The 72,089-nt window shown below is 40.6% G+C and overlaps 2 long non-coding RNA genes across 2 annotated transcripts; one reads left to right on the top strand and one right to left on the bottom strand.

Moving 5' to 3' along the window:
• Positions 1 to 9,281: 9,281 nt before the first annotated feature.
• LOC124240382 (uncharacterized) lies at positions 9,282 to 37,312 on the bottom strand. Its single transcript, XR_006888857.1, has 4 exons — positions 37,228 to 37,312; positions 36,966 to 37,117; positions 20,605 to 20,691; positions 9,282 to 9,401 (listed from the first exon to the last, which is right to left on the bottom strand). It is a non-coding gene; the product is annotated as an uncharacterized LOC124240382 (long non-coding RNA).
• Positions 37,313 to 49,174: 11,862 nt separating this feature from the next.
• On the top strand, positions 49,175 to 53,267 carry LOC124239014 (uncharacterized). Its single transcript, XR_006888482.1, has 3 exons — positions 49,175 to 49,223; positions 51,697 to 51,740; positions 53,156 to 53,267. It is a non-coding gene; the product is annotated as an uncharacterized LOC124239014 (long non-coding RNA).
• Positions 53,268 to 72,089: the final 18,822 nt, after the last annotated feature.

Here is a 72,089-nt window from a genome sequence, read left to right on the forward strand (position 1 = left end):
AAATCGAGTTTCCACTTTAAAAATTATAGTAAGATAGATTGTCACTTGTTTTGCAAAGATCCTTTTAGAGCGGAAAGTCATTCTAAAGCCAGGAACTTGTACACTGGGTTATACCAAGTGTCTCATTTCATCTCCACCCTGCAAAGTCTACTTTATATAAACAGACCTTAAGGAATGAACAATGACAAATTTGCTAAAATTACTTGAATTATGAAAGGAAAATGAGTCATTACGCTTTAAAATACACACACATCAATTACATTTTTTGAGAATTTTCACATAAGAGATCCTCAATAAAATTTGAAATTCACAAATTATCCTCCTGGAAATTTTATGCTGAGAATGATAGAAGGGTAAAATTCTTGACAGTTATATAAGCATTATTATACAAATATTTTTCCCTCCTCTCTTTGGCCATTCGAATCCCCTCCTGACCTCAAGACTTGATTCACGTCCCGCTTCTTCGAGGGGTCCTCCATCACTGTTCTAACCTACAACCTTCACCTCCTCCTGTGACAGCCTTTAGTGTTCCTTTCCCTAACACTCATTTGAAAAGTCTTTATCTCTTTTATTAAGCTATCTATTTTCTCAAGCAATTCTTTAAAATAGTTACACTCATTGCTATCCAAGATTCTAATCCTCTTGTAAAATAACCTTAATTTTGGATTGCTTTCCCTCTCACTTTTGTCCTTCCGAAGTCTATCTTATTCCTGACCTCCCCACGTATTCATATTGCAGCTGAATTTCCCTCTTTAATTTATCAACTCTTGTTTCTGTTGCTTAGCACCATTTTCCTGGCTGCTGCCTGGGCTAGACTCCACAGTAACACCGGTTGACTTCTCTGGTTACTAGGCTGAGAATTCGTGGACTCCCAACCCTTGTTTTGCTCCATTCCCACTGAGTCCACTTTGGTGCTTGGGTGGGACTGAAGCAATAGGCCTTGGCTAAGCAAAAATACTGCAACCCTTGAGATAGGAGACTATGTTTTACGTAAAAAAAAAAAAAAAAAACCAAAAAACCACCCACAGGATATCAAAAAGATAACTGCATTCCCATGTTTATTGCAGCATTATTTGCAATAGCCAGGATATGGAAACAACCTAAGTGTCCATTGATAGACGAATGGATAAAGGAAATGTGATACACACACACATGTGCGCACACACGGGAATGTTATTCAGCCATACAAGAAGGAAATCTTGCCATTTGTGACAACGTGGATGGATTTTGAGGGCATTATTTTAAGTGAAATAAGTCAGACAGAGAAAGACAAATACTGCATGATCTCACCGATATGCAGAATCTAAAAAGACTGAACTCCTAGAAACAGAGAACAGATTGGTGGTTTCTAGAGGCAGGGGGTTGGGGAAGTGGGTAAGGTGGTCAAAAGGTGAGAACTTCGGTTAGAAAATAAGTAAGTCCTGGGGATGCATGCACAGCATGGTGACTGTGCTTCACAAGATGGCGTTGTATATTTGGAAGTTGCTACGAGCGTAGACCTCAGAAGTTCTCATCACAAGAAAGAGAATAGTAAATATGTGAGGTGATGAATGTTAACTAAACTTATCGTGATAATTATTTTGCAATATATACATATATCAAATTATTATGTTGTACACCTTACAATGTTATTTGTCAATTATATCTCAGTAAAATTGGAAAGAAAAACCTCCTTGTGCCTGAGTCTCCTCATCTGTGCATGAAAAGAAAATCTTCCATGTTTCAGTGTTGTAAGAATTAAATAAAATGATGTGCACCTGTACAGTACCTACCATATAGTAGGTATCTAATAAAAGCTAGTTCTTTTTCTCCTTTCTTTTCAGATTACGTATAGTTCTGGTTTCCATAATTTGCAACACTGATTCTACAATTTATTAATGGGCATGTTTGAAATAAGAATTCTGTGTTAAATAATTTAGGGAAACACTGGGGTTAAGTTAAATTTAAAAAGTTTCTCCACAGAATCTTCAATATGTTACGCTTCTCTAGTGGAATATACCAGCCAAAATTTCCCAAATATATTTGACAGCAGATGTCAGCTTTTCATGGAATGTTTATAAAATCTTGGATTAGAGGATCATATTGCCAGTTTAACTTCTCTTTATGCAGACCTCAAGATAAAGCTTCTATTTTATTGATTGATATCCTAAGATAAATTGTTTTTATAAAAAAGTTCTATCTTATGCAACTATATACCCGTATAAATCAGGATTTCTTAATACTGTTCAATCCAAACAGAATAGGAAATTAAATTGGATGCTGAGGATGAAATAAAATGGCAACCTGGGAATCATAAACTGTAATTTCAGACTTCGTGTGTTTAGGAAAACATCCTTATTGTTCTCAGTTAATGTCTTCATAAAAGTTTAAAGTTATAAACTTGGACGTCATATATATGAAAATTGTTCAATTTAAAAATGGAATTAAAATTTTGCCTCTAGTGTGGAATAGTGAATTACTGCAGATAACAGAGCTCTAGAAGGTGTACCAAACATGCACAGAGGGCTCTGGAGACTGAACCGAAGCAGCAGATTTCGGAGGGGTGTTGAAACGTGAGATGAGGGAACCAAATGGGGTGAGTTCCTTGTTTTCTGTGGCTTTGGTTTGAGGATACCCTCAATCATGGTGTAGGTGGCACCAGCTGACTAAAATTTTGATAGAAAACTCTGCCATTGTTTGGGCCAAATGAACAAGGGAAAGGAGTACAGGGGCAAACGGAGCCATCAGAGAGCCAGGGGAAGACTCTGAAAAGGAGCATCAGAGAAGGGGGACCCTCCTTCAGTGTTTAAACTCAGTCCATTTCTAGATGAACCCCGAGCCATGTATATGTGAAGCAATTGAAAACAGCTTACAGCAAAGTCTTAAATACCTGACCAGAGAGGTGAGGCTCCACCCAACCCGTGTAGGACAGCGTGTGATTTCAGTACAACCAAGTTAAATGCCTGCTAAAACAAAACAAAACAAAACAAAAACCTACTTTTTGGAGCAATACAACAAAATTCAGAATCTCTAAAACAGAACATTTACAATTCCCAGAATATAATCCAAAATTACTCAACATATTGAGTCAAAAAAACATGAACCTCTCTTCAAAGGAATCAACAAATATCAAATTAACTGAGATACTCAAATTATGAGATAAGGACTTTAAAGAATATATACTAGCTGAGTAAGATAAAGTTAATGTGCTTTATCTAGAGATATATATAAAAATATTTATATAATATATACTATATAATATAATAATATTTAATATAAATATATAGATATATATAAAGATATATAAAGATATTTATATAAAGTTAATATGCTTTAATAAACATAAAGATAGGAATTCTCAGCAGAGAAATACAAAATGTAAACAAATAACCAAATGGAAATTTTTAAAGTGAAAAAGAGAGAAAAAATTTAAAACATTAATAGAGCCTCCAGGACCAGTACAAAATTTCAAAAGCTCTAATATACAGGTCGTTGGAATCCAAAAAGGAAAGGAGAGAGAGAATGGGATAGAAGAAGTATTTAAAGAAAGAATGGCTGAAAAATTCTCAGTGTGAGAAGGAAACAGATTCAAAAAGCTCAGTGAACTCCAAATCGTATAAATTTGATAATGATACTTAGGCACATTATAATCAAATTGCTGAAAGCCAAGATAAAGAGAAAATCTTGAAAACAGTCAAAAGAAAAACAACACAATACATAAAGGAGAACAAAGGTTTGAATAACTTTTCCTTATAACAAAAGAGGCTAGAAGACCATGAAAAAATATGTTAAAGTGGTAGAAGGAAAAAAGAATCAAGTCAGAATTCCACAGCCAATTAAAGTATTTTTCAAGCCTGAAGGTGGAATAAAGACGTTTTTCAGATAAAGAAAAACTAAGAGAATGTGTTTCCTCCTGAAGTGCACTGCCAGACTTGATAATGGACGCTCTTCAGTGTGAAAGGACATGGAACCAGATGGAGCTCAGTTCCTTATGAAGGAAGGAATAACCTTGGTAAATATATAGTGGATACAAAAGTCTATTTTTTCTTTTAATATCCTTAAAATACACATAAATATGTGAAACAAAGATTATAATGTTGTCTTGAAAGGTTTATAATATATATCAATATATGTGGCAGCTACAGCATAAAAGATGACAGGGAGTTCAATGGGCTTAAATGGTTGTTAGATTTCATATTATACATTAAGTAGTACAATATCAACTCTAGGTACAGAGAGAAGTTAATGATGTATACATATATTGTAATCCCTAGAAAACCCACTAAAAAAATAAAGCAAAGAACTATAGCTAAATAGCCAATAAATTAATTAAAATGGAATTTAAAAAATATGCAGATAATTTAAAGAAAGACAAGAAGGGAATAGAGAGGAACAAAACACAGAGGAGACAAACAGAAAACGAATAATAAATCCATATATATAAAAATCACATTAAATTTTAATAAATTAAACATTTCAACTAAAAGGTAGAACTTTAAAAAATAGGTAAAAAAACAAGACCCAACTATATGCTGTCTACCAATACTTCAATTAACGGATAAAAACAATATGCCATGCAAACAGTAATTATAAGAAGACTAGATTTGCTATATTATTGTTAGATAAAGTCTACTTCAACACAAGCAATATACCAAAGGTAGAGATATTTTATAGTGATAAAAGCACCAATTCATTAGGAACACATAATAATCATAAATATGTATTTACTGAACAGTAGAACTTCAAAATACATGAAGCAATAATGGACAGAATTAAAGGGAGAAATAGATAACTCTAAAATTATATTAGGTAATTTAAAAACCATTCGGGGCTGGCCCCATGACCTAGTAGTTAAGTTCAGCATGCTCCCCTTCGGCAGCCTGGGTTTGGTTCCTGGGACCTAAACCACTCATCAGTGGCCATGCTGTGGTGGTGACCCACATACAAAACAGAGGAAGATTAGCGACAGATGTTAGCTCAGGGTGAATCTTCCTCAGCAAAAAACAAACAAACAAACAAAAGCTGTTCATTCACCAATAGGTAAAACAACTAGACCAAGAAACTGAATAAAGACATGGAGGATCTGAACTACATGACCAACTACCTTGATCTAATTTGTATATACAAATTATACAAACATTAAATATAAAAATGTATAAATTTGTGTGTATAAATATATATATACATATATATATATAACATGTTACATGCCACAACTGCAGAATACACATTCTCTTTAAGGGCACGTGGTATGTTACAAAAGATAGACTACAGGATGAGTCATAAAGAAAATCTCAATAAGTTTAGAAGGATTGAAATCATACAGGATATGTTCTCTGACCTCAACTCAATTAAATTAGAAATCAATAACAATAAAATATCTGTGAAAACCCAGTATATTTATAATTAAGCAAAAGACTCCTAAATAAAACATAGGGCAAAGAAGAAATCACAAGGACAAATAGAAATTATTTTTCACTGACTGAGAGTGAAAATACAATGTATCAAATCATGAGATACAGCTAAAGCAGTGCTAAGAGGAAAATTTGTAGATTTAAATGATTATATTAGAGAAAAAGAGAAGTCTTTTTTATTAGTAACCTCAAAATTCACCTCAAGAAGCAAGAAAAAGAAATGCAAAGTAGAAGGAGGAAAATAAAAAAGAAAAGAAGAGAAACAAGTGAAATTGAGAAAGATCAAACAGAGAAAATCAAAGAAACTAAAAGACGTTCTTTGGAAAGATGGATACAATTGATAAACCTCTAGCTGAGCTGAAAAATGAACAAAAACAAATAAGCAATACAGGAATTAAAGAAAGAGCAACACTGCAAGTATCAGAGAACATGACTGGACACTGAGACAATATCATAAACAGCTTGATGCCAGCAAATTTGACAACTGAGATCAAATGAATTAATTTCTCAAAATGCACAAAATATCAACTCTCACTCATGAAGAAATAGATAACCCGAATATCTTTATATCTATTAAAGAAATTGAATTGTTTGTTAAAAACCTTCCCACAAACAAAACTCCAGTTTCTGATGGAATCACTGGTAAATCCTACCAAACATTTATGGCAAGAGTAATACTAATTTGACATAAATTCTTTCACAAAATAGAAGAGGAAACATTTCTTAAATCATGTTATGAGTCCACCATTATCATTGAAAAAACAAGGGAAAGACACTGAAGAGAAAGGAAGCTGCATTATTTCTTATGCTCTTAGAGATAAAACTCCTTAAGAAAATTTAGAAAATTTAATCCAGGCATATAATTAAGAGGACAGTGCCTCTTTACCAAATGGGGTTTATTTCAGTAATGCAAGTTTGGTTGAACATTTGAAAAGTAATCAATACAACTCACCATATTAACAGAATAAAGTATTTTAAAAAACCGTACAATAATTCCAGTAGATGCAAAAAAAATGGATTTAACAAAATCCAATGCCCATTTATAGTAAAAACTCACAGAAAACTAGGAATGGAAAGAATCTTCATTGACTTGATAAAGGACATCTACAAAAACCTACATGTAACATCATACTTAACGGTGAAAGACTAAATGCTTTGCCCCTAAGATCAAGAACAAGACAAGGATGTTCACCCTTGCTACTTCTATTCATCATTGTGCTGGAGGTTCTGGCCAGGACAATTAGGCAAGAAAATGGAGAATGTGTTACTGACATAAGGATAGACACATAGATCAATGGAATAGAACCGAGTGTGCATAAATAAACTTTCATTTATGAACAATTGATTTTTAACAAGAGTGCCAAGACTAAGGCCATTCAATGGCAAAAGGAGTCTCTTCAACAAATAATGCTGGGAGAGCTGGGTATCTATATGCAAAGAAGGAAGTTGGACAACTTCTTCACGCTATACACAAAAAGTAACTCAAAATGGGTCATAGACCTAAATGTAAGAGCTAAAACTACAAAACTGTTAGACAAAATTTTAGGAATAAATCTTCATGACCTTGAGTTAGGCAAATCTTATGTAGAATTTCAGTGTTTTCCTTATTAACTTTATTCAGGAATAATTTACATGTATTAAACTGCATCCATCTAAATTATATAATCTAATTAATACTGAAAATTGTATATACCTATGAAACCACCACAGCTATCAATATACAGAAGATTTACTTTATCTCCAAAAGATTCCTCATTCTTCTTTGCAGCTCATCCCTCCCTCTACCCCTCAAGCTGAGGCGGCCCTTGATATAATTTTTTCACTATGGATTGATTTGAATTTTATACAAATGTGATCATACAGTATGCATTCTGTTGTATCTAACTTCATTCACTCAGCATACTGATTTTGAGATTCATCCATGTTGTGGTGTGTATCAGTAACCCATTCTGTTTTGTTTACTTGAGTAAATACTTGAGAGTGGAATGGCTGGGGATTATTGAAGGTATTAAACATTTAAGAAACCGCTAAACACTTTTCCAAAGTGGACGTACAATTTTACATTTTTCTCAGCAATGTTAGAGAGTTCTACTTGCTCCATCTCCTCACCAACACTTGGCATTGTCAGTCTTTATAATTTTATCCATTCAATGAGTAAATAGTGGTATCTCACTGAATTTTTAATTGACATTTCCCTTGTGATTAATAACGATATTGAGTACCTTTTAAAGCACACATTGACCATTCTTTTCTCTTTCTCTGTGAAATGTCTCTTCAGCTCTTCTACTAACATTTTATTGGGTGTATTAGTTTGCTGGGGCTGCCATATCAAAGTACCACAGGCTTGGTGGCTTTAAAAACAGATATGCTTTTCACAGTTCTGGAGACTAGCAGTCCAAGATCAAGATGTTGGCAAGGGCTCTCCTTGGCTTGCAGATGGCCATCTTCTTCCAATGTCTTCACTTAGTCTCCTCTCTGTATCTTAATCTCCTTTTATAAGGCATTTAGGAAGTCAACCTATAAATTTTGGGGAGACGTTCATTTCATACTCTCCTCTCTTTGGAGTCCTTCTCAAATTCATGTCCTCCTTGTAATGCAAAGCACATTCTCCCAACGTGTGATGACTGTGGATTTCTGCACTTATTGTTGACTGCCATCAAATAAATAGGAGACTGACAAAGCTTTTTGGGTAGTTGTACTGAAACATGCACACATACAAAACCAAAACCCAGATTTGCCCATATTAGAAAAGATTCTATTTGAAATTTAAAATAATCCCTGAGACCACTAAATTCTATGGGCAGATAGTAGATTGATAAAACTGCTCAGTCCCCACAACTTCAGAACATATTGCCCAATACCTACTTCAGATGTGGCCAAAAGGAATAATGGAAAAGGAATAATCTCCAGAGGACAGAACCACGGACAATGGAGAGCAAAGAACAGTGGAGCTACTCCTCAGGTGTGGAGTCAGGGCATGATTCAGGCACATTCCCACTCTTAAGTTGCGACTTTCAGATTTCTACCCAGCAGGATTTCAGATTTGCTATGGGACAGCGTCTGCTATGTGTCTCCTATAGTTTCCCTTTCTAAACGGGATTATTTACTGTGGTTTTTCTATTCTGTTGCATATTGGGTGTGTGGACAACAGATAATTTGTCTTTTTAGTACAAAGATCTCCAGATCAAGAGAATCCACATCTGGACCTAATAAAGAGACTACCTTACATAGTGCTCTGATGGAGAGATTGCTGCAGATCACCCAGTATTACGGGCTGAACTGTGTCCCTTTAAAATTCGTATGTTGAAATCTTAACCCCCAATACCTTAGAATGTGACTGTATTTGGAGACAGTGCCTTTAAAGAGATAATGAAGGTAAAATTAGGTCATATAGGTGGGCCCGAATCCAGTATGACTGATGTCCTTATAAGAAAAGATTTAGGCACAGATAAGCACAGAGAGAAGACCTGGTGAAGACACAGGGGGAAAGACAGCCATCTACAAGGCAAGAAAAGAGGCCTTGGAAGAAACCAATCCTGTACACACCTTGATCTCAGACTTTTAGCCTCCAGAACTGTGCAAAAATGGATTTCTACTGTTTAAACCACCCAGTCTCTGGCAGCCCTAGCAAACCAATACATCCAGATATACTGAACTTGGTGCTTGCTGCAGTGGTTAGACAGACTTCTGGGGTGACTCCCTGAAGAGGGGTATGTGTGTATGATGTGTGTACTAAGGAAAGTAAAGTAAAAACTTGTCAGCAGAAGGGCTGTCTGTGTTAGTCATTAGTCATTGTTGTGTCTGGTTCTTCTTCATGTTAGTCATCCTTTCTTGATTATGCTGCTGTAACAAATGACTCTAAACCATTAGCAGTTTATAACAACAAAAGTTTATTTCTCATGCATGTTTCAAGTTGGCTGTAGGTAGGACGTGGCTCCGATCTGTGAGTCTTTCTCATTGTAGGACTCAGGCTGCAGAAAGAATTCCTATTTGGGACATATCATTCTTCTGACAAATGGAAAACAACAACAAAAACCAATTTTAAATGGCTCTAAATTTTCTACTAAGATGTGACACATATCACTTCTGCTTACATTTAATTGGCCAAAGCAAGTCATATGGCCAAGCTTGATATCAGTGAAGTGGGCAAGTACACGTGTCCCACAGTCAGAAGACAATGGATGGAGATATATAATCCTCTTACAGGAGGGCAACATGTAATTGGTACCACCAATACAATTCAAGCACATAGCTTGATTGCACATCTTTACCCCATTTGAAGTTTACCGCTTAGGCAAATTAAATGTGAGCGAATGCTGTGTGCAAGTCACTTCCAGGATGAAAAACTTTAAAGACCGCATGATTCACCACTTTCCTTTCTCTTTGCTATGGGAGAAAGTTGGGGATGCTCAGTACACCTGTGTCCCTGATGGAAAAGGTAAAGCAGAGCCCTTGGACCACTCTTGAAAAACACAGAGTGTGAGCAAGAAATTAATCTTTATTTCCTTAAACCACTGAGATTTTAGAGTTGTTTGCTATCACAGCATAATGTAACTCATTCATTCTGACAAAGGTACTAAAAGAGGTTTGAAAACTACTACCTTACAAACTACCTGTATCATGTGTAGAATAGGTGCTTAGCAACGTGTGACAATTTCTCTCTCATAGTCATTGTATAACTACAGCTACTCCTTTCTGAAAATGTTCCTGACTATTGCGATAACCACTTCCTTCTTTGTGCTACTCTTCTGGTGGAAGATACGTGAGAAGGTTGTTTGCCTATCATGACATTTGGGGGGCCTCCTCCTTTTGTCTCCATTCGAGTGGTTGTGGTGCAAGTTGCCATTTCAAACAATGTTACTGAAATAGCAGGGGATACAAGGTTGGGCCAGTGAATTCCTTCTGCAGAATTCCTTATGGAACCCAGAGAGATGAATAGGGCTCTCTAAGAGTGCCTACATGCGTCGTGCTTGGGCCTTACTGCGGGCCAGTGTTCATCATAATATTATTGTTATGTGCAGTAGTCTGCAGAGCAGGAGAAGCCAGTCCGCAGTGGGAAGGAGAACAAAGGAGATGCACAGCCAAGATGGAAGAAGGAACTGGATCCAGTTTTACCTTGGTTATGTCTGAAGTAGCCAAACGTATACATCAAGCATCTACAAACTATGGACCATGGGCCACATTTGGCCTGCTGCCTGTTTCTGTAAATAAAGTTTTACTGGAACACAGCCAAACCCACTTGTCTCCATACGGCTGTTATTGTGCTACGATGGCAGAGCTGAGAAGCTGTGACAGAGGCCTCATGGCGTGCAGATCCTAAAATATTTACTATCTGATTCTTTTCAGAAAAGGTTTGCTGATCCCTGGCATATATTATCTCGTCCTTCCAAAAATATAGATTTTCAAAACTTATATATGAAATATATAAATTCATAAATAAACATCTCATACATAAATGTAAAAATATATATCATAAATAAGTGCAATTTTCATGTGTAGTAATGCAGAATCGAAAAAGATGGAAGAGTACTGCTATAGGTAATAACGAGTCCCCAGAAGTATTCCATCAAAGCAATGGCATAATCAAATTAGCAGGATAACTCTAATGTCAGTTCGAATGGTTGTTTATGAGGAAGCAGGAGAGAAATTTAATAAACCTGATATGAGCATTTTACAATTCAGACCAAAAAACAAAAAGCCTCTGAAAACTTGGTAGAGAAAGTGGCAGTTGGGATGGAGAGGGGTGGATTCATACAAGTGACTCAGATGTGGCCTTTCAGCAGTCACTCACCTACAGATGACAAACTCCAGGTTTGGGGAAACAGATTGTTTGGCTACAAGAAACCATCAATAATAATTTCCGTGATCAGCTCATCTTGGCCCAGACCCCATTCCAACCAAGTTATTAATACATACATTATTCTTCTTAAGGCAACAGAGAAATGCATTCCAGATTGCCAAAGAAAGGAATTCCCCATGATTTATACTGAAATGTTCCTAGAACTCTTTTTTTCCCAATCATCCATCTTCAAGAAATACTAAAGACAAATATTTCATGAATCCAGAGGTGCTTCTGGCCAGCATCTGGAGATGATCTTGAGAATACAAATCTGTTATCATTTTTCACCATGGGCCTCAACTGTCAGAACGTGTAATAAACATAACCAGCCAGAGGGCTGGAAGGAGGCAGAGAGCATACAGTTAACCACGGTAACAGGAGGTAGCAGAAATGAGGGTGTATTTGGCCCTATGTACCCCATACCTACTTTTCACAGCCCCACTGCACCCCTTTTCCTAAGAAATGTTTGAATGCTGGTTAAAGACGCTCCTATCGCTGATACACTTCAAGGGTGTAACGTCTTATTAAACTGCCACGTGAAGAGACAACTTGGTGGTTAAGAAGTCAATCAGACCTGAGTTTGATTCTTGGTTTTGCCATTTAATATCTGTGTGACCTTACAATTTCTTAGCCTTGCTGAGCACAATTTCCACGTCAGTAAAATAGGCTTGTCTATAAAGTGATAGTGTAGGTGAAATTACTAGCACAGCGTTCGGCATAGCCTAAAAAAAAGGTTCTGGAATTATTACAAAACCATTCTCCTCTTACCACTACACATTCACCAGATGGTTAAATAGCATAGACAGAAAATGCAAATTATTGATGAGAATATGGAGCAACTAGAGTTCTCACACACCACCGGGCAGATGTGAAATTAGCACAGCTCAATTTGGCAGTACCTACCAAGCTGAACACATCCCAGTCCTCAGCAATTCCTCTCCTAAGTATGTGCCCAAAATGAATGCTTACATATGTTCACCAAAAACATGAACTAGAATGTTCAGATCAGCCCTATTCATTATGGCATCCAACTGGAAGCTACTCAAACGCCCACCAATACTGCAGTACAGAGCTCAGCAAAAGTTTTCCGTAAAAGGCCAGATAGTAAATATTTAGACTCTACAGGCCAAGAGGCAAAGTCAATTTATGATTGTGGCTCTTCTCTTTATAGTGCCCAGCAACAGTGTAGAGCAATAGAGTGCTACGTAAGGTCTCTGGTGCAAGTACTTAACTGTCATCATAACGTGAAAGGAGCCATAGATGATATGAACAAGAATCAGTGTGCTGTGTTCCAATAAAATGTTATTTGTGGACACAAATTTAAATTTCACGTAATTTAAATTGTGCCATGAAATAGTACTCTTTTGATTATTTTAGGCGTTCAAAAATGTACAAATCATTCTTCGCTTTCAGGCTGTACAGAAATAGGAGGTGGGCCAGATTTGGATGTAGTTTGCCAACCCCTGGTATAGTGGATCAATAAATTACACATTCACACAGTGGAATAGTATACAGCAACAAAAGGAAAAAAACCATGAGAATACACAACAGTATGGGTGAACCTTGTGAACATAACAGCAAGTGAAAGAAGCCAGGTGCAAAATGTATAAGGTTACATTTATATAAATTACAAAAGTGGGAAAAATCAATCTATGATTCTATGTCAGCATAGTCATTCCTGCATGGAGGTTAGTGACAGAAAGTCAAAGAAATGGGGATTCTGGGGTGCATGGCAGTCTGTTTCTTCATTTAGTTTATAAAATTCAACAAGCTATACACTTATGTGAACTTCTCTCTATTTACTTTATACTTTAAGAAACGCTGAAGGGGGCCAGCCCAGTGGCATAGTGGTTAAGTTTGCGTGCTCTGCTTGGGCAGCCCAGGGTTCACACGCTCAGATCCCAGGTGTGGACTTGTGCACTGCTCATCAAGACATACTGTGGCAGCATCCCACATACAAAAAAAAAAAAAAAATAGGGGAAGATTGCCACAAATATTAGCTCAGTGACAATCTTCTTCAAGCAAAAAGGAGAAGGACTGTCAACAGATGTTAGCTCAGGGCCAATCTTCCTCACACACAAAAAAAACGAAACACTGAAACGCCCCCAGCAAATTCTCTTCCTTTAGTGCAGGCCTTCTCTACCTCACACCTCGCCAATGAACAGGTTTCCAGATGCTCCTCTCCATGTTAGTTACCTAATTCAGTATTCCAGAGAATCTGAAACATCAATTTGTCCTTTGGCTTAGCGGAAAGAGCAGCTGAGGTATAGACTAGAGCCCTGTGCTTAGAAAGGAAGATCTGAGTTTAACACCACTGTGTATTAATTGTGCAACTATCGGCAAAACACTTAATCTTTCTGAATTTTCTTTTGTCATCTGTAAAATGGAAAAATTATTCCTTATTTATTCATTTGGTGGAAAGATTACCCTTGATAATGAGGAATTGCTCTGTTAAGCTCTATTCTTGTATAGAAATTATCACCACCTATGCCATTCTTTTCTTTACCACCCACAATGATCAAGTTTAAACACATCCATTTTCTTTCTTCTCTGCCATCTATTCTCCAATTGGGGAGATACTATAGCATAATAGCTACGAACATAGACTCCTAGTTCAATTCTTGACTCAGCCACTTGACCCTTGACCTGTAGCTTCCCTGTTCCTCAGTTTCCTCATTGGTAAAATATCTACTGCATACTGTTCCTCTAGAGGTTGTGGTGGCCAGCCTGCAAATGGTCCCAGTGCCCCCTGTCTCCCAGTGTTCACACCCGTGTTGTGGTACTCTTCTATACTGTACGAGCATTGGTCTGTGTGCCAACAGGATAAGGCATAAATGAAGGCATTTCACTTCTGAGATTAGGTTATGGAAGACTGTGGCTTCCACCTTGGGTGATCTCTCTGCCTTAGGCCCCTCATTGCAGAGGAAGCCAGCTGCTGCGTCAAGAGGCTCTATGGAAACGCCCGCATGGTGAGGAACTGAGGCCTGCCAAACCCGCAGGAATGATCTTGGGTGTGGTTCCCCCAGCCCCAGGTAAGTTGTGAAATGACTGCTACCCTGACTGTCAGCTTGTCTGCAACCTCACGAAAGACCCTGAACCAAAACGATCCAGCAAGCTGCTCCCAGATTCCTGACCCTCAGAAACTGATAATCAATGACTTTCCAACAGTGAGCACTGCCTGATGCATACTGAGCATGCAGTAGAATATTAGCTGTCTTTATCATCTGCCCTCTAACAGCTGGCACTCCCACATCTGTAAAGCTCATTGCCAATGTCACTACATTGCTCTACGGCATAGTCAGTGTCAAGGGATTGAGCATGGACAATTTCTCTTCTTTTCTCTGACCCCCATAAAGACAAAACACTGTTAGAGGCTCTGCCTCTCCAGCCTCACTGCCGCCCTGGGTCTTCGTTGTACATCCTATTCTTCAGGTCTCTTTTTTGCTATCTCAGTCTTCTTGGATGTGTTGGGGATTCAGATTCTCTTTCTTTGGGACATGGACTTTTGTTTCCTTTTACCTTGGGCTTTGTAGTTGCAGGGCCAACCATTGAGTCAACTGGTTTTTCTAGAAGCAGAGATTGAGATGGAGTTAGGAGTATGAGAGCTTTATTGAGGGTAATGTGTGTGAAAGGTAATAGGAAGAGAAGCAACATTGTGAAGGGAAAGCTTCAGACTGTGATGCAGCTCTGACGCCTGGGGAAGGAAAGGAAGGAAGAAGCAAGACTGGGTCAGGGTAGCCTCAGATCACAATGCATGCTGGAAAGGTCACTGATCCAACAGTGAGCTTCAGAGCAAAGATCTGAAAGAGGAGCCTTAATTCAAGCTGCCATGGCCAGGCTGTAGTACTTGCCATGTTCAGGCATTAGTGAGGGCTCCCTGGGAATCTTGGGGCTTCAGCTTAAAAGCTGAAATGGATCCAAAGACGCTGATGGCTGGGGGCTATCAGCTCACTTCTCCTTGCAGCTGAATGGCGGTTTCTTCTTGAAGAGAGGCCTGAGCAGCGTACTTCCATGGCTGCCACAGCCATCTTCATTCCCACAGCCAGGCCTGGCCTCCCAATCCCCAACCTGTGTCAAAGACCTGCGCTTTCATCTTGCATGGCAACAGGGATCTGATCGACCCCGAATGGAGTGTCAATATGAAAGAAGAAGAGACTCATAGAAGTGAGACAAAATTAATGATCTCTAGGGTAACCTTAGGGGACCCAGGGGTGGTTGATAACAATCAATCATCATGTTTTCACTGAGCGTATACTATATGCTCTGTACTGTGCAAGGTATTTGCTGTAGGAAATCCCCAACCATAGAATCATAAAATTGGAAGGGACTTGAATGCCCAGTTAAGTCTCCCTCTCATGAGCAGGAATCCCTTGTAGATTACCTCAAATAGTATTCTACAGTATCCTCTTACATACCTCCAGTGATGGGGGGCTTCTCACTTCTGTCATCTCCTCGGTTGTTAGCTCTAACTGATAGAATATGCCCTCTTAAGTGGAGTTCAAAATGCTCCCACCACCTTTAATTTGTGAAGTCACTTTAATAAGACTTCCTACTCTCTCATTTATTAATCCTTTAAATATTTGAAGACAGTTGTCATTGTTCCTGAAATATCGTTGGAGAAGGAGGGTGTCAGAGTCTCTGATTCCCCAACGTGAAACAATGGGACCTGACTAATCTGGATCACTAGGGTCTCTTTATGACCTAAAAGTCTATGAAGCCATGAAAACTTCATGGAGCAAATCTCAAATAAAAGAGAAATCCATATAAGTTGAAAGACAATGTGCTCTCTCTGAAGTGTTTGTTGTACATTTCCTCCGGAACACATTGGAATATGGACTCAGGAATAGTGGGGCCATCTGCTGAGCGATTGCCCATTTATGTTGAAATAAAACAGACTTCGATAATTAGAAGCATGCTCCTCAAGATGAAACAATACAAGCTCTCCACACTTCCCCACCATTAGCAATTCCCGATGTTGACTGGACATGTTAAAACAACCCCCACTTGCCATCAGGGAAAAAATAAAATAGTCGTTATGGTTCACAGCACAAGAAAGAATTCTTTATACTTATGTTTAACCAGCACACACTAACGCACCAAGTACTCACTGTGTGCTGTCTCCACGGTGGGTTCTTTCATGTATTTTATTTTGTTATGTTTAATATTCACAAGAACAGTATGAGGTAGATTTTATTAACTCCACATTCCAAATGAGGGAAGTGAGCCTCAAAGTAATCACGTGACTTGTTCAAATTTACCTAGCTGGTTGAGTGGATGAACTAGGACCTTCTGACTTGCAGTCCAGTGTTCTGCCATTCCATCAGCACAAGGAAAGTTCTTGATAAAAGACCTATGACTGTGTATGTAGAGTGTGCAACTATTTTAGTTTGGGTCACCCCAGAAGCACCCTCCAAAACAAGGATTTAGGTGAAAGTAGTTTATTTTAAGAGGATAAGGAAACACCAAAAGAGGATGGTAAAGCAAGTCAGAGAAGGGAAGGCAACCAACAAATCATGCGTTAGCAAGTCAGCTACAGCTGTGGGCAACTGGAGCTAAATCCTGGGGAAATTCTGAGAGCTAGTGTAGGACACAGGGCACAGAGTTAGCCCAGCCAAGGCGGAAGGGGCTGGGGCATTTATAAACCAACTCTGTCAGTCATTGGTTGAAGTCTTCTGGCAGCTGTTAATTTCCTGGCACTGACTACCTGCCATGCAGCTGGACAAAACATGCTTCAGAAGCCTCAGGAAGACGTCAGGCAGCGAAATTCAGGAGCAAGTAATTGGAGGCTGGGCTCGAGTGCACTGAACTACAGGGCAAGAGGATGTGGGCAGAGCCCTGACAGCACCTGCTATAGCAACTAAGTGCCACATACTGTGTAATCTGTCAACAAACATATCTTGACCGCCTACTGTGTGGGGTAGCACAGGGAGAACCAGACAGATATGGACCAGCTTTCATGTGGCTTATTATCTAGGGAGTAGGGCAGACATAAGACTTTGAAAACAGAACTGACATTGGAACCGCCACCCACCGAAGGTGAGAGAGACTTTGTTCTGAGCCTAACTGAACTGATTACCTGCTAAAACAGCAAGCGCAACAACCAATCAACATGCATCAGAGGATTTTAATGAGACCTAGAGTCTCATAACAAAAGACTCAAAATGTTCAGGATATACTAAAGTTACTTTACAGACAAGGACCAGGAAACTCTGGCCCACTCTTAAGGGAAAAGACGATCGATACATATCAACTCCGAGCTAACCCGAATGTTGGAGTTACCAGATACAGATTTTAAAGGAGCCATTAGAACGATTCTCCTTGAGGTAAAAAAGTGAATACTTTTTAAGTAAATGGTAAGATAGAAGCTTTTAGCAGACAAATATAAAGGATAAAGAATCAAATTGAAACGTTAGAACTGAAATATTCAATAACTAAAATAGATAATTCACTGTGTAGTCTCAACACCAGAATGGAAGGAACAAAGGGAAGAGAAAAAGATTGGAAAAAAATTAAAAGAACCTCAGGAAACTGTGGGACACAAAGAATATGTATAATGTAGTTATGGAGCAAAATAACAAAAGAAATACCTAGGAACCCATAACCGAATGTAAAAAGTAGGGCAATGTCAGTCCACTAGCTACCCCTCTCCCATTGTCACACCTCCTTCTCAGAGCTAACCTCTCCTGATTTTTGTATCTATCATTCCGTTTTTCCATAGTTTTATCGCATATGTATTTTTTCTCCAAATAATTTATTTCAAAATTATTTTTATTATAATACTGGATTTAATCATTTGAAACTTGCTTTGTAACGTAATATCTAAGTTTCATCCATGATGTCATAATCTATAGCTACAGTTTAACTAATTTTCATTGTTCTATAATATTTGTGTGTAACTATGCCACAATTTAAATGTCACTTTCCTGTAGATTAATATTGTATTATTTCCAGTTTTAATTTATTTGTTTATTTATTTTGCTATTACAAGCAATGTTGCTATGATATTTCTTTCACTTGTCTCCTGGTACACATTTGTATGATTTCTCTAGGGAGAGATCTCCAGGAATGGAACTTCTTCTGGATCATAGGGTATGCAAATATTTAATCCTTGCCAACAAATGTCAGACTTGATGATTTTTTTTGGTTAGTATGGTGAGTAAAAATCCTACCACAATTTGCATTTCCCAAACTTCTAAAAAGTTGAATACCTTTTAAAATGTTTATTTGCCATGTGTGTGTGACTTTTTTTGTGAAATGCCAATTCATATCTTTTGCCCACTTTTCTTTTGGGTTCTTTGACTTTTCTCATTATTTATAGCAGTTCTTTTGACATTCTGTACACTAATCCTTTGTCACATAAAGTGTTACAAACATGTTCTCCCAGTTTGTGGCCTGTTTTCTCACCTCCTGAATGGTATCTCTAATTTTAGTGCAGGTGAATGTATCACTTTTTCCTTCTGTGTTAGCATTTTTTGGTGACTTATTTAAGAAAGCATTTTTTACCGCATTGTCAGATAGTCTCCTACATGATTTTGTGTAAATTTTAAAGTTTTGCCTGTCATATGTATCTTTAATACATTTGGGACTGGTTTTTGCATATGGTATGTAGGAGGGATCCATTTCATTTCGGTTCATTTGGCTGTCGTATTCTCCTAGCACTGCTTATGAATAAATCCTCTTTTCTCAAATAGTATGTGATGCCCTTTTGTCAGATAACAATTTTTCATATATGTGGAGGTCTATTTCAAGAATCTCTATTCTAATTCTAGGGTTGATTTGTCTGCACCTGCACCAGTATCATACTGTCTAAGTTAACCAGCTTTGTGATAAGCCTTGATGACTGACAGAGGATATCCTCCCGCTTTGGAAGTACATTGGCTAAGAATTGGTCTTTGCTCTTCCATACACATTTTAGAATCAGGGACTCAGTTTCCTTAGAACATCCTTAATGGGATTTTAATTGGAATTGTATTAAATCTACAAGTCAATTGGAGATAATGAACATATTCATGTAGTCACTCTTTTAACATTGTCTTTTTTCGTAAGTGATATATCTCTCCATTAACTTGTCTTCATTTAAATTATATTTTCTAGATGTTTAGTCTTTTTTATTGTTTTACAGGAGTTCTTTATATATTCTGGAGGTTTATAGGAATAGAAATTCATTTTTATATATTGATCTTATAAGCAGTCACATTTAAAAATTATTTTCTTATTTCTAACAATCGGTACCTAGGTTCTTTTAAACTTCTTATATAATATAGTTATATAGTTTTCAAATGTGATCATTATTTTTCTTTTTTCCCCCTAGACGTAATTATTTTTGTTTCTTCCCTTTGTCTGATATATCTAAGGAACCGTGTTCTGTTCCTTAGAGCACCGTGGGGCTATCTAGTACCTAAGACTAAGACAACCAATAGGAGAAAAATTGTGGGATCTGCACACGTTCTTTTTATCCAGGAGAACAATAAGATCACTTCCACTTAGAATTTTCTAAAAGGATGGTGGAAAACAAAGTTCTGTTTTAATTAGTCTGCAAGTCATACTCATTCAACATATTAATTGCTCTTATTGTCTCTAATCAAAGATTATTAGATATCATTATTTCCGTTTTACGGACAAAGAAATTGAAATGAAGGAATGGAATGTACGCTGGCCAAAGTCAGAGCTCTCTGAAGTATTGGAGCTGCAGTTTGAACCCAGTGTGTCTGGATTGTTCCAGTATGGCAGCCTCACTCAGAACTTGAGGTGAGTAGAGCAAGAAGCAAAGAAAGCCCCTGAATTACTAGTCTAAACAGTGGCGTGCACTGGGACGTTGTTCACAGGATGGAGAAGGTCATGAAAGGTGTGTGGAGGGGCTGGGGTAAATGAGTTTGATTCTTGAAGTTGAGAACTGTTTCTCCCTCATGGTCTAGTTCACGGACAATTAAATTCTCTTTGTTAATACAGTGGTGTGCCACATAATGATATTTCAGGAGATGATGAACTACATATATGATGGTGGTCCCATAAAATTATGATGGAGCTAAAAAATTTGTATCACCTAGTGACATTATAGCTGTCAGAGTGTCATAGTGCAACGAGTTGCTCACCTGTTTGTGGTGATGATGGGGTAAACAAACTTACTGCACTGCCAGCTGTATAAAAGTATAGCACATACAATTACGTACAGTACGTAATACTTGATGGTGACAATAAACAGCTATATTGCTGGTTTATGTATTTACTATAGTATACTTTTTATCATTATTTTAAGGTATACACTTTTTACTTAAAAAAAGAAAGTTTACTGTAAAACAGTATGCCGTGTTACACCAGCAGCAACCTTACTGTGTCTCTTGATCACATCATTTTCTCTTGTGCTTGACTTACTTTCATGTTGTTTTGTTCATCATGGCCCCTAGGCATACAAAATCCACTGCTAACATTGCTAGTAAGAGGCCACGTAGAGTGATTGACCTGGAAATAAAATTAAAAGTGATTAAGGACTACAAAGGTAGAAAATCAGTGATGGTTATTGTTTGCCAGTCGGCATGTCCCATCCCACCATAGCTGTGATCTTCAAGAACAAGAACAAAGAGACAGAGCTGTTAAAGGATCTGCTTCATTGAAAGCAACGAGACTAACAAAAAATCAAGAAGGGGCCTATGTGAGACATGGAGAAACTTCTAATGACTTGGATTGAAGACGAGGTACAGAAGCTGATCCCTCGCAGCACCGTGACAATCACGGCCAGAGCAAAAATTTGTTTGTGATGTTGAAAGAAAAGGCTGGACTTGACTACAATGTTGAATTTACTGCTAGCTCTGGGTGGCTTAAACAATTCCAGAATTATTATTCCTTGCATAATGTGAAAGTGAGTGGTAAGTGTGTGCGTGCTGAAGTGAAGGCAGCTGAAGAATTTTTGGAAACTCTAGATAAGCTGATTGTGGAGGAAAATTACTTGCCAGAGCAAATATTCAATATGGATGAAGTCTCTCTATTCTGGAAACAGATGCCTAAAAGGACTTTCATCCATAAGGAGGCCAGGTCAATGCTAGGTTTCAAGGCTTTTGAGGACAGGATAACATCTTGTTTGGGAGCAATGTTACAGGCTACAAATTGAAATCCTCTGTGATCTGGCACAGTGAGAACTCCAGGGCCTTCAAGGATGTCAATAAGCACACACTGCCAGTGCACTACAGGAGCAAGAAGTCATGGATTTCCCAGCTCCTCTGCCAAGATGCCCTCCTGAATTGCTATGCCAGTGAAATGGAAAAGTACTGTTTGGAGAATAACATGCCTTTCAAGATTTTGATTATTGTTCATAATGCTCCTGGACATCCTTTTTTTTTTGGTGAGGAAGACTAGCCCTGAGCTAACATCTGTTGCCAATCATCCTCTTTTTTTTTCTTGAGGAAGGTTGTCCCTAAGCTAATATTTGTACCCATCTTTCCTCTATTTTGTATGTGAGATGCTGTCACAGCATGACTCGATGAATAGTGTGTAGGTCCATACCCAGGATCCAAACAGGCAAACCCCAGGCAGCTGAAGTGGAGCGTGCAAACTTAATCACTACACCACCAGCCCAGCCCCAATCCTCCCTTTATTGGTGGTCTTCATCCCAACATCACAGCAGCGTTTCTTCCTCCAAACACCACCTGCTTGATCCAACCAATAGATCAAGGAGTTATAGCAGCCTTTAAGGCCTACTACCTAGGGAGGACCTTTGCCCAGGTTATTGCTGCAACTGAGGAAGACACCGAGAAGACACTGTTGCAGTTCTGGAAGGATTACAACAATTGACTGCATCAAGAACCTTGATTGGGCTTGGGATGGTGTCACCAAGGAGTGTACGAAGGATGGCTGAAAGAAAACACTCAGGAGGTTTGTCCATGACTTCAAAGGATTTGCCAAGGATGAGGAGGTTGCAAAAATCAACAAGGCTGTGGCTGAGACGGCGGACAACTCTAACCTGGGTGTAAATAAAGATGACACTGAGGGGCTCCCAGAGGTGGTTCCTGAGGAACCGACTGATGAGGAGTTGTTGGGACTGGAAGAGGGACGCATAGCTGAAGAAGAGGCAAGAAGAAAGGAAACTGCAGGGGAACAAAGAGAGGAACCCCCATGAAAATTCACAATGAAGGATTTAGAAGAAGCTTTTGCAGACCTCAACAGGCTCCTTAAAAAGTTTGAAAACATGGACCCCGACACTGAAAGGTTTTCATTAATAGAGAGGGATGTTCATGATGCATTATCTGCTTACAAGCAAATCTATGATGAAAAAAAGAGACAAACCATCAAACTACCATGGACATCTTTCTGAAGAGAGTGACCTCTCCTCAGGAAGAGCCTCAGGCAGGTCCCTCAGGAGGCATTCCAGAAGAAGGCATTGTTATCACAGGAGACGACAGCTCCATGTGTTATTGCCCCTGAAGACCTTCCAGAGGGACAAGATGTGGGGGTGGAAGATGGTGATAATGATGATCTTGACCCTGTGTAGGCCTAGGCTAATGTGTGTGTGTCTTAGTTTTTAACAAAAGAGTTTAAAAAGTAAAAAAAAAAAATGTTTAAATTTAAAATAGCAGCTTATAGAATAAGGATATGAAGAAATAAAATATTTTATACAGCTGTACAATGTGTTTGTGTTTTAAGCTAAGTGTTATTACAAAAGAGTCAGAAAGTTAAAAAAATTAGAATGTTTCTAAAGTAAAAAGTCATGGTAAGCTAAGGTTAATTTATTACTAAAGAAAAACTATCTTTTCCTAAGATTCGTGTACCTAAGTGTGCAGTGTTTACAGAGTCTGCAGCAGCGACAGCAACGCCCTAGCCCTCACATTCACTCACTACTCACTCACTCACACACCCAGAGCAGCTTCCAGTCCTGCAAGCTCCATTCGTGGTAAGTGCCCTATACAGGTGTGCCGTTTTTCATCTTTTATACTGTATGTTTACTGTACCTTTTCTATGCTTAGATATACAACTGCTTATCATTGTGTTACAACAGCCTACAATATTCAGTACAGTAGCATGCTGTACAGGTGTGTGGCCTAGGAGCAGTGGGCTATACCATAGAGCCTAGGTGTGCATTAGTCTATACCATCGAGGTTTGTGTAGGTCCGCTATGACGTTTGCACAACGGAATTACCTAACAACACATTTCTCAGAACATGTCCCCGTCATAAAGTAATGCATGACTGTATTTGGAGAAAAATAATTTTATTGGAAATGTACTTAGAAGTTTTAGAGAAGAGCACAACCTCTTCTTTTTGCTGTGTTTTAGCCTGACGCTGTGGCCAGCGGTTCACGTATGCCCTTTTGAGCCAGCCAAGAACAGCCGCTAAGTGTCAGTACTCAGCTACGTGACAACCATGCTAGTTCAAGGCCCATAGCTATAGAATTCACTGTCACAGCAAATATAAATGAATCCAAACCTCCATTTAGTAAGTCCTAGCGTATCTTTCTTTTGAGAGGAGTTGGAGGGGTGGAAACCCCATTAACAGCTCCATCAAAAAGAAAAAAAGACTTTTTTTCTGAAGTCTCCCCAAGGGTCGTTTCATCCAGAAATCTGGGACCTCCACAGGAGTATAAATCTGTAACAGCAGTCATTTTTTTTTTTTTTTTTTAAGATTTTATTTTTTCCTTTTTCTCCCCAAAGCCCCCCGGTACACAGTTGTATATTCTTTGTTGTGGGTCCTTCTAGTTGTGGCATATGGGACGCTGCCTCAGCGTGGTTTGATGAGCAGTGCCATGTCCGCGCCCAGGATTCTAACCAACGAAACACTGGGCCGCCTGCAGTGGAGCGCGCGAACTTAACCGCTCGGCCACGGGGCCAGCCCCTGTAACAGCAGTCATTTTAAGACTATCAGTCAATCAAAACCATCCTTCCACGATGCAAGGGGCACCAGCTGCGTCAGTCAACATCCCAGCTAGAAACAGACGGCAGTCAAACTGGATGACCTGAGGTTTGCTTTGAAAAGGACCATTCACATTGGTATAATGGATTAGGGAAGCAAGGATGCTGAGGTAGTCTGGGGCTAGCACCATAAGAAGCGATTATAGGCTCATGCTAGGAAGCTTAACAAGAAAGGTAGTTACCAGAACCCAGAGAGGCTCATTTTAGGACAGGGCGCCTGATAAGACCTGTGGCCTTCAAATGACGGACACAGCCAACATGAGGTGATTTGCCATGGAAACAGCAGAGACAGTACATACCAAATCTCACTTCCTTTCTATCCTCTGATCTCCTCCTCCCTTTGACTGAACCCAAGGAAAGCAATGATCATGGGAGCATATTGATGTGGTTTATGAAGGCCAGTGTCCAGGAGAACAGAGCAGCTGGGAGAATGGTGGAGAGCGGACATGAAGGTCCGGTTGGAAGATATTTGGCACTGTCCACACTTTTGCCTGTCAGTATCCTCTCTTGTCTTTGTTCAGGTAAAAGATTGATGTCCTTGGGCCAGCCTTGGTGGCTTGGTGGTTAAGTCCAGCATGCTCGTTTTGGTGGCCGAGGTTCAGTTCCTGGGCGTGGGCCTATACCACTCATCTATCAGTAGCCATACTGTGGTGGCAGGTCACATACAAAAAGAGAAAGATTGGCAGTGGATGTTAGCTCAGGGTGAATCTTCCTCAGCAAAAAAAAAAAAAAAGAAAAGAAAGAAAAATGATTGATGTCCTCAACACAGATGATGCAAAAATCCCATCAGAAACTACAACATCACAAGTGGATCTCAATTTGATTATATTCCCATCTGAAACTTAAAAGAACCCTAGCCATCATCAGGTTCTTAACGAAAGGTTATGGGTAGAAACGAGGGTGTATAAGAAAAAATTAATTAAATAAAATATGCAGATATACCCTCAGCTTCCATATAACATATCATGAGGCCTATGTAGATAACTACAGCTGCCTTCTACTACTCATTTGTATTTCCATTGCCTCTGCCAGCCCCTCAACCTGATGGCATTCTTTATCCGTTGAAGTAACCCATATCTGTATTCTTATGAGATCTAAGTCCTTGAAGATCCTGTTTGGGTCCCCCTCATTTTCCAGTGAACAGGACCGTTGGAGAACAAGATGTGTCCCAGTGAATCCTCCAGGTTATAGACACAGTTCTATTTATCACTGTTGTGTAGTAGCATCTCAATTTCCCTCTGGTAATTGGAATCAAATAACCTTGCTGAGACAATGACATCTTTCTCTACCTGTTGGTTCAGCAGCATGGGAAGCCTGGGAAATATGAAACAGCAGCAGTCTCAGCAACTCATTCAACAGTAATAGAACTTATTCTCTGGTGAAAGTATTTCTCCCTTGGGGCAATAATAACCCCAAACCTGTTGAGCCAAGATGATGGTGTGGCAAGTAAAAATTTCTCCATAGGATGTTGTCTCCCACCTGGTGCCCAAAGTGAGCCCTTATTAGGCCGTTCCACCATTCTATCAAGCCAACTGTACATGAGTAATGGGGCACCTGGTAAGACTAGTGAATTCTGTGGGTGGGAATCCACTGTTACACTTCCTTTATTATAAAATGTTTTCACTAATTGGAAGCAAATCTATGTAGGACGTTATAGCAATGGGTAAGGCCTTCTGTAAGGCCACAAAAGGTACAGCTATCTTAAGTGTGTAGGCGTGGAAGGAAAATCTTTACCTAGAATTTGTGTTTATCCTTGGTTGAAGAAATACTTCTCCCTTCATGATGAGCTGGGTTTAAGGTAAGCTACCTGCTACTGGGTGACTGCTAATCTCCCAGAATTAGTGCCATATCAGGAGTGCAGCAATGGCCTCTGCTGTTGTCAGGTTGAGCATGCACCAGTGACAGATTAGATTTTAGGCAAAGCATTTTATATCACAGAGAGGATGTCCAATCTAAAAATATTACTGTGTAGGTGGAAAAATAACAATGACACTGTGGAATTAAAATCATAGCAAATTTAAATGAGCCGAGGTAAAAAACGGTTTGGTTTGTAGGGCTTATTATTTTAACACATTTTCGTAACATCAACTATATGCCAGGGGCTGTTTGCAGGGCAAAGGATACAAAAAGGAAAACTTTACAATTTCTACCTTCTAGAAACTAAAATATCAAAGCAAACAGTTTCTAAAACTGTGATAATTGTAGCAAATGAGATACGCGCAAAGTGCTACAGGAACAAAATTGATTTTTCCTGGTGGAGTAAGGGAAGATTTTAGCCAAGGATTTGATATTCAAAATGACAAGGCAGTCTAGAAGAAGAGAAGGGAAAGTGTGGTATTTTAGGAAGAAATGTCACCGAGGCATAACCATGAGCTACTTCTCACTCTAACGACCTAGAAAATGTCAGTTAAGGTACGCCATTGCATTATACGACTATACAGGAAGGAGCTGGGGACGTGTGCCTCACTTAGGAACACCTTGACAAAGAAGGTCTAGATCGTAGAAGACCTTGCAAGCTGGTAAGTGGCTTTGCCTTTACTCAGCAGCAGGAAATCACAGAAGGGTTTTAGCAGGGCGGTGACATTATCGATATTGTGTGTTAGAAAGCACATTCTGTAGAGGAATTGATTGATACAGGGCAAATAGGAGCTTAACCCAAATGGAAGGAAAAATTGATGGCGACCTATTTAGGATATTTTCAAGGTTCTTGAAAAAGGGAGATACAGAAGCAAGAGATGTTTAGGAGATGATATCCTTATGACTTGGAAACTGATTGGATAAAAGGTGAATGAAAAGGGGCAGACTTGAGTATCTCCTAAGGTTAGGACTCAAATGGCTGGTTGGGTGATGATGCCATTTATAGACAGGGAATAAAAGAGAAGAAATAGGTTTTGTGGGGGAAATACTTTTAACTTAATTCAAATAAACACAATTGATTCAATTCTTATGTATGATGAAAATAATGTCTTATACAGTTTGGGTTAGTATTTTTAAAAGGAGTTTGAGGTAGAGGTATGAGTCTGGAACATAGGCTAAAGTTCAGGATTGAAGCCATAGATTATAAAGTTAGGAGCATGTTGGGGGCAGAGAAAGGATGGATGAGAATGAAATCTTTTCACAGCAGTGAGCAGAGTGTGAATTTCTCGTGTCCCTCTCCGTACTCTAAATGCCACAGGACAGAAAACTTATCTGCTAATCCCTAGTTACCTGAAACAATGCTTGGTACATAGAAAGTGCTCAAAAACGTTCTTTAAATGACAGGTGGGAAAGGAATAAATTGACCAAGAAGAAAATGAATGAAATATAGGAAACACCAATATTCAAGAGGAGAGCAAAGGAAGCAGTGAGAAGCTCTGAGAAAGAGAGACAGAAAAAGATAAACGGAGGCTAATGCTGTAAAAGTCACAGTAGGACAGTGGAAAGAAAGAAAGAGCCAAGAGGGTAACTGCTGCCGAGATGTCAAATAAGTTAAAGGCAGGAATATGCACAGTGGAACTGGCCATGAGGAGAGAGGAAGAGTCAGACTGCAGTGGATTTCAAAGTGATTGGGTAGGAGGAAATGGAACTAGAGAGTGTAGACAACCCTCTTAAAAAAATTGGATGAGAAAGAAAGAAAAGGAATTAGATAAAAGAAAAAAGATCCAGAAGCAGATTTTAATTTTTCATTGTCTTATTGTTGGTCCTAGTACTTAAAAAAAATATCTACTTCGGATGAAAGAGATTTGATCAGGGTTATATGCTGCAGGAGAAAGGGCACGTTGCATCTCAAAGAGGACATGATTTCATGATTGATGGAGCAAGACTGCAGAGAAGACTCAACTGGACACTGGGGGGAACGGTCGTAGCTTGATCCTTTGAGTGGCAGCTGAGGGGCTCTCACAGCACTTGCCTTGTGGACTTTGGAAAGACCCGGCTCAGGATTCACTGCCTTTTCAGGCTTCCCATGGATTTCTGTGCCAGGTTTCCATCAGCTCCCTGGCTCAGGAAGTGTCCTGGCTGGAGTGGGGAAGAAAGGACACTGAGGCAGAGTGTGGTGAGAGCGATGCGGCATCTGCTTGCGTCTGGGAGCTGACTCACACACTCAACATCTTCCCCATACCCGACTTCTTGTGTTTGGGTTTTGCACTTTCCTATGGAATCGTCTTTACTTTCCTCTGAATCAGAGTGGGTTGGGAAATATAAACACAAGAATCATGACAAACTTGTCTGTGTGGGAAAGAAAAGATGTCGCTGCAGAAAAGATGTCCAGATGCAGCATCTGGGTAGCAGTCACAGCAGAGACAGAGCAAGGGAGCTTCATTAGAGCTAAAATCTTTGTTTCTTTTCTTCCTTTTTTCGTTCCTCATTAAATAAACTTTCTTTGCTCTAAGGTGGAAACTCAGAGATGAAACAATCGAGTTCCCTGTCCTCAAGGAGCTCTTGGGATAGTGAGCTAGAGATGTGAAAAATATGGACCAAGACCCGGGAGTGGAAGCAGATTGGCAGGCGGGTTATGTGACCCCCAGGCCTGAGAACTGAGGGGCCCAAGGCAAGTAAAAAGCCAACTCTGTTTCAGGGAAGGAAGTCTAAGGATGAATAGATTGAGGTAGCTGATTCTTCTACAGCAGCTGAAATAAAAAGAACAGAAAAAAGAAAGAAGAAAAAGTGAGGAGCAATGTCCCCTCCTTCATTCACCGTTTATAAGGTACCTGTTAGGGGCTGAGCACTGGGTGAAAAGACTTGCAGCCACGTAAGTGGGGAAATGGCCATCGTGCAGACCCAGAAAATCACACAGTGTCTGGCCCACTGATTCCCAGCCTGGGATCCCTAGACCTTTAGAGGTCCCAGAATGTAGTAACGATGAATCCATGGGATTTTTAAAATATTTAAAGCTGAAGTGAAGGTATTTCAGGGTGACCTAGTAGGAAGTGAAGGGTGAGGACGGCTATTGCCAAACTTCCAGGGGGCCACGCCCCCTCTGGCCATACTGAAATACTTTCATTTCTCTGAGCAGTCACACTCTGGGTGTGTGACATGTTATATTTCTTCTGCCTTCCCTCCTTCCTCTATTAGCTAACTCTAAGAAGTCCTTTAAGACTTGGCGCAGGTGCCATGTTGTCAGGCCCAGTCTAGGTTGTTTCTCTTCTGGATTCCCACACTAGTTTGTGCTTTACCTGTCCAAACCTTGATCACTCACACTGCGTTGAAACTCTGTTTCCATTGGTGTCCACTACAAGACTGTGGGACCCTCCAGCACTGGGACGATCTGGGATTCATCCCTGAAGCTCCAGCATCCAGCATGATGTCCCACCTAACAAAATGTCCAGCTCACAAGAGTTGCTTTATAAACATTTGTTTAATGAAGTTATGGCCAGAGAAAAAGCAAGAGTGCTTCATTGTGACTAAAAAATTTATTTCTGCCTTTTTTATGTCTTCTTTTTCTTTCAGCTACTGCGGAAGAATCAGCCACTTCCCTCAATGGATGCTCAAACTTCCTTTCCCAGAACAGATTTCCTCTTGAATTTTGTCTTGGGACCCTCGTTCTCAGAGGTGGGGTTCCACATAACTCACTCTGCAAAATATCTTCCACTCCAGGCACACTTGGCCTGATACTGCATGGGGCAAAGGAAGGACAGCCAGCCAGGAGTCCCAGGAGAGAGTTCAGATACGTCCAATGAGGATTTTTATACAGTAAAGAGTCTGCCACTGACTCATTTTGTGGCCTCCATAAGTTATTGACCCTCTCTGAGTCTCACCTCCTCTGTAAAAAAGAAGGTGAGAAGGGGTTGGGGACTAGATGAGAGGTAGCATAGAGTGGGGAAACAGACAGGAACAATGTGGAATCAGACATACCTGGAATGACATTCCAGCCTTGTCACATGTCCTCTTTGTCATGTGGCTTCCTGATTCTCACTGCCTCCTGTGTAAAAAGGGAATGATGATACCTGGCTCTTCAAGCCATTGTGAGAATATGTGGGCAACTAAAAAAAAATGCCTGTCATTTGGTAGATACCAAACAAATCCCACTCTGCCTCTCTACCGAAAGGGATCTTCCAGTTCTCTATTTCGTATTCTAGATTTATAGCTCCACACAGTCAGTCTCAGTCAACACTCTCTTTAACTCTCCTCGTACAGTTATTCAAATACTTCATCCCTTTTCCCTTTCCTCATTCATTCATTTAAAAAATATTTATGCTATTTATTCATTCGGTATTTTAAGCTAAAGAATTCATTTGGAAAAATCCTACCTCTGCTCTTTCAGTGTTGGCTAAGTGATGCTAGACTAGCGGTCCTCAAAATTTGTGGTCTCAAGAACCCATTACACTCTTGAAAATCACTGAGGAACTCAAAGCCCTTTTGTTTATGTGGGATATATCTATTAATATTAGAAATTAAATCTGAGAAATTATAAGAATATTTATTAATTTATTTTAAAATAACAATAATAAATCCACTACATGTTTTTGGAAATGACATTTTATGAAAAATAACTCTATTTTCTAAAATAAAAATAACTATTGAAAAGTGTGGCATTGTTTTATATTTTTATAAATCTCTTTAATGTCTATTTAATAGAAGATAGCTGGATTCTCATATCTGCTCTGAAGTCAGAATGTGCAATATTTCGTTGAAGTCTGTGAAGAGAATCCAGATATATATGGTCCAGAAAATCCAGATATGGCTATAAAATTAATTTTGATAACCTTTTAAGATAATCATGGATATTCTTCTTTGATATTACACCAAAACTTGACAAGTAGTAATTTCTTAAAGTTTAGCTGCAATGTGAAATCTGAAACCATATCAATGAGCTTTCTACATTTTACTACATTGAAATCCACTGGTCTATCTTTCCCTTTGAATATATTTTTTTGCCCATGCATAATTTGGTAACATCATGCACTGGTCATGGGGAAAATATCAGTTCACAGAGTTATGCAGATCTTTGAAATGTTGACCCATTTCATTATACAATGTCAAAAAATCACATTTCTTATTATCACCACCAGTATCCTCAGAAAATCTGAGTGTTAGGATGTTGTCAAGCTCATGATGGCAGATACCAGTTTTTCAAAATTTAAGTTTTTGCTTGAAAGCTTGAATTCAATCTTTGGCAACAAATGTCATGAGCTGTTTTCTTTGAAGTGGTAGGCTCTCTTCATTCACTTTTGAGAAAATGTATGACATACTCTCAAGTCTGAATAACCATAGTTTGTCACTCTTACAAGTAATAAAAGTAATTTTTACTGCTTCATCAAGAACATTTTTAAGTGAAATTGGCTTTTAGTTTTATTTTTGTTTTTTAACTGTGAGTCATAGTGTTAAACAATACAACAACTACTGATACAGTTTGATGTCATCCCTTGACTTGGGCTACAGCATCAGCAGTTTCACTCACCATGGCTTTTGTGCCACCAGTCAACACAGTATCAGCACAAATGTCAATGCAGTGCAAAGAGCAATTACTTCTTTCTATTACCGTGAAAATAGTTTTTACTTCACAGACTCCCTGAAAGACTCTTGGGTATTCCCAGGGTCCATGGACCACGTTTCAGGAAACACTGTTAATATTTTTTGTTTTGAAAGGTGAGCTTGCCTCCACTGTGGACTAGTCATCAAGCATGATTTGGAAGCAGTTCTCATTTTTCTTTGACAATGACCATGGCTTCTTTTCCAGATGACATCTGCCTAGTATGTAATTGGTGACTACATCCAAGTAAACATGTGGAAAATGAGAGCAAGCGGGCGTGCGGGCTCGGAGGGAATTGCTTGTTTGGAGGATGATGGGAGAGTGCAGTTCTGGAAGGAGTTCACTTCTATGAGTGTGTATTGCCAGCCTTCAAAAATTGCTACATATGTGCTGTCATACAACTTATAACGTGCCTGAGGGAGTCAGCTTATTGTAGAGAAAAAACATGGGCTTTATACCCAGCCAGGCTGGGTCCCAATACCAGCTCAGTCGCTACTGTCTATGTGGTCTCTTCCAAGTTGCCTTACCTTGCTAAGCTTAATTGTATCATCCGGAAAATGAAGCCACAGCACTCAGAATATTATGATGCTAAGCATGTAAAGGATGAGATGTTGGGTGAATGCTTCAATGGACCATGGAAACCCCGCTTCAGGGATGGACTGACTTCTTCATCCACAGGGAGTGCTGCTGAAGATGGCCCTCACTGTCAGTCCTCCTCGGAGAAAGAAGAAAACTGCTTTGTCCAATGTCACACCTCCTCTCAAGGGGCAGCCTGCTTCCAATGACTGACTAATGGTCTGGATACCTTATCGCAACCTAGTCCAGCTCTGAAAGGCTATCTCAACTCCAGAAGTCTTCATGGAGTAAGCTGAGGCCTTGTTGGGAGTATAACACAGCTCAGCTCCCCAACCTTTGTCTTACCTCTCCCCTTCCACAAATATCATCCCCAAAGTCCTCCTGAATAAGGTCCTGGATGCTAAGCTTCAATTAAGAGTCTGGTTTCTGGTGAACTGAATCTGAAGCAGAGGCTTTATTAATATTATAATTATTATTTATAACCCTCTACTCCTTCCAATTATGGGTAGGCCCTAGTAGCTAGAGGGTCCTTGGAGTACTGAATACCCTGATGGTTGTAAGAGGAGGGTTTTGAGAGGGAGCCAGGAGAGGGCTGAACTAATGTCCATAATTAAGGGGGCATCAATATAGTTTGTGGGGAGGAAGAAATCAAGTTGTAATGAGAGAAGAGTCAAGGAGGCTTGGGGAGAAGAGGACAAGAAGAACCCTTTCTGGAAGAAGAGTCAGAAGAGGAGACTTTGGGGTTCAGACATGTATAATGAAGATTTTTTATATAGTAAGGATTCTGGAACCACCATGCTTGGTATAAACCCCAGCTCTGCTGCTTACTTGCTCTATGACTGAGCAAGTTACTTTCCACCTTTATGCCTCATTTTCTGTAAAATAAGAATAGTAAAAGTATCTACTTCAAAAGGTTGTTCTGAAGAATAAATGAGTTCATTAGAAATAAGAAGATGAAAAACGTTTTTCCATATATTTGCCACTCTCCAATGGGAAGTCAGAGAAGCATACATAAATTATAGTAATGAGGTTTTATGATGTAGATATACATAACTTTAGTAGTTTCATAGAAGACAGAGTTCCTAAGGCCGTGTGGGAGAAAGAGTGAAGTCTTTGCAGAAGAAGAGACATTTGAGGGATTGTAGAATAAATCAGAGCTTGTAAGGGAAGACAAATATGGAAAGATGGAGAGGATGGCACAGGAGAAGACTCGGAGGTGTGAGAGGTCCGGGACCATGAGGGTTTCTAACGTTCCTGACTCACTCTGACTGAAATCTAAAATCTGTGGGAAGGAGTGGGTGGTCAGAGATGACACAGAGAAGTGGGCAGAACCAACCAGCTCTGCTCGATTCCGTGTGCCAGCAGGGATTTCAACCTGTGGACACTAAGCAGCAGGGAGGGACAAGGCCGGATTCACATTCTGGCATCTTTGAGGAAATGATTTAAAGGTGAGGAGTCAGGAGTCTAAGAAAGACATTTCCAAACCTTCTCTTCTGTCTCCTGAGGTGATTAATAATAACGACTTCTTGAATTAATATTCATAAAGTGATTTTGGAGCTCTTACTCACACTGTTAATTATACTTTAATGTTAAAATGTAAACGGCAGCAACCTTTTTTGAAGGCAACTTGGCAATATCTGTACATTCCGAAAAGCACACACACACTTTGATCTATACATTCTTTTCTAGATATGCAGCTATATTAACATATTTATAAACGTATTTGATCAAAGATGTTCACTAAAGCATTGTTTGTAACAGCCAAATACAAAACATAAGCATCATGTGCATAAGTATGGAAATGATTAAATTGAATTACGAGAATTTAACAGAATACTGTGCAATCAAGAGCAAGAATGATCAGAAAGGGACAGTCTCCACCTTCTACTTACAGGAGAATAAAAGGAAGTTGGAGGATACAGCACGTAGCGTTCCTTCATTTGTGTAAGTACAGGTTATGCATAGAACATTTTTGGCAGGATCCACAGAAACTGGTGACAGTGACTGCCTTTGGAGAAGGCGACAGGATGACTTAGCGGCCTGGTCTAGAAGGGTGTTATGGAATGAATGCCTGTGTCCCCCCAAAGTTCACATGTTGGTCCTAACCCCAAGGTGGATATATTTGGAGGTGGACCTCTAAGGAGGAAATTAAGGTTAAATGAGGTCATAAGGGTAGGGTCCTGCTCCAATAGGATTAGTGTCCTCTGACATGTCAGATGGCTCACTCTCTCTGGCCAGGCACCAACAAAAGGCCATGGGACAACATAGGGAGCAGGCAGCCATCTACAAGCTGGAAGAGAGCTTTCACCAGTAACAGAATTTGTCAGCACCTTGATTTTGGACTTCCCAGACCCCAGAACTCTGAGAAAATAAATATGTGCTGTTTAAGCCACCCAATTTGTAGTGTTTTGTTACGGTAGCACAAACAGACCTGATAGAAAGGGACACAACTTTTAATTATATATTTTTTTCTTTATATTATAGATAGCTTGGTAAAATCATTTGCTTCCCAAGCCTCACCAGCCTAAGAAGTTCTCAGCAAATTAAAGGAGAGGAAAACACCTGCGCCTCCCTCCATGAGAATCTCGAAGGTCCCAGCTCTCTCCCTTCAAAGCTCTTCCTTTTCCCTGGCAGTGGGCTGGAGGTCACGTCCTCCCCAGAGGCCAGCACTGTTTACTGCCGTTGGAGACACCTCTCTGCTGCCTAGAAGACTCCAGCAATACAAGCTGCTGTTCCTTTAGAAGTTGATCTTAGGCGTCAGTGTTATTCAATTTGCCTTAGCGCTTTGGGTTTGCCTGGCAGGTACAAGAGCAGTAGCAAAACACAGTAGAGACTGCGTGGGTTCCTGAATTAGACAGCCTTCCGTTTGAGACCTCAGCTCTGCACCTTCTCAGTGGTCTTGGCATAGCCGTCTATAAAGCCTCTCTGATCCTCTGTTTCTTCTTTTGAAAAAAGGGGCTAAGAATCAACAGGGTACAGATTATGAAGATTCGCAATAAAACATGGAGTGTACCTGGCCCCCAGTAGACCCCCAATAAGTGGCTGCTGTTATTACAAACGACAGTGTTATTTTTCTAGTCTCTTTTGCAGCTCTTGAAAGAACTTTACCAACTCAACAAACACCAATGGCTATTCTCTCCCTGATTAGTGGAATTGCTGCCTCTGTATCAGGACTGTAGCTTCTTAATCTTTCTGTTTTGTTATGGTCTCTAATTTGAGGGAATTAGGGATATGTTCTCTCTGGACTGGTTGGAGGGCATTTGCATGGCAGTCCCAGTGTCCACAGATAACCACAGATTGCCCTTTTTGCTACCTTAACCACCAGATACTATAATCTTCTTTAAACTTATGGTTATTTCCCGGTCAACCTCCGGCTTGAGAGCAACCTTTAAACGAACCACCTTTGATGTTTTAATACTCACCAACTGGGGGAAGCATATTCCACAATTTCTTACCTTGCCTCTCAGGTAGACAGTTTATTGAAATGAGAAGAACATTGGCTTTGAGGTCAAACATTCTTGATTTTGTCCCTGCTAGTTGGGTGAACTTAGGCGAGTGACTCAGCTCTGGTTATGTCATCTGTCCCATGGAGGTAATTCCTATCTCATAGAATGGCTGAGAGAACTCAGTGAATCATTCAATGTCAAGTTATTAAAGCAATGCCTAGTATATATTAGGCACCTACTAAATAATAGTTCTTTTATCTCTTTTCAAATAAGAAAACTATTGGCCTTCAGAGGTGTGCCAGAGCACCTGAAGTTGGCCTCATCCACCTCCAAATTAAAATGAAATTGGGAGCAGATTCTTTTTTTGTTTGTTTTTCTTTGGGAGGGGAGGGGTGCAGAGTCTTAAATGCACCCCATTCAGACTACAGATCATAGAGTCACGGCACTCTTTAAATGAGAAACAGTAGGCTTTTGGAGTCAATTTTGTGAATCACTTTTAACAATTTTACAAGGATATTTGTCATGAAATTCTAAACACTAATCTTATGCATGTCTTGATATTATCTATTCACCCTGCTTCTTCCAATAATTTAAGGCTATTTTATTTTGTATTGACGTAGTTTTGTGAGCTATCCCAAACTCTCTGTGGAAAGAGTAGGGGTATAGAATACATAAACAAAACAACGAAATGAAGTACAAAAAATAAAACAGCCAAAGAAAGGATTTATCTAGGGCAACTTTCTGCCTCAATGTGTGCTTTGCATTTCAATTGGGCTGAAAGCCTTGAGAGAAACATACCATTTTTATGACCAAATACTACTTGACCTTTCTCATTTCTTTTTCTACCCACAAAGAAAATATCTAAAGGACAAAACTTTCTGATATGGAACAAATTCTTATTTTTCTCTGGCACATCATTTATGGGCTTGTCAAAGACAAAGAAAGAAAGGCTTGCTGAGAGTCATGGGAGCGTGTGGTGCTCGCAATGCACCTGGCATTCCTGGGTCTGTCTCCTACTGGGGCACAGAGCTGTGGGGTGGGCTGGACGTTTTCAATCACACGCTCTCTTTGTCTGTGGCATTAACCCTATGAGCCTTCTCCACTCCTTCCAAAACATTTGGCATGCATCTCCTTCCCCAGTCCTGGGCTGATAGAACAAACTAGTAGAATCAGTTGACACAATCTCTATCAGAAGCAACCCGGCTCGTCTTATCCCGAGCCAATAACGCACAACACACAACATGGCTGAACTCCAAGGTCACTGCACATTAACAGACGGGAGGGGAATTATCAGTGGAGAAATACAATCAAGCACCATGTGGATGGGTGACAAGAAGTCCTCTGGCCAGAGGAACAGATTACATACCAGCACTGTGTTGGCTCGCTGCCCCGAAGAAATACATAGCAATCCACACTCGGGGAAAATTCCATGAAATAGCAGAGCAGGAACATCCTGAAGCCAATGGCAACGCATTCCAAGAAAAACATCCAATGAACCAAACCCCAAACAACACAGACCTCAGAAACGTAAATAAAAATTAACTGAAAAAGGAAACCTTCAGAGTCTTGGGAAGAAACACAACAGATTAAGTGACCACAAAACACTAAAACACCAACTAGTTATTTACCCACTGCTTTGTGGTAAACACAAGGCCTGTAGTCTCCAGGAGGTTATTTCTGGGCGCCAATGACTTAGCACATAGGCCAGCAAAGAGCGTGGACTGTATTTTCCTCCCCAGGGCAAGTGGCATTTATAATGGGCCTGAGAACCAGAGGGAAGTTCTTTGAACCTCTTAGTCTTATAGCTATTTATAAGGATGAGAGAAGAGCAGAGGGTGGGAAAAGCACTGGGCTTAAAGTCAGAAGCCTTGGGTTTGCATACCCTGTCACTTACTAACTCTGCTATCCTGGGCAAGCTGCTTAACCATGCCAAGTCTACCAGTTTCCTCATTTGGAGAAATGAACGGATAATAATTTTTACTTCTTCCTCACAGGGTTGATGTGAATTTTAAACGAGAAAATGGATGTAAAGTGTACTTCATAAAAGGCAAAGTACAATACAACAGGCAGTCATTATATTTGTTGTTTCTATTGCTGTCACTACTTCATTTATCTAGGATCATAGGAGAACTCGCGCCCACCCACTTTAGGTGAATTTCCTGAGAGCAGAAGTGTGCCCCTCTGCACATCCATTTCAACTGATTTGGCTAAAATCTATAACCATTCACTTCCTTTAAAAAATACCGTTCAGACTTCTCTTAGACTTAGACTTTCTTAAACTTGCCTTAGAATCAAAGGTATGGACACCTGCTATTGCTCCGAGTAGCAGTCGGATCAGTTCTGTTGGCGTGTTTGTTTTTCATTTTCTCTCCTTCCGGGAGGTCAACTATAGCCTCAACCACTGACTTGTTTTAATAGCTTCTCCTACCTCTTTTCTGCTTGTGTATTTCTAATTTGGTCAAAACCAGATAACCAAGCTTGTTAGAAGTGAGTGCTAACTATGAACCCGCAAGTCTCTCTTTAGAATCTTGGTAGTAAAACGTATGGCGTTCATGCAGGGGCTTTGAGAGCACCATGGTAGAACTCAAAGATCTCTTTTTGGCTTGAGATTAGAGAGTGGAAGGTGTTAGAAAAACTGACCTCAGGGTGAACATGTGGTGTCTGAGTTAGGAATATGCTGGATATATTTGTTCTGCTCACATCGCTCTCACATTTTGGTGTAGGTACGTGCACGTGTGAGCATCATCATTTCACACTCGGCAGTGAACGACATCTGAGTCACAAGGATTAACACTAGGGACGAACAAGTATCTTGAGGACCTGTTAGGGCATTCCCATGTGTTGATTCATAGAGAATATCTGAGAGTCCTTTGACTGAACTAAACTTCCTATTTAAACCCAGAATCACTCAGTTCAGCAAAACTAGTTATTGATTTTTCTCTGAATTGGCTCTCTGTTTTACTAATTTTACCCACTATACTGTTGTCTTAGCACCAAAGCTTCTCACCATGGTAGAATCATGATAGAATCACAAGACACTGATGCTAGAAGGAACCTTCCAGGTGATACAGCCCAGTGGTTTCCAAATGCTACTTTGAAGACACACGCTGGTCCTGACAAATTTTCACCAGTCTGTGGAAAAATGAGAACAAAAAAAGGGGGACAATATGACAATTCAGCCTTTTTTTTCATAAAATTAATGTATTCCATTTAAAGAGATAGCTTGTATTCTGAAGTTTTGCTCTTCCTTCTTTTCTGGTGTTCTTTATCATTTTATTTGAAATGATTGTAATAGTAAGTGGCAGTTATCTGAAAAATAGCTATTTATCAAATCAAAAAGTTGACCATTCCGTGTTAGGCTTCTGGTTTGTGGTTGTTTTGCTTGTTTGTTTCATCTATGAATTTGAAAAGTTGAGAACTTCAGATCTGGAACAGCTCCTTCGTTTTCAGATCGGGGGGACAGAGACCCTGAGAAAATGGCCAAAGTTGACACAAGCTAGAAAGCGAGGACTGAAGCCTGGGCTTGCCGGTCTCCCTGCTCCACAGCCAGGTCCTTCAACAGCTGGAATGTCAGTTATTATTACCAACTCTGTGGATGAGAAACATGAGACACTTAAAGAGGGCGTGAGTTAAGGAAAGGAAACCTCTGTTTCTTGAGCACACCGATGTGCCAGACACAGTGCTAATCCTTCGCATGTTTTGTTTTGCTTGTTCCTCATAACAACTCTAAAAGGAAGATAAAATTGAATGCGTATTATAATTGTAGAAAACTAAGTTCAACATGTGAGTTAACTTGATGGTTCAGAATCCATCAAACCAAATTACCACCTAGTTACATGTGACTCAACAAACATCTGTTGAGTGTCTTCCCTGTACAAGATAAGTCTAATGCTAAAGTAATTGAAAGATTTTAGCAAATTATAAAGTGGTAAGCAAATATACAGTAATTGTTTACTATTCCTCTCAAACAATCCTGTGAGGCTGCTTATCATCATCTCTGTTTTACAGATGAGGAACTTAAGCTTTGAGAGTTTAAATGGCTTGCCCAAAGCCATATATTTGGCATGTTACTGAGCTGAGGTTGGCTTTCTGACCCCAAATCCTGTCCTCCTTGCTCCACACTGTTAGGGATATCTTTTTCTGGAGAATAAACATGCTACACCAGCACAACTTTAGTCTGCAAAGGATCAGGAGCCAATAGGCCACAATTGTTGCTTTGAAAAGGCAGGAGCAACAGAAGAGTTGATGGAGATACCAGGCATAAAAGGGTTGTAAGTTCTGGGCTTTCCAATAATAAGCCATTCTCCTCCAGATGATTTTAATAATCTCCAGCACATGTGTTCTAACCCCTTGATGCTTTACAATATGTGTAACCAAATAAAAGATCTCTCCAGATTCAGAGATTTACTGTTTGTGATGGGAAAAGGCCAACCAGATGACATCATTTATATTCCAAATAGGAGCTGCTGCCAAGGCTGGTGATGTTAAGCTGGAGAAATTGATCCTCAATATTATTCTGTGAAGGAAAAAAGAAAAAAGGTCTTGGCCTAGATAGTATCATTTTTTCAAAAATTTATGTGACTATGAAGACTATTTAGTAAACTTGTATTTTATCCAGAATTGCTTATGTCTAATGTGTGGCTTCTTTAGTCACACAATTACTTCCATATAATTAAACTTAACAGGTTAGGGGATAAGAGTTACCATTTTTGTTGTTGTTGTTGAATGGATAATTGGTGAGGGATTGACCTGAGGCTTATCGGCTCCAGCAGATCATACGAGCTATCAGAGCTGTGATCCTTTGTTCAAAAGCAAAAGCGCTCCATTTCTAACAGTGGAGCGTCGTAGACTCAGCCCCCACTCCTCAACTTCTTCCTTCCTGACACAACCATGGTTTTTTTCAGGTATCAATATTCTCCACTACCCTGAGACATAGGGAAAGTTGACACCATTCCCAGTTTCAAGGGTAGATCTAAATTAATCTAAGCCAATAAACACATGGCACTCCCCCCACAAGACCAGTGATCCAGGAGTGACTTGTGAATATAATCAGAGGAAGGAAAGGATTTACGTTTCATGCTTGAGGAAAAGGGCTTTCCCTCTTTCTCTTGATGGATGATATCAAAGAGGCATCTAGCCACAACTGCTGTTGGCATCCATTTAACAGTCTCAAGGGGGACCAGGTTTAGGATGAGGCCAATGTTGAGGATGGCTGAATGGAGATATGGAAAAAACCAAGGCACTTGATTATATCATTGAGCCTCTTATTGTGCTATGCTTTCTCTATCCTTGGATTTCCTTTTGTGTAAATATTGCACTTCCTTATTATTTAAGCCAATTTGAGTTTCTGTTGCTTGCAGCTGAAAGCATCCTGATTGGGAAAGGTGACAAAATTTGCTTCCCGAGGTCCCATCAGTTTGTTGAACCACATTCTCATAGTGTTCTTAAAGACAGAATCTCAAATCTATGTTGAATGGCTTTATTGTCCAGCTGTTACCACACTCAGAGTGGTTTTCTAAAACAAAAATCACCCATAAGACTCCCTGGCTTCTTGATCTTGCCCCCTCCAGCCTCATCTACAACCCTTCTAGCCTCGTCTCTGGCCATGCTCATTAGCCACTCTACTGTCTTCCAGTTATTCCGATGTGCCATCCTTTCTCTCATCTCTAGCCTTGCTCACGCTCTTTCCACTGACTAACAATCTCCTTGACCACCTCCTTCCCCACACCTCACCTCCATCAAGTCTTGACTTAGGCATCAATTCCCCCGGGAAGGCTTCCCTTCATTGATCCTCCTAAAATCTTTCTAGCTCCCTATTCATCCCCTCTGTATGGAAATGACCCATCATCCCTGCTGGCCTGTGGGTCCAATGAGGACAGGAAACATCTGTTCTGTTTACAGTTTTGTCCCCAGGGCTTAACGCATAGTTGGTACTATATAAAATATTTGTTGAAAGAATGATGAATTAATTACTTAAAGCTATTCAAACATTCCACATTGCCCAGTGCCCAAGTGCCTTCACATGGCTTTCGATGATCTGGCCCTGACGTCCTGTGCAGACCTCCCTCCTGTTACTCGCCACGAATTTCTCATTTAAAGTGCACTGAATCACACGTCGTCTGCTGTTGCATGTTTCAATGCTCATGATGGGCATCTTGCTATTTCCTGAAATGACTCATTGTTGTGTAGCTCTGCTTCTTAGGTTGGGAGATGGCTGTGAAATAGTGAAATGAGTAAAACCAACCAACCAATCCTGGGTTTGAGTTCTGCTCAGCATCTTCTCAGTTGTGTGACATTGGGCAGTGTACTTAATCTCACGTCTACAATGTGGGGGCAAAATTGTCCCCAACAGAGCTGTTGTGAGGATGAAAGAAGGAATGGATGAAAGTCACCTGGCGCAATCCTCCTTGCACTAAGTTCTTAAAATAATCCTGTTTGCTGAATCATTGCTGAACTTTGACTTCTGGTCTCAGAATCAACCACCAATTTGACTCTAAGTTATTGCTTTGAAAAAGTAAAATCAAAGAATAAAAGTTGACCATGAATTTGGACGTCAGAAAAAGAAAATGTTTGAGAAAGGATAAAGTGGCTTTTCAGGGTTTTTATTCTCTGCTTTAAAGTCTGGAGAGTTTTGGGTTAGTGGGAGTACTGTTTGGGGTTAGTGGGAATACTGTTTGGAAAGTTAATTTGGTTTAGCTAAAATGGCCACTTCATTATAGCTGAACCTACAATTTCCAGGAAGTTACTGAGTTCCCATGGTTTCAATAACAATTGCGTAGCCCACAGGACAATTCCGCAAGGCTAGATGAGACACTATAGCAGGTGTTTAGTGGTGCTTTTAAAGAGCTGAAGTGTTGGGTGGAAGCCCATTAAAAGCTTTTCTGACTAGGAGGGAATCACGCTTTCCGGGTTCACAGAATGAGCAGGACCGACTGTCTTTGCAACTCCTTCCCATAGTACTGGGTTTTATTCTTTGAGCAAATGTCCAATTTCTGATCCCTGACTTTGGCTCTATGCTTCCTGTGGTTTGGGGCACCTTACCCATTCAGTAGTCAGCTTTTCCCAGAGACATCTAAGAGGGGTAGAGGAGAGAAGGAGATAGCTTCCAGAAAGGGGTACCGAAATGAGATGTTGCATCTAAACAGAACTTTCCCTTCACTTCAATGTCTTTATTGTTGAGTGGTAGAAAAACGTGTGCTTTGGAACCGTAGAGCTGGTTTTCAGTCTTGGCTCATCCACCCATTGGCTGTATGACTTGAGGCACACTATTTAACCTCTTTGAGCTCAGCTTTCTCATCTATAAAATGGGGATAATATCTGCCTTGCAGAGTTTTTGTGGTAATTAAATGAGACCATGGATGCAAAACATCTAGCAGAATGCAGAGTTCTTAGTAGATGTTTAACAAAGGTGACTCTATTGCAAATCTTTTACCATTATTGGAAAGTATGTCTTTCCTCTACGTTGACCTTCACCTCAGAGTGGGGTGGGAGGGGCAGCTCCCTTTAGACCTGACTTTCAAGCCACAAGGGAGAAGAGAGATAATCCAGAAAGTATCAGAATCCTGTTCATTTTACATTTTAACCTCTCTGAAAGCTTTATGCCTTATGAGGATGGGCCAACCCAATATCTTACAATGTCAACACCTACATCCACATCCCTCACTGGGAATGAGACAGAGTGAAGGGTGGGGTGAGCCATCCATGGAGTGAAGATTAAGAGTGAGTTCTCATAGACATAAGAATCAAAAGGGCAGAGAAAATGAGAAATTAAGGCAGAAATGGGGGTAAGGGTGTCCTGAGTCTCGGTTTCTTCATTTGTAAAATAAACAGGTGGGATGAGATTAGTGTTTCCTAACTGTGGACTACCAAATTGTTTACATTTTCTTCATGGGATCTAAGGAAAGGGAGGATGAAAGGAAAGCTAGAGAAGGAAGGAACTGAATATAATCACTGTGCTAAGGAACAGGAATGGGCAGGATGTATGTAGTGATTTTTGTTTTTGTTTTTTTTTTTGAGGAAGATTAGGCCTGAGCTAACATCCATCACCAATCCTCCTCTTCTTGCTGAGGAAGATTGGCCCTGAGCTAGCATCTGTGCCCATCTTCCTCTATTTTATGTGTAGGATGCCTGCCACAGCATGACTTGATGGGCGGTGCATATGTCAGTGCCTGGGATCTGAACCAGAGAACCCCAGGCTGCCCAAAGTGGAACATGAGAATTTAACTGCTACGACAGGCGGCTGGTCCCAATGTAGTGATATTTTGTGTCTTTGGTTCTCGGACTACAGAGAACGGTTAAACTCTCTTTTAGCACTTATCCTTCCTTTTTTTTAAAATTAAGGACCAACGAATAATGAAGCTTCCAAAGAAAACGGACGTAGCTAAGCAAACATTTACTGAGCAGCTACAAGCAGCTGTTGTACTAAACGCTGGGGATTGAAGATGACTAGAACGTTGCCCATGACTGGTGATCCTACAGTCTAGTGGGAGAGACGGAGACGATGTACATAGCTTCAATATGATGTGCTGGGACAGAGGAAGCCCAGGGGCCATGGAAACTCTGAGGAAGCAACCTGGTAGCAGATGTCAGAGAAGATGTCCCCAAGGAGGTGATGCCTCTGCTGAGTCTTAAAGGATGAATAGGAGTCAGTCTTGTGAGGGAAGGTGAAGGACAGTGTACCCACTCAGAGGAATGACCCTTGCAATCCGGGTTCATTCCTCCGAATCACTCTTAGGGCAGTAACATGGAAATCATTCCAAATCGTTGGCTTAGGATGGTTTATTTTGGACGTGCTCATCACTGGGTACATATTTTTCCAGGATTTGTGAGGAGATGGATTTCCATGTGTGCTGCGCTTCAGCGTGTCTCCTTGGGGTGTTTATTTACTGTGCTTTATTCCATAACCTAGCAGGGTGTCACAGCTGGAGGCAGCTGGTGGTAAATAAATAGCTTCCATTACCCAATCCCATCACCATCCTCCATCCTGCTTCAAAAACATGGTCTCAGCCCATGGGTCCCTCCGCCCTCAAGTGTTTCTTTTTAAAAGTGAAATTGAGAGATAAAGCAAGGATAATTTAGGGCACCAGGGAATTCAGACTCTAAAAAGATAGACTTTCCTAGGAAAATCTGATCAATCATATATGCTCCTTGATAGGAAAACAAAGACACAGACAAATAAACATAAACATAAATCAAACTTCTCCTACTGTGGTCAGCTCTGGGAGTGATTCAATTGAACATGGTTTGGTTGAGATTTTCCTGTGTGCTCTTTGCTTTCATATGTTTTATCTCATTGGGTGATTCTGTCTTAGGTTTGTCAAACCAGTAACGAAGGCAGAGCTAAGGGGAGGCATGAAGGATGGGAACTGGGAGCTTCTGCCTTCTGCCTGTCAGAGTGCTGGGGCGCTAGAAAGTCCCACACAGACTCACAAGTCAACATGACTTCCTTATTTCAAAAACTACAGTGCAGAAAAGAGGAAGGGGCCGTTCACAGTTAATGGCCCAGCCATTCTCACCCAGTTCCTTCACATATCAAAACCGCAGGCTTTCAGGATATACAAGTACAACCTAAGATCTCCTCCTTGTGCTCGTGGGAGTGCGGCTCCAGTGTGCGGCAAGGGAATAGGAGAATTCAGACCCTTACTAGAGGAGGAGAAGAAAGGTCTTATATCCCCCCGTTAGTAAACTGTAAGAAGCTTCTAAAAACGGGAGCTGAAAACATACCGTTGAAAGTGGACATGAAATTTATCCATTGAGACATTTAAGACTTATAAGGACTCAGACTATTTGCTCAAGGGAGGAAAACCATTGAATATCTATAATTTTTTTTTCTAAATTAATAGGAGCATTAGTGAGGGCTTGTTAGAGTGGAATGAGGAACTCTTACAGCTTTGCCTTGATAATATCCCCAATAATATTCTTTTATTAGGCAGGCATTTTTCTTGAAGTTAAGCTTGATAAGTCTGGGTGAATAACTCTTGCCAAGTAACAGATCAGGATAAGACCAAAATACTGCCGTTAAACAAACAAACAAACAAAACACTGATAGTTTCTGTTAGACTGTGTCACACTCGAGCAGCCAGCTATCAGTTCCATTGGCACTTGAGTGTCAGAATTTCCAGGAGAAAACAATGGAAGCCTTGTTTTGGAAATAAATGCATTTCATCTCCAGCAAGTTTGAGCATGATCTCCCTGCCCAGCCTTCCCTGTTATCTCGATAAACTTAACGCCAGTGAGTTCTCTAGACGTAGGGGAGCTGGGAAAAAAGCAGGTGAAGGAGAGAGTCACAGCAAAGGAGAGCGTCGGCTCTACCTTTCGGGGGACATTCTCTCCACTCTGCAGGATTCCATTAGTTGTTTTTGTTTGTTTGTTTTAACTGCACATTGTTTTTGGCATCTACGAAGTCCCAGTGTTACTGAGTACAGAACTTATTTCAAGCTCTAAAAACTGAGACCAGAAAGGTTTGCCACAGAAATTTGGATGCATATTTGAAGGCTTCCAAAAAGCTCATGGTTAGCGTGTAGCGATTTCTGTGTAGTGAATGTAAAGCAAATTGCACATCCCATCTTCTTTAAAAATGTTCAGTAACTGTCTTTCTCCAGGCAACTTTGAAATAAACTTATGAGAAAGACCATGAAGCTTGAGATCCAGCCCTATGCACAGAAAGATGCTCTTTCATAATATTGAGAAAGTTGGTTTTTTTTGATATTTCTATATGCCATCATTGATTGCATTAATTATAGGCCATATTGAAGGTGAACAAAGACTATAAAAGCAGGCAGTCACATTAAGACCATTTGGGGGTTTTTGTTTGTTCATTTGTTTTGCGTTTTGGTGTCAACAAATATTCATTTAACTTACGGAAGTCGCGTATTTAGGGGCCCTAAGCACAGGTAAGTGTATTAAAGCCAACAAAATAATTTTCTGTGACTTTAACTTTCTTCCTAAATTTACTGGCCTGTGGTAGTGTCATGCCACAGAGATTCTTACACAACCTTTATCATTCAGCATTTTAAAATCTATTGACTATTCATACATGGCACCAAATAGCATTCATTACAGGTTAGTACTCTCCCCCACCCCAGCTCTTTTTTCCTTTTCTGGCTGTGCAGATAGAGTAGAACCAGATGGAGGCTGATGAGATTAAGGCATAACTTTAGGCATGTTTTCTTCATTCAGGCCAAAGAGACCAAACTTTATCTGCTTTGCAACTGTAAAGCCTTTGAGGTCATAGACCATCACATGACTCATAGCCACGAAAGCGCATCCAGGATTTTTCTTTCCTTTCAAGATCTAATAGCATGACAAGAATCCTTACAAATTCACTAACAGAAGAATTGTATGTAGCAATCTGCTGACTCCTTTCCTCCAATGTCCCTCTTCTCACTATCGCTGAGTGACTTCACTACCACCTTACACGTTTAATCTTGCCTTTCACATTGGACAGAGGCCATCCACTCTGATCCTATTTCCTTGTCCATAAAGTGGGAATAACCCTTCCTACTTTTGAGGAGAAGAGGGCTTGTGAAGATGAAATCAGATAATAAAGTAGTGGCTCTAGTTTCTGATATTGAGCAAGTTTTCAACACTGTAATTCCTGCCTTCTTTTTTTTTTTTTTTTAAGATTGGCACCTGAGCTAACAACTGTTGCCAATCTTTTTTTTCTTTTTCTGTTTTATCTCCCCAAACCCCCCAGTACATAATTGTATATCTTAGTTGCAGGTCTTTCTAGTTGTGGGATGGGGGATGCTACCTCAACGTGGCCTGACGAACAGTGCCATGTCCGCGCCCAGGATCCGAACCCTGAGCCGCGGCAGCGGAGCGCACGAACTTAACCACTCGACCACGGAGCCGGCCCCAATTCCTGCCTTCTCCATCACACTTACCCTGAGGTTCCATCCTCAATGCTGTCCACTTCAGCGGTGATCTGAAGCACCTTAGCTGAGATTATGTGGTGACTAGGCTTCATGTTAACCTACCTGATAATTCTGCAATGTCTGTATACCACTTTCCTAAAGATGTGGTCTTTTTATCTTATTCTTAAGGAAACATCCTCTCCTTGCACTCGAAGAACCTTTGGGCCCCTCTCCTTTCCTGTCTTGGCCTCGTTGATGCCTTCCTCCCAGCTGTCTCTCCCTTCGCCTCTGCCTCCTCTCTCTGAATCTCCTCACTGTTTCCATCTACCTTCTCTGCTTTGCGTCATGTTGCTCCTTTGTCTTGATTTCTCTGCAAAATCAGCTGAAACGATATGTACTTGTGGTACATTCATTCACTGAAGATCTCCAGAGGGGTCCGAGAAGGAATTTACATTGCAGGAGTGCTAGCAATTTCAAATTTAGCAGGAGGCTTTTGTAGATTAGAAATATCTACTTCCTATTGCCACCCCCTTCTCCCTCAGAGGAGTTTACCTCCAATACCCCATTGATACCAGACTGGGTCATGTATCGTGCTTCAGCCAACGGAATGTCATCCGAGGTAACACAAACAGAGGCTCGAAATGCACTTGAGAGGAGGGATCTGACCTTGTACTTCTGCTATTGCCGAGAGAAAAATGTGCACAGGTATCGCCGGGTCCCAGAAGAATGAGAGCGAGTGTCATCCACACCTGGAACAAATGGCCTAGAGCCACACTCGGCCTAGACTTTCAGCTAACTCGCAGATGTGTGAGCAAGAAGTAATTGCTTATTGTTATTTTGAGTTTTGGGGTCATTTTTTATGCAGCAATACATGACTGATACAGAGCTTCATTGTTCTTAAGTGTGTTTTGGCAACCATGGCCCGAGGAGTTCCCACTGTTCTCTCCATTCTGTACTGTGGCCTAATTCTCAAGCCATTTCACTAACTGGTCTCCATATTCCTCCTTCTCACTAGTCTTCTCTCTTTCCTGTATCTCCAAGCTCCTATTAATTTTAGACGTAGTATACATTTTTCTCTCTTTTGAGGAGCTGTGTCTGCCATAAAAAAATAGCCGTAAACACAACTTCTCACCTGTGTGTAGTACTCTACAGTTTACAAAGCTTTCACATCATTTTCTAAATCCATCCTCATCTCAGCCCAATTTTCCACTATCCTAATACTAGCTCCATTTTACAGACAAGGAATGAGAGCCCACAGAGCTTGAGTAACTCTCAAAATGACCCGGATGCTGCAGAAAACTTGAACAACTCCATGATTTTGTCAAAGGCTGATCTGTATTTGACACCCAGTCTGGCCAATTTCATTTCATAAAACTAAAAAAAAAGACTGTTTTTCTCTTGGAATGTGTTTATTTTAAGTTATTTGCACGTATTTATATTTATACTCCATCTTATTGCAGACAAGATTTAAGCAAACACACACATATTCTCACACATATCCCAACTGAATATGTGGGAACTGCATTTTTGAAAGATTTTTGAACCCAAAACCTCAAACGATTTATTTAGTTTTTGGTCAACAAACAAGAGCACTTGTATTTCCATCGTTCAGTTTTGGGGCTGGTGTGCTTTTACAGGAGGGTGAGTGATGTCTAGCAAGGCCCTCTCTGTTGAAACCCAAATACACTCACGTTGTGCACTTTGACCCAGCCGGCAGAAGCTGAGACCAGGAAGCCTACCAGATGTTTACACTGTCTTTTTGCGGAAAGGTAAGCTTTTTATTTTTGTTTGCTTATTTGTTGAGCTGTGGAAAGGAAGTTTAAATAAGACTCATTCCAGGGCAATGAAGGGCAGAATGTTAAGAGGTGCTGATGAAATACATGGCTGATCTCTATGTGGGTGATGGTCTCACTATTGGAGAGCCAGGGGAATCCAAGGTCCCTGGAGGGCAGAGGGGACAGGACCCTGGCTCTGGCTCTGTCATTTGGATAGCTGTGTGGCTGTTGGGCAGTCACAGTCCTGAGGGAATATGGCTTTGCAGCTAAGAATATAGGCCTTGGAATTAGTTCTGGGCTTGAATCGTAGCTCCATTTGGGGCAAGTCACGTCCTGTCTGTGAGCTTCGGTTTCCTCATTTATAAATGCGAATCATTTCTTATTGGGCTCTTGTTAGAAATTAATGATGTAACCTAATTACTGCATTTATCCCAGTGTCTGGCACTTTCCTGTATCTTAGTTCCCACGTCTATGTGTGAGCTATAGGACCCCTTCTGGCTCGACACTCCGGGGATCCACAGTGGTATCAGGATTGTTGCTCCAGGTTGCCTGCTTTCACAGCCAGCTGCCCTTCTCTTGGCCTCTGGGTGTTTCTCAAGCCTTTCTTTGTCTTTTCTTGTTGCTGTGACAACTCAGGCAGCAAGTGGAGGGAAGCCCTTCTCCACATTAATAAGCACATTGACTATATGTATGTTTCTTGGACCAGGAGTTGTGGCCTGTGTAACCAAGCAAGAATTTCCACTGAGTCACAAAGTTAGCCACTGGCATTTGGGCACTGGAGGTCAGAAAAGGCAAAAGTGTGTGTTTTGGGGGCTTTTTCAGTCTTCTTTTGGTGCTTGCTTGTGGCGATCCCTCACTGAAAATGCCCTCTCCTCTCTTCACTCTGTACCTCAAACCTGCTGTGAGACAGTATGGAGCAGAAGAGAAAGCAGTGCTTCGAGGTCAGACGCAGCTGCACTCAATCCTGCTTCTGCTAGTCTCTCAATGTGACCTTGGGCATATATTTAAATATTTTGATCTTTGAGGCAGTGTGCATGATGGTTAGAGCATGGGAGAAGGAACCAGAGCTTCTCCCTTCAAATCCCAACTCTACTGCTTAACTCTGACCTTGAACATGTTACTGAACTTGCTCTCTCTCAGTTTCCTCATACTTAGGATGGGGATAATAACAACACCTCTCCCATTGCTAGTTATAAGAAGTGATAAATGTATGCATGTACATATATATACAAACATACACATGCATATTTAGACATATAAATTAAATAGATAAGTATAAATATATATACATATATACACTTATATTTATGACTTTATTATATATACATTTATATTATATAAATATATAAACACATATAGCACTTACAAAAATGCCCAGTGGATAGATAATGTTAAGTCAGAGTCTGCTATCACTATAATCATCATCATTAAATTCTTGACCTGTAAAATGAGTGACGATAATCCTACTTCTTAGAGGATTTAAGGTAAAGTACTTTCTTTTCTTTAGTCATGCTCTCAGCCCTGCTTACCTTCTTTCTTCCTTTCCTTTTTTCTTTCTTTCTTTCAACTGTAGGGTTTCTAATTTTTTTTTTTTTTTTAAAAGTTACTACTTCAAGACATAAATACGAATCAGGAAATGGTCCAACTAGGACAAGAGAACGTGGAGGACAACAACTTAGAGTAATATATAAAACATTTTTAGCTGGTGGAAAACAAAATTGTAAGAACATGTTTCATTAAGAAGTACTCGTTTTAAGTGAAAGAAAAAAATCATGTTGGATTTAAAGTCACATGTACACTCCTTCAGGCAGTTCTAGCAAATGCAGAAATGTGAAAAATCAACTCAGGCAATACTTCTGCACATAACAATATTTGTTGATGGAAAATTTGTTAGACAAGTCTGGTTTGATTTGTTACTAACCACGATTTAATCAAATACTCACATTTCATCATGCTCTTTTAGCTAAGCTATATTTATTTTCTGATCCTTCCAGCTCACATGGCTTATATTCTTTTCCATCTTTGTATCCCCAGCATGTGATACCTAATACAAGCTGAATAAGTGTTGGTTAAAAGGATAATTAGAATCAGAGTTTAGTCCTTTCTCTTAAAATTCAAGCCACAGATCCAATCTGCCTTTGCCTTGCTACAGCCTTCCTAGGTTCTTCCAGGGAAAAATATCTCACCTTTCTCTCTGTGCCTGGACGAGGAAAAAAGCTATAAGGCAAGCACAGTTTGCTCTTGATTAATAATCAAGACTAATGACTGTCCATGAACATCCACTTTCTCTTTTAGCATGCAGCTAGATGCAACTTTCCAGTCTCCCTTACATTAGGTGTGGCTGTGACTGTGTAACTAAGTTCCTCCAAGGAAGTGTGAGCACAATGATGGCTCCACCTCCAGGCCTGGCCCGCATCAGCCACCCACAGCCGCCCACATGATTTTCCATGCTCCTTCTCTCCTCTAGGCCACTGAGAGGTCAACACGTAGAGCAAACTTGGAAGCCACAAAGTAAGTATTTCAAGTACAGAGGAGAGTGACCTTGCCGACGTGCACCCGGCACTGTTAGGTGAGCAAGAAATACATTTCTATTGTGTTAAGCCACAGAACTTTTGTCTATTTGTGACCACAGCCTAGCCTAATACAGCATTGGACACATAAACAAAGTAAATCTTTTGTCCAGAAAAATATGATCACTAGTTTAGCTGAGCTACTAAAGTGACAGATAATGGAAACTAACATTCTTTTTGTGCTCACTAAGTGCCAGAAGTAATACTTGGCAAGTGGCAGGTGCATTGCGTAATTCCTCCCATATAATTTGTCTTGGAAGCCCACAGTACTAGGTATTATGATCCCTGTTAGACAGACGAGGGACCTGAAACAGAGACAGGTGATTTGAATTGCAAAGCAAGTGAGTGAGAGAACTGAGTTTCAAAGGCAGACCTGATGTGGTCCAAAGCTCTTTTGCCTGCCTCTGCTGCTCATGGGGAGGTGTCCAGTCAACTGCTCTATTCCATAGAAGCTTAATGGGGGCAAAGAAAGCATCATATAAGTTGATATATATCCGTCCTGTCTTCAGATACTTTGAATGACAACTTTTTTTTTTTCCTTTAACCCACATAGACTTGAGACTGTTTCATGAGAAGTCTCCAGTCCTACAGACTGAAGAATCACCCAATTCACATGGCTAAGTATTAACATGGGTGACTCTGTAAAGAGCCTAGCAGGTGGCCTGGTGCCAGATGGAAGCAGCTGAGCACAGCTGTCCCAGCCCTTTTTAGGGTTCATGGCTTTCCTGGCCTTGGTCATACACCTCAGAGAAGCTGCCTTGTCTATATCCCTTGATCTTTCTGTATAAACAGGACACTCTAGCCCACTTATGCAACTTTTGAGAGAGCTCTCTAAACGTAGAGATGTCTGTGAACCTCCTTTCTCCCGTTTGCTTTACGGAGTGCTGGAGTTTGGAAATCAGCCTTCTTTTAGCTGAGTCATCTTGGGCACATCTCTGGGCTTTAGTTTCTCCCTCTGCAAAAGAAAAGGCTGGTCTAGAGCTGGGTTGTTAAAACTTTCTATCACCAAAGACACTTTTGTATAATCACTGATCTCAAGCACCCTCGGGCTTTGTGAAGGAAAGGACCATGTCTTCCCTTCAGTGCCTAACACAATGCCTGGAACAAAACTGGTGTTTACTAGGCATTTGCTGAAGGGATTTGAGTTTACAAAACTTCACAAGCTTGGTGGTCACAGTGTTCTTCACCAAATATTTCAAATGCTCTCCCCTTCCAGGCACATGTTGGACGGCATGGCCAAGTAGCCTCATGGTTGTGCTGGGCCACTGGACTAGTTCTGGCCAATGACCTGTGAGAGGAAGGCTAAGCATTTCTTCTCTGTGAAAGACCCTCAAGAGTTTTCATTTCCCTCCACAGGAAGAGGGTCATGTTCTACAGACGGGCTCCTTGGTCAGCCTGGGTCCTGGAGTGAGGACAACAATGCAGAGCAGAGCCCTCGGCTGACTCAGTGGGCATGCAGCCTGTCCTGACGAAGTCAATAAATTAAGTCATAATCAATCGATTTCATCATTTTTAATAACCACACAAATGTACATCTGTCACTCAGAGCCTGTAACAAGAATGAAGAGAGTTGTGTGACTACATTAAACTTGATTGCATTCCTGCCAGAGCCAAAGTAAGGTGATCATTTCAGTAGCAGTAGTCACAAGAGGATAGTTTCATTCCACTTAAGGATATAATTTCTGTTAGGATTTTTAAACTCTTGTATAAAACTTAGATACTTGTTACTGCTTCAGCTCCTGTTTGTATTCAGTGTGCCATGTTTGGATATCACTGGCCTAATGCCTCCTAGAGGCCCTTCCAGGGGGGCGTATTAGAAAGAACATGCTCATCAGAAGCAGACAGTAAGCCTTTTGACCTCTCTGAACCTCAGTTTCCTTACTTCTAAGACAGAAATGAAAAATACTACCTCACAGAGTTGCTGTGAAGATCAAATGACACGTTGTGTCTGCTGTGCTTCAAGCAGTGTGTGGCACATGGGTGCTAGGTGCCCTGAGCGTTAGGCGCCTCTCAACACTAAGTATCATGACCATGTGTTTCAGTTTGCCCTGAATGGTCCCAGTTTCTCCTGGTTCTTACATCTGTGGGGGACTCGAATTGGCCACCCCAAGATACTTCTCTTTGGCATGAGGATTATATTGGGCTGGTTACTTTTAAAAACTGCAGACATGAGAGGAACTCTGAAAAGTAGAGTTTAATGCTTTGTAAAGAGACATTTACATTTGTAAAGGAACTCTCCATCTATAAATGTCTCCTGCTCTGTACCAGGAAGAAGGGGGGATGACCTTACCTCTAGAAACTCTTAGCAATGCAGAAGGCAAGGACTTAAATCTGCATAATAACCTTACTCTTGTTACTGTGCTTTTCCAGTAATCTCTCATAACTGACTCTCCCCACCCCCAACATCCTCCTTTGTCTTTAGCTGAGGGTGGTATTTAAGATAAGAGCTTCTGCCATTTTGGCGAGTTGCTCAGTTTTTCTGAGCCTCTCCCATGTACACATGTTATAAAACTTTGCTTAATTTTCTCCTGTTATTCTGTCTCATGTGAATTTAATTTGTTGTCTGGCCAGAAGGACCCAGAGTGGGTAGAGGAAATGTCTTCCTCCCCTACACTTAATTATTAACAGTGTTCTCTTTCACTCTCAAATATTCCTGTCTTCAGATCACTTGGTTGCATGATCACTGTAGCTCTGAGCCTCTATAGTTCTATGGTCTTGATTATATCAAGCATCAGGCTCTGTGCCGCTGCCATCTTCTGAGGAGGGTGCTTTGGTTATTCAGTATCTATTCTCTCTTGCAAGGTGTTCAAGATAGACTTGCTTTATCCTGAAGTTTTCACATTAATGTGATAGTGGACCTCCACCTCTGTCAGGGGCACAGGAGCAAAGGGCTGGAGAGGACCCAAAGATCACACAGTCTACCATCTCAATTTTCCACAAGGAAATAGGTCATAGGAGGGAAGTGGTTTGTGTCAGGTCACACAATAATTAGCAGAACCCAGCTCTCATGTCTCCCCACATCACCTTCCTTATAGGCTAGCCTGGCAGTTGAGTGTCTGAGCCCTAGGATGAGGTTGCAGGGTTCAGGGTCCAGCTCTGCTACATGCTACATCTCATGTGTAATGTGTGGGTAACAGTATTTACCTCCTGCAGTTGTTGAGAAAGTTCAGTAAGTTAAAACATAGAGTGTTCATAACATGTGTGGGACACAGTGAGTACTCAGACAATACTGCCTCCCTTCTGCTGTCTTGATCAATCCACCTTATGGTTCCAACCATGGGCATTGATATTTTGTTAGGTACTAGTGTGGGGGACTGGAATTGGCCACCCCAAGATGTGTCTTTTTGACATGAGGATTATTTTGGGCTGATTACTTTTAAAAACTGCAGACAGGAGAGGAACTCTGAAAAGCAGAAGTTACCCTTTGTAAGAGACATTTACATTTTTAAGGGAAATCTCCATCTGTAAATGTGTCTCCCTCTCTGTACCAGGAAGAAGGGGGGATGACCTTATCTCTAAAAACTATCAATATGGAAGGCAAGGACTTGAATCTGCATAATAACCTTATTCTTGTTTACTGTACTTTTCTGGTAACCTCCCATAACTGACTCCCCCGGCTCCCAACATCCTCCTTTGTCTGTAGTTGAAGATGGTATTTAAGATGAGAGCCTCCACCATTTTTCTGGGTCTCTCCCACTTATTCATGTTATAAAGCTTTGCTTAATTTTCTCCTCTTATTCCATCTCATGTCAATTTAATTCGTAGTCTGGCCAGAAGGACCTAGAGTGGGTAGAGGAAATATCTTCCTCCTCAACACTAGGGTACGTAAATGCTTGAATAGTCTTTGTCCTCAAGAAGTATATTGTCCAGCCCTCTGGATCTCTTTGCAAATTTTTTATAATTGGTTCCTTTTTGTTGTAAAAAGCGGGGCAGGAAATGACTGTAGAGAATCTGGCCATTTCCTCCCATAATGCACTTTGCAAACCTAAAAGTTAATAATAAGATAATGATTACAGGCACAGACTTCTACGTCCAAACTGCCTGGGTTCAAATCCTCACTCTGCCATTTATTAACCATGTGATTTAAGTAAGTTCTTTCATTTCTCTGTGCCCCAGTTTTCTCATCTATGGAATGGGGATGGTCATAATAATACTTATGACATATGGTTCTTGTGATGTTGGATGTGCCAATATGAGCAAAGTACTGAGAACAGTGTATAGCACATATTAAATGCTACATAATGCTCTCTTTTCCCCAAGTTCTCACAAACTTTACCTGATTATAATCATACTGCATTAAGTTATTTATTTTTTCTTTTAACTTTTTATTTTAACATAATTTCAGATTTACAGAAAAGTTGCAAGAATATTGTAAAGAATTCTCATGTCTTAGTTTAGGCTACTATAACAAAATACCATAGATTGGGGGGGACTTATAAGCAGTAGATTATTTCTTACATTTAATTACAATTAATTATTTCTTACATTTCTGGAGACTGAGAAGTCCAAGATCATAGTGCCAACATGACTGGGTTTCAGGAGGGCCCTCTTCCAGATTGCAGACTTCTCCTTGTTTTCTCCCATTGTTGAAAGAAAGAGTATTTAGGACTCTGATAAGGGCACTAATCCCAATTATGAGGGCTCCACCCTCCTGACCTCATCTAATCCTAATTGCCTTCCAAAGGCCCCACCTGCTAATACTATCACTCTGGGGGTGGGTTTTCAACACACGGATTGTTGGGAGTGCACATTCAGTCCATAACATCTTTTATACCTTTTTCCCAGATTCCCCAAATGTTAACGTCTTACTACATTTCCTTTATTCTTTTCTCTTCTTCTCTCCACTGCTTTCTGAAACACTTGAATAAGTTGCAGTAATGATATGTCTTTACCCCTAAATGCTTCAGTGTGTTTTTCCTAAAAACAAGGACATTCTTTTACATAACCACAGTACGATGTTCAAAATCAGGAAATTAGCATTGATACAATGCTATTATCTAGTCTATAGATCTTATTCAAAATTCACCAACTGTCCCAATAATGCCCTTTATCACAAAAAATCATGGCGTAACATTCAGTTGTCATATCTCTTCAGTCTTAATCTGGAGCAGTTTGACTCAGTCTCTCTATGTCTTTCACGGCATCAACATTTTTTAAGTGTACCGGTCAGTTATTTTGTAGAATATGCCTCAATTTGGCTTTATCTGATATTTCCTCAGATTATGCATTTTTGGCAAAAATATCACAGAGTGATGTTGTGCTCTTCTCAGTGCTTCATGTCAGGGGCACATGGTGTCAAACAGTCCCATACTGATGATGTTAACTTTGATCTCTTGATTTAAGGTGATGTCTGCCAGATTTCTGTACCAAAAAGATTCTATTTTCCTCTTTTCAATTAATAAGTGACTTTTGGGGAGATACTTTGAAACTATGCAAATATCCTATTACTCCTCAAACTTTTACCTACTTGTTTTAGCATCCATTGATGATTCTTGCCTGAATCAATTATTATTGTATGGTTGCCAAATAGTGATTTTCTGAATCCAATATTCCTTTTTACTTTCATTAGTTGGCTTTCTACTGTAAGGAAGAACTTCTCCTTCCCTACCATTTGCTTACTTAGATCCATATGGACTCATGTTTGTGCTCTTTTTTTATTTAATAGATTGTAATCTTTATTATATTTATTTGTTTTGTTGCTCAAATCGTACCATCTGCCACCTCTAGTGACTTTCCAAGTCCATTTCAGAAACCGCTTCTTTCAGAAGCCTGGTCCAGTCCACCCAGGCCGAGTCAGTAGCTTGCTTCCTTGAGTGCCTCTGGATTAAGTATTTTCTTCTCCTCACACGTGTGTCTCGTCGGGTTGTACCTGTTGGTTTCTATCTTCACATTAGATTGTGAGCTCTTGAGAGTAAGGAAAGAGTCTGATTTGTCTCCATCTCCTCAATGTTGAGAGCAGTGACTGGTGCAAGGGGGAAACTCGGTTCATCTTTGTTAAAGGCATGAATGAATGGAAGAAAGACAAACCATGCTTAAGTTTCTACCAACTTGCCTCAGTCCTTCTTTTGGGCACCAGCTTCAACCAGCAAAAAGGAAATTATCTCTTGACGTTCATAGCAGGCTACGCAGGTCATGCAATAGCAAGGTCGGATCAACTCGGATTAAATTGTTGACGTGTTTGAACTTAACATAAACGCTTCCCCCCACTTCAGAGGCTGCCTGCCAACTCTGATCTCCTATCCTTACTATTTCCTTACCATTAGCTTGCTATAGTGTTGTTTTCTCCAGTGATTCTTCACTTATTAAGAACTTTTCTGCCCAAAGATGGAAACAAAAGGTGTGCTGTCAGCCCTTCTGTTGGAGGTGGTGGATCTAGTGGAAAGGACCTGGGCTCTTGATCAAGGCACCTGGGTCAGTTACCTATGTGTGCAGCTAGATGTGTGACTCTGGGTGAGCTGCTTAACCTTAGTGGGCCCCATTTCCCTCACTCTGAAGGAAGGATCATCACAACTGTGAACCAAAGGCATCTTGGGCTCCAAATGGGGTAACCTACACGAAATCGCTCGGGAACTCTGGAGCTTCTGAACCTTTGCAGTAGGTGTTCTGCTTGTCTGGGATGCCCCTCCTGGTCTCTGCTTCCTCTTTATTGGCAAACCCCTACTAATCTCTCAGAACTCTGCTTATGTATCACCCGCTTGCCTGTGGCCTCCTTAGGTGACATACTGTACCCCTCAGATCTCCCTTTTGTCTGGATACAACAAAAAAGGTGCACTGAGATACATACTTCCCCTTCATAAGCTACACACTGAGTGGTTTCCCCTGCACACACCTGGGTGCTCATCCTGTTTCTCTTTACCATCCCGGCATTTATTTGTGTGCATGATAATTATCCCTCAGTTAAACTTGCATCTCTCTGACCATGAAAGTGTCTTTGGCTCCCTCAGGTTCCCCCTCTCAGGCTAAACTCTACCTCAAATCCTCATACTTGGGCTTGGTCCCTCTGTGAGGCACTCATTTCTGGCTCACCCTAACCTAGTGGGTTTTCCCTAGATTTTGGAAGAAGAAAACTGCTGTAGATGACAAGACAGACCCCAGAGGCCAGAAAATGTGTATTAAAATAAAATGGTAGCAAATACTTTAATCAGAAATTTTAAAAAGGAGCCAAATGGGGCACATTAAAATTTTCCTTGGGCCAGCCCTAGTGGCCTAGTGGTTAAGTTTGGTGTGCTCCACTTCAGCAGCCCGGGTTTGATTGCTGGGAGCGGACTTACACCACTTGTCAGCGGCCATGCTGTGGCGGCAGCTGACATACAAAATACAGGAAAATTGGCAACAGATGTCAGCTCAGGGCAAATCTTCCTCAGCAAAAAAATAAAATTTCCTTTGGTTGCCCTTCACCAATAAGGAAATATCATCCCCTGATACCCCATCTTTCAGATTCATTGGTAGTAGGTTCACAGTATGCTATAGTGAGAAGGATTTTGCAATTGTTTCCAGGTTGGAATGGAGTGATTGATTTTCAGTGTCTGTCAAGGATACAGAAAAGGCAGAGTGCCAGCACAGGTGCAATATTTGTGCGAACTCTGATCTAGTCCAACGTTTTCTACCAATGAATCTGATTGCCATTCTTTGGGCTAGGTGTTCTTTCTGGTCCTTGACAGTTTCACATTCTCAGAGTCTAGTTCCTCCCGTTCAAAAGGAAGTGTAGATAAGATGCTCTCCAAAGGTGGGGTAAAGGGGATGATGGACAATATTCCGGCCACTATGTCACTCCTTAATTTTCATGACTGCATTCCTGATTTGACAGGGGATTTAGCGTCCAGGCTGGGGAAGGACCGAGGGATGAATCAGTCTTCTGTGCATGGCCGTTGGGCAGGAAATTAATAAGAATGCTAGCTGACATGATCTATGGTACTGTAAGCTCATTATGCCTGATTAGCTTCCAGCCTTTCACTCCCTGTGACAGCTACGGGGCCTCAAGGTTTCCAATGGCAACCGTTTCCCTTTCCCTAATTGATTGCTAGGTCTCCGACCATGAAACCAGACCCTCCCATAGACTTGTCAGAGTGGGGACTTTTCTGCATCATGTTACCTTCTCCTTTTTGGCAATGGGAGGGTGAGCTCCTGGATTGTCTAAGTGGTGTTGACAATGAAGCCCTTTGAACTCAGGAAACAAAGTTTGAAGGGGTCAATTCAGTTCAGTTGATCAAGTTCTTATCGAAATACTATATGCTGACATCTGTGTTCAGTATGGAGGTGGCTGATTATATGGAGCAGAAAATGAGGGAGAAGTATTTTAATTTATTTCAACAAATATTTGTGAAGCACAATGGCACCAAGCATTGGGAACAAAGGGGCATGAAAGAAGTAGATAAAATAAAATAGATAATAGAGCTGTAACTCAATTCAATTCAATATATATTGAATTAATATATAATTACATGAATATGATTTAATATATATGAATATATATTCAATTGAATCCAAAATGAATTGCTGTCTGCATATGCAAAAATATATATATATTCCCAAAGCATTTACTATACCTATTATGCCCTCAAAATGGGGCTTATCTCCCTCTGGCATCTCCCTTCCTCATCCTGAGCCCCCTAGTACTCCATTCTTACTTCCCCCAAACACGCACTTTTTTATATTTTTGCTTATTTATTTTAGCTCTTACTTTCTTTATCTTGTTTTTCCTATTGCCGTAGATTAGCCTACGCCTGTCATTCTGAAGAAGATATAAAGGCTGTGACTTCAGTTCCAATCAAGAGAGGAGAGCAAACGAATAGTAAACAAACCTAATTTAAGTGAGCATTACTGGCAGATTTTATAATGATCAATCTTACGAATACGTGTTCTAAACACATTCACTTGGGAGTGCCCTTGATGATTCTTCTCTCATAGGCAGCCAAGCAGAGAATTTTGCTAATATCTTGGTTTTAGTTTTCAGAGCCAAACTCAAAAGTTGCTGCTTCAGAGAGGTCTTTCCTGATTCCACTCAGAGGTCAGGTCCTCTGTCACGTGAGAAGTGTGTTGACTGAAATTGTGGCTCTGAAAGCAGTCTAAGTTGTAAAGTGCCGTGCAAATGCTAATAATCATCAGGACATAACCAGAGGGAAATAAAAGGATATTGATACGGGAATAAGATGAAATAAGATAGACTTTTGCATATCTTTGGGTTGGCTGTCTTTGGGTTAGGTTTAATTTCATTTCAGCCTATGGAAAAGGGTAAATTTTTCTTCTTCTTCCCACCGTTCATGGCCAACCACAGGGGACCTCATTAGTGACTAAGTTTGTACTTGCCACACCTCCAACTTGGCCCGAGAAGTAAGAGGGTCTGAAAATACACGTGGCCTTAGAACAATTCAGACATGAACTTAATGGCATTTAAAGGATAACAAGCAGGCAGACATGCCCAGCCTCCCCAAAACTGGCTCTCAATGACCTCATAAGAAATTAGTATTTTAAGTAATAGGGAGTGCATTGGTCTGGGCAGATTTTGTAAATCTTAGTCCTCTAGTTAAAAATGAAGCAGAGGGCCACGTTCTTCCATGTTCCTCGGTCTCTTGTCATAAGCAAGACATTCCAGTCCAAGTTTTATTCAATTTTCAAAAGATTTTTCTAAATGCTCTAAGATGCTGGTTTTCCTCTCTTTCTTTCCCAGGGATCGTGGAGGGTGGTGTGGTTTCCTTGCCATGTGAACTCAAGTGAGTCATTTTGTGTCTTTGAAGCTGTCTCCTCATGTATAAAACGGGGATAAAAATCTTTACCCTGCCTACCTCTTAAAGTTGTTTGTGGAACTGAATGAGCAAAGGAGGGAAAATCACATAAAACTCTGAAAATATGAGGAATCTTTATGGTCAGGGGTCTTTGGAGGGACGGGAAGGTACACGCTGTCTTAGCAGATTAGCACCAATGTTGTCAAATCAAGTTGACACATACAAATTAATAGCCCCGTATTGACATGCTCGCTGGACAATAACAAGCACAGACACGGAAGCACTGGCTGACCCACTCAGCCTGCCCCATCCTGTTACTCAAAGTGCGTCTTTGTGGTTTCTGACAGCTCGCATTGAGGAGGGATGAGCTTCAATTTTCCTTTTTTCATGCAGCATTAAATTACTCTACATCTGTCATTCTGAATAAGATACAAGGGCTGAAATTTCAATTTTAATAGCAATAGTGAGAGCAAATTAATAAAGTATAAATCTGATTTAGCTGAATATTACTGGCAGTAATTTTATGATGATCTTTCTTATGAGTATGGAGTTCCAAAGAAATTCACCTAATAGATTTGTTGATGATTCTCTTTCTCATAGACAGCCAAGCAGAGAGTTTGGCCCTGGTCTTGGCATAGGACAAAAGGGATAGGTTTGAGCTTCAGGCAGTTCTGGTTTCCAACCTTGATCAAATTACTTATTTTCTACATATGCGTTATGAGGATACTTACTTTCCTTGTCAAAAATTTTCAGTTGTTTTTCTATCTTACCAATCTTGTTGCCTGTGGGCTTTCTCACTCTTTGAAGCAATGAATTTCTTTGAGGAGAAGCACAGTACTTTCTTAAAACAACAGAACTATTGCTCAATTTTGATTTAAAAATTAGATATTTGCTTGAGTCCATAACAAGTTAAAAGCTTAAAACTGAGCTTTGTGGAGGAAAAATGTATCAGTTAGAATTTGCTTGTGGTTGCATATAACAGACACCTGGCTAAGACTTAACTGATGGGGTTTGTTGTTTTTTTCACATAACATCCAATCCAGAGGCAGGTAGTCAGTCCAAAGCAGAGACTGGGGGTGAGGGCCGGCAGAATCCAAGGTGTCAGAGATAAGGCTGTGTTGTAGGCAAGCACCCCAGGCTCTTGAGAAGCTGAGAGAGAGGGAAGTTGGTGGGGGAGAGAGAAGTAGAGAGCGAGGCCTTGAGTTGCCCAGTTGCCCACTTCAGCAGCAGAGGGCAGGGCCATGCCCAGGCACCGGAGCGGTTGCTGGGAGCAATAATAGTGGCCAGCACAGGGAGCAGCTCTGAACAGTCCCTCCACAGAAGAGGCCATCAATGACCTAGGAGTACCCCACGGATCCAGCCCTCGTCTCCGCACTGCTGCCTTAGGTCCTCCTCCCAGATACCGTCCTAGAGAGAATCAGGAGAAGAGGGCCAAAATAGGAGAGACTGAGTAAGTTTTCCCTAAAGAAAGCTAACCAGTGACCCTAAAGGCCTGTCAAATTTATTGCATTAAGATACAAGCATAGCAGACTGAATTAGAATATTGTTCCCCCCACCCCCAAACACCCAGTACATGGAAACTCATATATAGTTAAACTCATGGGAGTTAAGGAGAAAATGAACTATATTTCTTGGCACATCAGAATCAGCGTGTAATTTTGCAACCTCCCTAGAGGTAAAAGGAGGACAGTAATACTTACCTCCTCAGGTAACTGGGAGAATAAAAATGAAATCTCGCCCCCTCTATAAAGCAGCAGGTGAGTGGGGCGTACTCAATATGTTAGCTTAAGTTCTATCATCTGTGCCGACTGGGGATCAGGATCTATACGAATAAGGCTTCCTGTGGTCCTCGGGATGGCAAGATGAGGAAGGCGTCTAGGAGCACATCTCCCCCTGACAGGATGGTCACATTTTCTACCCCAAATCCTCTCCCTCCCATCACCCATATTTGTTACTGTCTTCCTTCTTTTGTTTGCCTCCATAGTGCATGATGATACTGTTTATGTATTTTTGTTTGCTTATCAAACATCTCTAGAAGGGCAAGAGCTGTATCTGACTTCTTTAAAACTCAGGTACATCGTATGCATGTAATGAATATTTAACTAGTAAAGTAATTAATTGATGTCATTACTTTCTTGGGGCCCTAGAAACTCAGCTTTCATACATCCCATGTAGCCAATCATATGTGGGTGCATTTTCACCAAAGAGAATATATTTCTCTCTGCAATCACTATCAATTCATGTAATTTGCTAATTTCATTTTACTTTTCAAATCCAATGGATTATTAGCATTTTAATAAACACCGACTTTAAAATACAGTTGTGTGTCACATAATGTTTCAGTCACCAAGGGATAGCAAATATGACAGTGGTCCCATAAGATTACTACCATACAGCCTAGGTGTGCAGTAGGCTATACCATCTAGGTTTGTGTAAGTGCACTCTGCGGTGTTTGCACAATAATGAAATCGCCTAACAATACATTTCTCAGAGCATATCCCTGTCATTAAGCAAAGCATGACTGTATTTATGAATCAAGATTCAAACTCATGATCTATTTAGTTTTATAGTACAATGACTATATTTTCTGATAAAACAGAACGAAAAAACACCACCTCCAAGAATTCATATCCTAACCTTGTTTTCATTGTGGTCTGTTTTCCAAATTTTTTCTTTACTCAATGTTTTAGGAGAGTAAAGCTTTCCTCCCACTGAGGACCCACTGTAGCTTGTTGGAAAAAATTCCAAAATGACTTTCCAGAATCTTTTCTCCAAAGAATATGTGTGTGTGCGCGCGTGTGTTTTACTATACACTCTCTCACATTTATTTGTATGCATATGCAAATCAACTGACATCTATAGTTACCACACACACACACAGGTGTGTGTATTTGAAGTAGAGTACCATATGAAGGAGAATCAGAGTCATAAAGTCAAAGCCAGAAGGTTCCTAAAGACTGTCTCTCCAACGGCCTTGTTTTAGAGTTGAGGAAACTAAAGCCCAGAGAGGTCGAGGGACTTTTTGAAGATCAGACAGTCTGTGAATGTCACAGCTGTGCTTTGCTCACAGAACTCTTGACTTTTGATTGACAGCCCTTTGCAGGATCCAGTCTATCTTCAATATTTATTATTTCCTTCCTTTTGCTGACTTAAGGCTTTGTTTGTCTGGCTGGGAACTGGGTCCATGTGACCAGCCCAGACACACACCACTCTGTTAAAGATCATGATGAGAAGACCCACTTTCTTGAACCCTATCAGTGAGAGAGGTCATTTAGCATCTCTTCCATTCATAGGCAACTTTTCACCATATTCCCCTTTAAGCCTCATTGTTATTACAGCAGGAAATTGGAAAAATTCTCATGCCAGAAACACTGTGCTGAAATTATAAAGCCAGATAGAACTGCTAATGGAGGTTGACTGTGATAGAGAAGGGGCAAAAAAAGGAGAAAGTAGAGGGATGGGGAGGAGAGTGATGGAGAAATGAGAAGACAGAGATACTTGAAGAGGGATTAGCGAGAGGAACAGAGAGAGACATTGACATAGGGAAGCTATAGAGAGAAAGAAGAGAAGGAAAGGGAGGAAGAAAGAGAGAAGGGGAGGTGAATCAGAGACACGTAGGGGATATTCAAAAGTCAGAAGACAGAATGAGCTTATTTTTTAAATAATTTATTAGTTACTTTTTCAAATAATATGTTCAACCTAGTTTTCTTCAACCTCCAGACAACTTTCTCAGTGAAGTACCTCCATATTTAAAGCATTGGGTCCAATTGTTAATCTAAAAAGTTCAAATAAACACACGGGGTCTTTTTGCATTTTCAGACTTTATAATATATTAGCACCCGGGAAAGAGAGAGAAACAAAACAGGAGAGAGAGAGGAGAGAAGAATGAAGGGAGGGGGAGGGAATACAGGCAGAGGAAAACCAAGAGCGAGAAACGCGATCTAGACAGGCAGATTCAGAAGCTTAGACCAAAAAAGCAACATGAAGAGCCTGCTCTGCGCTAGGATGGACGCGTATGTGTGCCGTGGAGCGCTGCAACTTGTCCTGGCAGTGAAGCACGCAGGGGCCCAGGACGGGAAATCCTCGGAAAGCAATGGCCAAATGGCTTCCCTAGGTGAGGGTTTTCAGTGGAGGTGGGTTTGGACTAGGGGGTGGTTCTCTGTTAAAGAATGAGTTAGAGGGTTCTTTCAATTACGTGAATCTGAAGAAGGGATGGGGGATCTCTTTTTTTCTAAATGGATTGCTTATTCTGCAAGTTCAGGAGATTTTATGGACTGAATTGTGACCTTTAAAATTCATATGTCAAAGCGCTAACTCTCAATGTGACTGTATTTGGAAATAGGACCTACAAAGAGATAATTAAGGTTAAATAAGATTTTTAAGAGTGGGGTCCTAATCTGATAAGGCTGGTGTCCTTATAAGGAGAGAGAGAGAGACCATAGAGATCTCTCTTTTACACACACAGGGGAAAGTCCATGTGCGGACACAGTGAGAAGGCAGTGTCTGCCAGCCAGGAAGCGAGCTCTCACCAGAAACTGAATTTGCTGGCACCATGATCCGAGACTTCTTACCCTCAGAACTGTAAGAAAATAAGTTTCTATTGCTTACGTCGCCAGTCTACGGTATTTTGTTACGGCAGCCCAAGCTAATACGGGAAGAATGGAGTTTAATTAGAATTTGCTAAATACTTTTATTCGTAGGCATTGAAATTTACATCCAGATCTGGTAAATAGTAGTTCTCAATAAATGCACATTGAAAAAGACCAATAGGCGAGCATTTTTACCAGTTTACACTAACCTAATGATAATGTAAGAACAGCCACATTAATAGTATATGCGATAATAATGAGCTATGCAAATGTTAGCTGTTTTGGCATTTGGTCCTCACAGCAACTCAGGAAATAAAGTTATGACTGTCACACTCATTTTATGGAAAGTGATCCTACTCCTTTAGAGCTTCAGTTTCCTGAAGGTTCCTCACTGGGTGAATACTAAGGCCATACTCAGACCCATGTCTTCTGGCTGTCTCCAGTGCTTTCTTCAGCCAGAAATGCCTCTTTTCTGGGAAGAAGTGAGAACCCACTTGTTGGAGTTACTGCTTGTTTGACTCTATCTGAAAAACAAAATATATTTCTTCAGAGCTCAATGTAATCATAACCAAGAATTGTTGGCAAAGATTTTTATCATCACAATATGTTCTGGTCTACTAATGAGTTGGAGGGGATGGTGAAGCATGACATCCATCCCAAATGCACTGGGGGTGGGTAGGGGAGAGCGAGAGGAGGGAGAGGCATGGCTTCTTTGGAAAGAGGGACACCACACAAACCGTTGGAATTTACATGAAACAGAGAGGAGGACTGTGGAAGTCCTGGAACTTGAAGGAAATCCAATACTGGAGCTTCAAGGCCGAATAACTTAGAAATTCAGGGCAAGAAAAATAGAAAATGACATCTGATACAGGAAAATGTCTCTGACCTGGACAATAAAATAAAATTAGCCTGCACTGCATGTTGGGAATGCAAGGTTTTAAAGAAAGGGAATTTTGGCAATGATTAGTGACTTAGCTTTATGCAAAGGAAAAAATTAACCACACATTGATAGAAATTCTTTTCTTTTCCAATCCTGGGTTGACAGTTTCAAGACACATTTATTAAGCACCCATGGTCTACCATAGCAGTGGCCAAATCGACAATGCATCCTTGTCTTGGCTTTCTCTCCTTCCTCCTTCTCTCCTTTGTTTTCCTTCTGTCCCTCATCCTTCCTTCTTAGAATCACTTTCTAAGTAAACTACCTACTCACAAGACTTGGTCTCAGGTTCTGCTTTTGGGAGAGCCCAGGCTAAGAGAGTTGGTTACAGGAGAGGTCCTAGAAGGTAGACCATCAGGATGAGATTGGGGAGCCTGATCACTAGGATCTGCTGGATTAAAGACTCCGGTTCCCAAGCTGGGGGACACTTCCACCAGGGACACAGTAGTGTTTCCGCTGAACTTCAAACTGTATTTCCACCTGGCCATTTTGGGCTCCTCTATCACTGGCTGACAGACAAAGAAGAGAGTTGCTGGTGGGGTAATGAACCCTGATTACCAAGAGGAGCTAGGGTTGCTGCCACAGAATGGAGGCAGGGCTGAATACGTAAGGAATTCAGGGGATTCATCTGCCACGCATGGTGATAATGTTGAGCCAACAACTGAAGCAACCATGCATAGGAGCAGCCAAGGGCTTAGACCCTTCAAGGATGTCAGCTCCGGACAACTCACCAAGAAAACAGCATAGACCAGCTTCAGTATCGGCTGGGAGTGAGAAAAATCTGTAGAGAGTGTTAGGGGAGGGAGATGATGAATCCTAATTAAGGCTTGGGACAGCTGTGGCTGTGAGGATCTAGCTTGTTTCATTTGCAGAACAGCAGCTAGCCACCTCCTTAAAGGAGATGAACCTGATGGAAGGCACGAGCAAATCTGAGTGATGCTAATGAGGCACTGAATTAGATACCTCTTGTGAGCCACTTCAAACCCTGGTAGCAACACTTCTTCAGCTGCTGCTGTGACAACCAGTTCAATCAACAGGGAGCAGTATTATTTTAACTGACAAAGCCAGGAAAAGTTGGTGTTTGAATGAGTTAATTCCCATGGGGTTATGCTTGACCAATGGGATTGAGAGCCAATGAGTAAATTCTTCCTCCACTCACCCCCTGGGAGAGTAGTTCTGAGATGCATTCTAGAAGGCTCCTTAGCTGTCCTGGCAGGATCAAGCATCACTCTCCCACAGTGGTGGTGAGATCAATAATCATGCATCCTTGTATTGATCTTCTCTCTTTCTGTGTGTTTCATTTGTCCTGCTCCTTACTCCTATTTCCACGAATCACTTTCCAAGCGAACCATCTATACAGTAGCCTTTGTCTTAGTATCTACTTTTAGGGGAATCCAGGCTAAGACAATGTAGTTTTGGAATTGTCCTCTAGTTGCTTTGGGTAATTAATATTAGCAATACTGTTTTAAGTAAATTATGTGTTATTAGATTTTTATTTATTTGTTTTTGTGAATTGGAGACTGTCCGCCTTTTAATCGTGGGACTTTGAATTATTCACACTTATTACTGCATTTATAGTTTTTAAACAATTTAAAAAATTTTTTTCCTGTGTCTATTCTGAAGATCAGAATTTTGCCTTCCTATATCTGGTTCTCAGAATAATGAATTTGGGAATCCTCAAAAGGGAGGCTGGTCAAATGGCTAATGCCAAGGTGGGGGAAGAATCTTTCACAATCTTTCATATTTGCTCTGTATTTTTTTCCTAGTCTATTACTTATTTTCCAAGCTAATGTTTTTTTGTTTTTTCGTTTTTAAAGATTGGCACCTGAGCTAACAACTGTTGCCAGTCTTCTTTTTTTTTTTCTGCTTTTTCTCCCCAAATCCCTCCAGTACATAGTTGCATATTTTAGTTGTGGGTCCTCCTAGTTGTGGCATGTGGGACACTGCCTCGGCATGGCCTAATGAGCAGTGCCATGTGCGCCCCCAGGATCCAAACCAGAGAGACCCTGGACCACTGAAACGGAGCACGCAAACTTAACCGCTTGGCCACAGGGCCAGCCCCCCAAACTAGCGTTTTTAAAAAATTATTGGTCTTATATTTTAATGTTGAGTAATAGGGAATGGTTAAGGAGATTAAACTACATGTACTAAAATAAGTAATACTAGCTCTTAAAACTATAATTATTACCAGAAAAATATATTTATGGTATGATACAAAACTGCATTGTATTAAACACTGTAACTATGAAAAAAAGGCCAACAGTGTCTCTTCTGAGATGATAACAGCTGCAGTATTCTAGTCTTGGGCTCAAGGACAAAAATATTTTTTAAACCTTATCTAATGCTGTTATATTGCTTAAAAATAATCTTTGAAATAAAAGTTAAACACATGCAATTTTTGGTGTCAAATTAACTGATGTCGTTCAAATCTCATTGTGCCTGTCTTTTCCATGCAGTTGGTAACACACAGGACTTTGTTCTTCCATTTGGAGAAAGTCACCCTTTATTAAGAATAACAACCCAGTCTTTTGAGGATTGCTGAGCAAAGGCACCGGGCTTTGGAATGCTGGGCTCTGCCCCTGCTTTCAGGATATTTGGAGAACATTTCCCTGGAAGCCAAAGGAGCAGGGAATTTGCTTTCTTTCAGCAGCCTCCTCAAACACATGTAACTTACTGGAGCTTAAAGACTTACATTTGTAAAAGCCATTAGTGTAGATCAATGTAGACAAATGATTGAAATTGGGACATTGGGAGGTGCAACTCCACACCTTGTACCATTTATGGTCAGGAAATGAGGAACAATTAGGTTGGTGAGGCTGGAAAACACCCCACCAGCCCTGACTGCATGGGGTCAGGTTCAGGAAAGCTCGATGGGAGGGTAATGGGAGCAGGGCGGGGACCAGGACGGCGACAGAGGGGAGCCACAGACAGTAGCTTTCTCAGTTCAGCTCCCGCGCGCTTAAGGTTGCTGATAACACTGAGAACTTAGATTCTGGTTCTTACAACTACTTTGGAAGCATCCTCACTTAGTTGTTGATTCACTCATTCATTTTCTTCAGTCAGTAAACATTTTCTGAGCACTTGGTCTGTTCAGGGTCCTGGGGTGCATGGGGCGTAACCCGTCTTGATGGAGGTGATGTTCTAGGCAGTTTCAGGGAGTGGGATGGCGCATGGGGGCTGCGTGAGCTCGGGGGGCCGCTTAAACGTAGTCCTGGATGTCATGGAAAGCTGCTCACTGGAGGTGAGGTACAAGATAAGTCCTGATGACAAACAGAGATCCTCATTCTAAAAAATGACAAAACTGATTTAAGGGAGTTGAAGCAACCTGCCGTGCCACGCAAAAAACAAAGAGGAAGCCAACTCACGTCTGGGTCCAAGGGCAAAGTCACATACATAAATTTTTCAAGTGAGAACTGACCCACTTACGTGCCCACCACTTTTTGAATGTTTTTCTGTTTTTGACTGAAATGTCTCTGAAAAATTATATTTCATACCTTCTGCTTAAGCAGGCCAGGAAATTGAAGGTTTTAAATTTTTTAATAAAATTCGTTCAAATACACACTTATCAGATAACTCCAAGGCACTTTGCTTAACCTTAAGGGGCGTATGAGCAAATTCTCCAGTGCCCTTGTGCTCCAAGGACCCAGTCTCCTAGAGAAGGACAAGGGTGAGAATAGAATTTCTCAAATTGTGCCCCGTAAGATAAGCGAATAAAAAATTCCTTCTGGTGTGGCATAGACAGTATGATTGAGAGTTTGAATAGACCTAATAAAAAGATATAACATTTGAGTAAGGCCTGAAAGTAGGAGGCAGGGGAAGGATCATCCTTATAAACAAGCACTTGTGCAACATGATAGGACACGGTGATGCTACGCTGGAGTGTGATTTTGAATGTGCTGTTTCGTTGTGATGGAGTGCGATGTCTGCTATCGGGTTTTTCTCTCTCCTGATTATCAGCTCTATCTAATCGAACACTCATTTTCCTTTCAGTCAGCTAATGTGAAGGCCTACCTAGTTTTCTGTTTAGAATTGTGTTTGGACTGGAAAATTTGATAGCTCAACTCATTGAAGCATATGGTAGATTAGATAACAGTTCAAAACATTCTTAACGAGAGCATAATGCAGGGATCACTAGTTCAAGAGCTCAAAACACAGACGAGAGGAGCATCTGAGCATAAGGCAGCAGGGGGTTCTGGGCCCTGAGGACACACTGGAGAGCGCCTGCCTTTTTTAAATAGGGCGAGCTGTTCCTCAGCCCCAGCGGATTGCAGCCAGGCCGGAACAGGTGCTCAGAGTTACCAGATCTTCTCATTTTCCAAGGGAAGCTTGGACGCTGCATTTTTGGTGTGTAATCTAAAAAATTTTAAATGTTGGCAATAAAGCACTGCTTAAAAATAATAGTAATAATAACTAAACCAAACTTATTGAGCACATTCCTAAGTGCCTCATTCATATAACCAACTTAATTCTCATAACAACCTTTGGGAGCAGGGATGGTGATGATGATGACCATGATGCCCATTTTACAAACGAAGAAATGAGACACAGAGAAGTTAAACAATTTCCCAAGAACATTCAGCTAGAAAACAGCCAAGTCTGCATTCGGCCTTGGCAATCTGGCTTCAGAATTTGTATTTATACAAATTATACTAGGCTGTTCCTCAAAATGAGTGGCTTTTGTATATGGACTCCTTGCCAACTACGTGAGGTACTCAGGGAGCTTTTTCTGACTTTAATTTTGTTTCAGATGATTGGGGTGGGAGGGATTAAAGTTGAGGGTCCTCAATGAATGCATGCAGTGCCTCACTCATTCAGAGTTTATTTTTCTTTTTTGGAATATAAACTTCGTTTTTATTTTTTTTGTGAGGAAGATTGGTGCCGAGCTAACATCTGTTGCCAATCTTTCTCTTTTTGCTTGAGGAAGATTGGCCCTGAGCTAACATCTGTGCCAATCTTCCTCTATTTTGTACGTGGGTCACCACCACAGCATGGCTCGATGAGCAGTGTGTAGGTCCGCACCCAGGATCCGAATCTGCCAAACC

This window comes from Equus quagga, chromosome 5, assembly GCF_021613505.1.
Source record: "Equus quagga isolate Etosha38 chromosome 5, UCLA_HA_Equagga_1.0, whole genome shotgun sequence".
Taxonomy (NCBI): Eukaryota; Metazoa; Chordata; class Mammalia; order Perissodactyla; family Equidae; genus Equus; species Equus quagga.